General features: G+C 40.2%; 3 protein-coding genes across 14 annotated transcripts; 2 read left to right on the top strand and 1 right to left on the bottom strand.

Annotated features, from left to right (window-relative positions):
• Positions 1 to 8,290: 8,290 nt before the first annotated feature.
• GFPT2 (glutamine-fructose-6-phosphate transaminase 2) lies at positions 8,291 to 25,789 on the top strand. The gene is made up of 19 exons (XM_064458412.1): positions 8,291 to 8,403; positions 13,195 to 13,302; positions 13,908 to 14,006; positions 14,679 to 14,804; positions 15,378 to 15,436; positions 15,914 to 16,048; positions 17,485 to 17,546; positions 19,107 to 19,186; positions 19,474 to 19,591; positions 20,292 to 20,455; positions 20,976 to 21,071; positions 21,174 to 21,271; positions 21,616 to 21,736; positions 22,054 to 22,211; positions 22,348 to 22,462; positions 23,072 to 23,199; positions 23,905 to 24,072; positions 24,191 to 24,352; positions 24,954 to 25,789. Exons 1-19 carry the CDS (start codon positions 8,397 to 8,399, stop codon positions 24,996 to 24,998), a joined length of 2,049 nt encoding a protein of 682 aa, XP_064314482.1. The 5' UTR covers positions 8,291 to 8,396; the 3' UTR covers positions 24,999 to 25,789.
• A 2,039-nt stretch (positions 25,790 to 27,828) lies between these two features.
• Positions 27,829 to 70,190, top strand: MAPK9 (mitogen-activated protein kinase 9). 12 transcript variants are annotated; one of them, XR_010374158.1, is made up of 13 exons: positions 27,829 to 27,976; positions 32,430 to 32,604; positions 37,386 to 37,515; positions 38,716 to 38,774; positions 39,809 to 39,947; positions 42,243 to 42,408; positions 43,703 to 43,774; positions 47,970 to 48,152; positions 49,031 to 49,155; positions 49,676 to 49,746; positions 51,392 to 51,463; positions 52,234 to 52,445; positions 59,530 to 70,190. XR_010374158.1 is itself a non-coding variant. In XM_064458407.1 (12 exons), exons 2-12 carry the CDS (start codon positions 32,483 to 32,485, stop codon positions 52,379 to 52,381), a joined length of 1,203 nt encoding a protein of 400 aa, XP_064314477.1. In that variant the 5' UTR covers positions 27,829 to 27,976; positions 32,430 to 32,482; the 3' UTR covers positions 52,382 to 59,371. The 12 variants fall into 12 exon arrangements, 9 of the variants coding, with proteins under 9 accessions (XP_064314477.1, XP_064314475.1, XP_064314480.1 ...); XR_010374159.1 differs by lacking the exon at positions 59,530 to 70,190 and adding an exon at positions 56,348 to 59,371 and having other exon boundaries at positions 52,311 to 52,445; XR_010374157.1 differs by lacking the exon at positions 59,530 to 70,190 and adding an exon at positions 56,348 to 59,371.
• LOC135314657 (rho GTPase-activating protein 24-like) lies at positions 61,808 to 63,478 on the bottom strand. The gene is made up of 2 exons (XM_064458411.1): positions 63,225 to 63,478; positions 61,808 to 62,015 (listed from the first exon to the last, which is right to left on the bottom strand). Exons 1-2 carry the CDS (start codon positions 63,476 to 63,478, stop codon positions 61,808 to 61,810), a joined length of 462 nt encoding a protein of 153 aa, XP_064314481.1.
• Positions 70,191 to 70,684: the final 494 nt, after the last annotated feature.

Raw genomic sequence — 70,684 nt, 5'->3', positions numbered from 1 at the left:
CCATTTCTTGGAAAAAGCAAAGACTCTCAGCTGAGATTACCTTAGCATGACCCAGTTCAAAAAGCAAATGACACTTCATAGAAATCACTGCAAAGCTAAAATAGCAAACTTCTGGGCCTTAGTGCCAAGGGTGCTGGCGCTTTCTTGGTGAACTGAGAGTCTCCCTTAAGAGCATTGCCTTCAGTTCCCAGCACAGAAATTCTTGTTCCAAATCCAGTGGCAGATGCAAGACAGACTGTGAAGCTGTTCCTTCTGCCTTCCTTTAGTGCTGCTTGCTGTAAATGAACTCAGAAGATATGTGATATAAAGTAGAATCTTTCCTTATTTTAAAATTTCTCATTAACTTACGATGCTTTTAGCACATACAAGATAAAACTGCATTAATTCAGGTTGCTTAGAAATAATTTCAATTTTTCATGCCAGGTGGATTTATAAATGTACATACTCCTGTTAAATGCTGGCCATATCATGCCTTTAATTCAATACCGATCTGTGCTTGTGTTAATTTGATGTAATCAAACTGTGCTATAACAAAATATCTGAGGCCAATCTCTGAACCTGAACTGACTATTGCATTCAGATGCTCTCTTAGGCTATGGCAATGCCACGTGTGTAGCTGTACAAGCACCATTTTAAACACTGCTATGGTTAGAAGATTTTAGCACTACTTCCCTCAAAAACAACGGGCAGGACTTTGGTAGCTCGTAAAGCCAGGAGAGACTTGTGATGATCCCGTCTGCCTGCTGCATGACCGGGTGCTAACTGCCTTGACGTAGAGTTGATGTCCTGCAGCACCATCACTTAGGGGGGGTGGAGGAGAGTCTGGTGCACGCAGCTGTACAAATAAGGGATTTAGCTGTTTTGGTTTCAAGTTTGCCAGCTAGTTTCGGTCAACTGAATTGAAAACTGCATGTGTTTGCTGTCAAGATGTACAGGGTTTGGATCTGAGTTGAAATGAAATGTTATGATTGGAGGAGAATATTTTTTAAGAGTAAACCCACTTCACTTTAAGATGAACTAAAATACAGAAAACACAAATATCTACTCCTCTTTGGTTTTCTGGCAACTCTTCCCTCACACACCCCCACCCCCAGACTATTCCCTAAATTTTGTCCAGGTTGTAGTGACTTAATTTTTCTCTTTAAATTGCAGAAGCAGTACGAAGCGTTTAAGAAATACGTGCTCAGTTTCAGCACACAAATCAAAGAAGCACAGTTAAAAGTGGAAATACTTCTTTTACAATCAAAGAAGGTGCCTCTGAAAAAAATCTTCTGGGGGGAAAAAAGTTGTCTTGCCTCCCCCTTGCCTAGATACCATGATGGCATAAGTTGAGGACAAAGTTTTGCTTCAAAACTGAATTTCCTGCTTTCAGTGAACTTACAGCTCACTTCATCTGGTGTGTTCACACCAAAACAATCATAGCCCAACGACAATACCACAGGCAACTTTACAGTACAACAGCAAAAGAGCCCATGGGGGTGTCATCTTTTCATGCATCTCATGGGATACCCTAAACATGCCATTCTCAATCCAGTCAGTAGCTGGAGCTCTTAGGAGTAGCTAGAGTCCATCTGAGTGAACCCCACTTACATGTTACTGTAACACAAAAATCCTATGCTGAATAGGAGGGAAAACTATATATGTATATATATAAAAGGAAAACAAGGATTTTTTACTGGCAGTAAAACAGTGCGATTCACAGCTTGGTCATAGCAGTTGTTCAACTGTGTGGTTTGCAGAAGTTGTCGGGATAGATGTACTGCTGATGCGAGCCTGACTGAGGGGGTAGTGGCAGAGGTGGGCTGGCGTGGGACATGCACGCTGGGTGTTGCGGTGGGGGAGCTGCCATATCGCTGCACAACTTTTCCTCCATTTCATGCTAACTTAAGGTTAACATCCTGCACGCTTGCCGTAGGTCGTACAGCACTCTGTTTCTGTTAATTTATCGACATGCAACTTCTACTCAGCAGTCTCTACCACCATGTCCTATAGCAATACTATGTATGTAGTGAACAAATTGATGTCCCTTTATTTCTTCTTAGGTGCTTCCTAATCCCTAGTACAGAGAACTGCACAAGAACTGAGCTGGTTTTGCATGTGGATGGTGATAGAAAAGTTCATCTTGAAATCCCCTGTGTGTAATGTCTTTATTTCTACCTATGTAAATGAGCCCAAACCTGATTTTGACAACGGGTAGATTATGGTAGATCTAATAACCCTAAAACTCTAGAAACAGATATAGAAGGATCATTAATTGGCAGTGTAAGAAAATGAGTGCTTCTATTTAAGCATAGTTTATGCCATTTTTCTTTGAATAAGCTGCCAAAAGAACAAGACCATAAGCTCTTACAAAAACAACTTAAAGATACTGTAGCTGTCAAGCATTCAAAAAGGAAAAATATAGAAACTGTAGGCAAAAGCAGATATCAGTTCAATGGCTGTGACTCCAAGACAGAAAATAACCCACGTGTGAGGTGAGTTGCTAGACAACAGCATTGCATACCTATCATAACTGCTAATGTATTTATTAAAGCCGGGAAATCTCTGGTCACCTGTGGGCATTTAGTGGTGGTTGATTTAAAAAACAATGTTAATGCAACGTTAAATACATCAGACCTAAAAATTACTGCTGTATCTTGAATCTGGCTCCCCCCATTTAATCACAAATGGGAGAAAAGGGGGAAGAGGGACAGTGCAAGTATGTAATCTTTTGATGCCTATCTTTATTGTAGAATGAAGTGATAGGGACAGCAGGTTTGAACGCGTGATGTAAAGCCAGATGCATCTTGTTATACAGGCTGCTTTTAGAAATTGGATTTGTTTTCATTCTAGAACTGCTGATAACTGGAGTTGTATGGGAGCAACTCATACACCCAGCACCTTGCTCCCCTCCAGCTCCTTCCAGTTGCTGCTGTAGCAGCTTCTTGCTGGGCGGCAGTGGCAGAAGCAATGTTTGGGGGGGTGACAGGGTGGAGCAAAATGGACTGTTGTTTAGCATCCCCTTGCTTTGCGGAGAGTGCAGGTATGTGTTCTGGGAAACAGCAGGTTTTGATTTGCAAAATCAGAAGCTTTTTGCCAGAGAACTGTCTAAAGGGCAAACCAGAGGGCAGCCAGCGGCAAAACTATTTTTCTAGCTTCAAAGGTGTTCCTTTCAAGGGCCAGTTTAAATCCCTGAAGTATTAAAGCTGTGAAAACAAATCAAGAGAAGAATGGAATGAAATTGTTCTTACTTAAATAGCAAGCCAGGTTCATATGCTTAGAAATAAAATTAACCAGAGCAGCGTAGAAGTTGCACTTCACCCTGCCCTGTGGTGTTGAGTGAGCCAGTGCAGCTTGGGAAGTGCCGAATTACTGCACTTGGAGGGGGGTTGCTGCCAGGGGGGTTGCTGCCAGGAGGGCTCTATGGGAACTGTGGAAGGAGCATAAGGCTTCTCATTAGGGGAGAAGTAAGAGGTGATGCTGTGGGCTGTCCCATGGTGTGATTTAGCTCTATGGGCCATATGGAGTAGCTGCAGTACCTTTTGATTTTACAATCAGCTCCTTGTTCAAACACTTTCAGTGAAGCCACAATTTGGTGTATACTGGAAAGAATGAAGAATTTCTTTTAGTGCTTTCTTTATCTTTGGAATTTAAACTTTTTGACTTCTTACATGGACATGCTTTCCCCGCTATTTTAAGTAGCTAGCTTTGCTCCCTCCAACCCCAAGAAAATAATCTGTGAGAATCCTGTGTTTATGAAAAATAGTGAGTGGATGGCCCTGACCCCCAGAAATGGGGCAGGGGAGGGCAGGTATACAGATATCTGTATTGTTCTGCCAGCATTTCTCACTCTTGACCTGAAGGACCACACAACAGGCTGAGAAAATTAATCCAGCACCAAAATCTAGCTTGCTTGAAATACCTACAGACTTCTCAAAAAATTTATTTTTCTCCCTGACACTCCCTATTGACTTATTTACAGCTGCTGTTAGGAGGAATTTACATCAAAAAGTCAGGAAACTACATAATGCTGTTTAAAACATAATGCTTTACATGAATTATTACTAAATGTGCCTTTGTGTTTTTAAAGTATTTCAAATCTAGTTAACTACCTGGGTTGGTTTTACATTACACATGCTCAACAAGCCTGCTGAAAAGCCGTCATTGCATTAAATCACGGTTACTTAATTCTCAATCACAGGTATGATGTTGATTCACATTTACGCGTAACTCCCCCCAACACACGTAATTTTTAGCAGTTCAAAGAGAGCTGTCTGACAATGACAAATGATTATTAACTCTCCCCTGTTCTCAAATGAAAAGCTGTTAATTACTATTATATACTCTTAAACTGAAAATACAAACTCCTTAGTCCTAGACAGATCCTAGGTGAACAGCTAGTTGACACCCCCCGCTGAGAGAACCATCCATATAACAAACATGTTTTCCTTTCCTTTGAACTTCTCAGCAGAAGAAAGGTGTTGCTGTCTTCACTTCAAAGGCAGTTGCCGATTATCCTCAAAACTGGCTGTGGAGCCGAGATGGATGCAGAGGTGGCCGGCCTTTCCTTACCTAGCTGTGTCCTGTCCTGAAGCACACGGGCACTGTGCCATGCGCAGCCCGACATCCTTCAAATGCCAGCAAGGTCAGCCCCTCACATTTGTTTTTTCTATTGGTGAAGTTCAGTTTCACTGATTTCACTGTTATCAGCCTAGGAAGAGATCGGAGGGAAATCCAGATCAAGCTTAGCAGCCCAAATATTCCTGAGAGCCTTGGTGGGGAATAACTCTGTCCCATTTTGTTAAAATTAAAGTGACGGTGATAGGAGTGCTCAGCTTTTCTCAATGGTTTAAATATTTTTATTGGGAGTAATACAGAAAAATTGCCAAAGTACAGGAGTCAAGGAGGAGGATGATCTGTAATGTACAATGGCTGCTTTTGGTCCCTCAACTTTCATGTTTTGAAGGAAGAAAAACTCTTCAAGGGAATCCCTCCTAGTGTTCCTTTTCTCCAGTTTGTTATTTCTTTCTTTTTTATATATACAAAAAACTAAAATAATGAATTGTCATTGTTCACATAAGAACTTGTGCTGTATGAATGTATGAATTTAGCAACAGGCTATTAGTTCTCAGAAAATGTAGCAGCCACTTCACCAGCAGTCCAAAAAGGGTAATTTAAAAGGAGTTTTATAACCCAGCTATAATCATAGAAGTGCTGGAGCTGGAAGAGACTTCCATTTGGTCACCCATCACCCTTGGCACCATACACAGATCACTCACTCCAGCGATGTCCCCCAGGACAGGGTCCACTCCAGCAGCGTCACCAGCGAGAGGGCCATAAACTAGCCTTTGCAGCCTGTTCTACTGCGTAACTGCTCCTCCAAATTTTTTCCTGATCTTTATTACATTTCTTCCTTTTTGCAGTTCACATCCACTACTACTTTTTCTGTCCCTGTTTACTAGAGTGTTTTGGTCGTTTTACTCCCTGGGACAACTGAATTTACTGAAACTCCTCAGTTGGAAATTCATTCCCCTTTGGTGTCTAGTATGGAGCAGGACAAGGTGTTTGGATCTGTATCTGAATCTCCTGAATATGCAAATGCAGTTTAAAATATCTGTCCTTAAAATGCCACTGCCTGCTTTTCAGGGCAGATCATAAATGCTGTAAGAACCAGTACCTGTGTTAAGCTCAGAGAGAGCACAACGCATAAATCCCTCTTCTTTCCAACCACATCCTGAATGATTTTCATTGCTTCTAGCCTTTGCCTAACGGTGCCCCAGGCAACTTCCTTGTTACCGGATGCTAAAACAGTGATACAGTATTCTCCATACTGTCTCCTACTATTTCCTACTTCTATTTTTGATCACTTGTGTAAAAACAATAAAAAAGAAGCAGCTGGGGAAAATTCCCTGATCACTAGAGTGTCGCTCACATTTGTGTTCAGACTTTCACGGGAAGCTGCATGAGTTGATCTCTCTGTTGCTTCTCAGATGCTTGTCTCTTACAGCATGAAATCAGCAACCTTCAGTTTACGAACCCTTTGTCAAAGGTGCTGTTTGGGGTTTTTGTTTGGTTGTTTGGTTTTTTTTTTGTTTGGTTTTGGGTTTTTTTTTAATTCTCTCCTGAGAAGAGTACTTTTCCAGAGTACAGCAGAATTGCTATATTGTTCTTATGGTGGTGATATTTTCACATATTTTGGCTTTATCGTTTTAAGGTGAGGTGGCATCAGTTTGATCATCTAATCTGAGTGCTGTAAAACCTGTCCCTTCAAGCCAAACCAACCCACCAGTAGATACGATTAGTGTATTCTGTAAGATACTTCCAAAAAGTAATGAAAAAGCCAAATGGCCTTAGAGGAGTCTGGGAACTGTTGACTGATAGGTTATCAAAGTGACACCTTCACCACTAATTAATGCAGTACATACTTGCAGCTGAGTCTCATTTTTGTTTAGTTTTCTCCCTGGGAATGTCACATGGAAACATGAAATGTCTTGTATGAGTGAAATTTTGGGTTCTGACTCGTGATCTTTGGCGATTAGCGTTGCCACGATGTTAAAAAAAAGTCCTCCTTTCTCACTGTCTGCATCACTCATTAGTTAAAATGCATGTTGCACAGGGAGCAAAAAAAAAGTTTATTGTATATAATTTAGTATACACAGCAATGCTACTTAGCATGCATAGCTGAGATTAGGAACATCCCCCTTTGCTTGGGCTGGACTGGGGGAAACAAGTTCAGAGATTGCTTCAGAGGAGGAGCAAAGTAACCTAAACAGACAAGACAAACTGGAAGGGAGTGTCAGAATGTCTGCTGTCACACAGCAGGTCAGTGACAGACCTGGGACTGCAATGGTGACGAATCATGGGCCTGTTTGGTCTTATTCTGAGGGGTGGGGGGAAGGAAAACAAAAACTGGTTTTTGCAGAGCATGGCATGTGTAGCTGTTTCACACAGGCAGTAAGAAATACACTTAATTTATTCCTCCTTATAAACTAATTTAAAGCAGAATATCTAACTGGTTTTTTTAAATTTATGACTTGAAAATATTTTAAATCTAGGTTTTTGCCCTAGAATTGAGACGTGGTTTCCCTTTCTTTAAGCGGCACAAAAATTCAGCAAAAAAAAACCAACCCCAAAACCAAAAGTTTTCTTGTAGTTGAAATGTTAATCTTCCAGTCTTTATACTTCATTCAACCTCTTCAGTAAAAGTGACAAAGTTTGAAGGAACCACTACTTTATGTAAAAAAAACCCCAAAACTACAAACAGAAATGTGAGAGAAAATGAGCCCTTAAGTTTTAGCTTAAATAAGATGCCTTGCACCTGAGTTTCAATAAATCTATGAGATAACTAGGATCATCTCTATGAAATATTTTGGTACTTCTTAATAAAGAAGAAGCAACTATAGTCTGAATCATCATGAAACTTTATGTATTTTAAAAAATGTTTGTTCAAATAGCAGTTTGAGCCACTTCTGCTAACGCTTGCAGTCCTGACCATGCTGCAAGGCACTCGCTTTAAAAGTCACCTCAGGGAGGACGGTCCCTGAGATAAGAGATCACAAGTTTCTTTAGAAGGAGATAAAGCTGGAGCCTGCTGCACGGGTCACGCCTGCAGGACCGAACCTGCGCTGAGGTGTGCCCTGTGGACGATGGCGGCCGGGCCAAGGCCTGTGGCCTTCCTCGCCTTCGCGGCCCCAGAAGGGAGCCCAGCCCAGGAAGAGGCTGGAGGAGGCTCCTGGAGCCCATCTACTGTTTCTTTCTTGCCAAGTAAATGGAAAAGACCACACAGGCTGACCAGGAGTTTAGCCTGCTACTGCAGGTAAAGGCTCTCCCTCAGGCAGAGGCTGGTGGCCCTCGCCTTTGGCCCTCGCTTAGCTTCGCAGGCACGCAGGTGCTCCCGCTCCGGCCGATGCGGGTGAAGGTGGCTGCTGGGTGCCTGTTTCTTGTGGCCGAAAAGGCTGGAAACCGGGGACCACCTTCCCCTGCCAAGCTCGGAGAGGGGCTGCCCTGCCCCTCCGCCTCAGGCCCGGCCATGTTTCCCTCACAGGACAAGCTGCTTCGCCTCCCGTCCGGGCCTCCTCCGTGCGCGGAGCCCGACAGACCCCGCCACTCGCCACACTCCCCGGCGTCCCCTGGAAGCGTCCAGCCAAGCAGGGCTGGACCGGCGGCAGGGCACGAACTGCCGCGGCACCCCCGCCCCCGGGCCGCCTCCACGGCGGGGCTCGGCCCCCGCCGTGCAGCCGCTCGGGGCCTCGGGCGGAGCGGCCCCAGCGCCCGCTGCCCGGCCAATGAGCTGGGAGGCAGGGGCCGACCCGGCCGCGCTATAAGAGCCGGGTGGGCCGGGGAGGCGGCAGTCCTCCAGCTGGCCGTCGGGGGGGAGCCGCGTTTCCTGTCAGCGGGGAGAACTGTGTGGTGCGACCATGTGCGGTGAGTGACGGGGCGGCGGCTGCCGCCCGTCAGCGGCCGGGGGCAGCCCGGGCCCACCGCAGCCGGGACGGAGCTGGGGGTCGCTGGTAGTGGCGAGGTGGCCGCGGAGGAAGCGGGCTGTGCTCGGGTCCGGCCGCCTCTTGTGCCGGGGTGCGGGACGCGGGCTGCTTTGTCCCCGCATGAAGGGGAGGGGAGCGGAGCCGCCCCGCTGTGATGCCCGGGGCTGCGGGAACCCGCCGTCGCTGCGTCCCGCAGCAGGTTCGTTCGGGACCGGCCCCGCCGCATCCATTTTGTGGGGCGGGAGGGGGGAATGACCGGCTCTTGCGGTGATGGCAGGTAAAGGCAAAGCTCCTCCGTCTTCCCCCTCCTTCCATGAGAGGCGATGGCCTTTCTGCTCCCCACAGCCTCGCCTCTCGGCTTCCTCGGAGCCCGGCGGCTTGTCCCGAGGTGTTGCCATCGCAAAGCGCCCCGTTTCCACCGCCCGGCCGCGCTGGGGGTGTCTGGGCTGCGCTGTTAACCTTCGGCCCTGGTCCGGGTGCCTCAGCGCCTCGCCGCCTTGGCTGATGCACAGGCTTCGTGATGCGCTGGGCTCTGCCTTTGCTAGTTCAGGACTAGGGATTAGTTGTGACTCACAACTGCGGCGATAGGAAGAGTTTGTGGTTTTCAAACAAAGGCTGTGAAGGAGCTTAATTCTTAGCTGATGTGAGTTTATTCACCTTCCTTTATCTAATAAAGATGAGTGGTGAAGATAATACGTCATGTATACAATTGCTTAGATATGCTTCGCATCAGATTAAAATCAAAGTGCGGGTTCAGAAGCTGCTAATGCAATGTATTTTAGTTACGGAGGAAATTTTAGTGAAACTACGTGGTCCTTCACTGAAACCTTCTCTCAGGTATGGAAGGATACTTTTGTTGAAAGCATAAGAATTTGCGCTTGTACTTCTTGGCCATCATGAGCAAAACCTCTTTTGTGAGATGCAGACTGGAAGTGAGTGGTTACAGCTCCCCAGACCGTATATTCTGAGCTAGATATCTTTTTCTCTGCCTCTACATCCTCTTTAACTGTAACCTCAGAAAGAGCAAGGAGTCTGGCGAGCGTCTTTCACTTGAAGGGAACCACGAGGTGATACTGGGTGAGCTCCTGCGCGACTCTCGGGTTGCTATCAATGAAACAAAACCCCTTCAGGTGAGAGACTTGGCTCGGTGCCTAAGCAAACCAAAGGTATTGGTGGCAAGCACTAAGCAGTGAGACATATAGTAGTAATATCAAAACCATGGCATATCTGGGCTGTTTATTGATTGGGAAATGAGGGTGTTAACAGTGTTAAATGAGTCTGGTAAAACATCTAGCTTGGGGTGGAGTAACTGACTCAGGATGAAATGGCAAAGAGAGCAGCAGTTCATGAAGTGAGACTAGTGCTAGTTTTCTTTCCATCATTGTTTGGAGACCTTTTACGTGACATTTGTTATCATGAAAGATATCCCGTATCTTCCTTGCTGTGCTGATCTGCTGTAGGAAGTGCAGGAGTTCCTGAGGCTGCAACCATCAGTTTCTATTGTCCTGTTGTGTTTTCTCTGACTTCAGGTAGCACATGAGGATTTAAACCTATTGTTTTCTGTTTTGAAAACACATAGGCTGCTAAATACTGCCCTAAACATGCTCTTTAGGAAACAAAGTTGAGATGTTATCGTGCTCACGTGTAAGAAGACAGTATAGACAGTATAGCAAAAGTATGCAGGGTTTTAAAACCAGGTAAGATGCTTTTAAACTGATGATCTACCTATTTTAACTCAAAATTAGTTTAATCAGGATATGAAATGGAGACTGGGACTTTCTCAGAGCTAAGTTTCTGGCATCCCAGTAGAGGCATCCTTTTTTAAAAAAAAAATCATTGATTTTGTTCAAACTTCAAGTATAGGCTGCCCCCTTCTTAATTTCGGTGAAGTCTTGCAATTGCAAGAGTTCTTGTGTTGGTTTTTTTTCTTTTCCCACAAAAAAATACTCGATGAACTTTTCTTCTTGACACTTTGCTTGTGGTCTTGATATGCGCTCAAGGGAGAGCCTTGCTTTCAGTGTCTGCATCTGATTAAAGCTGGTTTTAGTGACGTTTTAACAGCCTTCTGTTTCTGTTTTGAGTATCTGATTCTAAAGGTAAGCCATACATGACTGACCTAGTTCATGCTTCTATGCAAACTCTGTAATTATGGAAAGTTATAAACTAGATTTAGCATCCAGGTTAAGAGCAATGGCCTAGTAAAACACTTCTTAAAGGCTTTCATTGACTTCTATGTTTGTATGTATGACTTAGCAAAGCGTTTCGTTGCTTATGTTGTGCTGACAAACATTACCTCACTTGATACCTATCACTCCAGTATCGCATGGGCTTAGAGATGCCTTGTGTCTTCATTGAGGAGGAGATATGCAAGTTCTGGAAATTGCATCGAATAGCTTGGGGAGGCCATTATAAGAGAGTTTTGTGATGCTCGCCAGTTATTTTATCATGAGTATGATTCAACTAAGATTCAGTCATATTGGTTTGCTTCCAGAAGGAATTAAGCTACAAGAAGTTTTTATCAAAAGTTGTTTCTACACCAGTTGAGCAATATGCTTTAAATCTAGCCAAAATGACGACTGTGTAGGGAAGAAAATAGGCAAGTGGGTAAATCATGAAACAGAAAAGTACTAGAGAAGAAGTGCTGAGAGTCGGATTTATTTCCTTTTAACTGAAAGAGTTTATAATATATTTCTTGAAGTCAGGCTGTAGCTGTTGCTTTCATTGTAAATGGCCTCTGGTGATTTCTAAGTCTTCTGATTCACATGTGTGGAAGCATGGCTACAGTACCCTGGAAACAAGGATCTTTTTAACAATTGCAGCACACTGGTAGCATTGTAAGGGTGGTCCCAAAGGAAGGTTTTTCCTGGAGCTCTGTGTAGCCAAAGATGCCACATAGAGCATAGAAGGCTGATGCATCTTAAATACATTGTGAAATCTGGCCTAGAAAGTAGAGCTGGATCTGAAATGAGGTGTGTAGCAATGTTTTGGAATGATGTTAAGAAATTTATATTGAAGAAATTGAAGAATGCTGCTCTTGAGGTTCGTGGTTAGTGCCAGAGAACGGTAAATATGTCTGGAAAAATGATCAACAAGCTCTCAGTCTAAGGTGACTCTATATAACTAGAGGCATTATTTTGCAAAGCATCCATGAAAAACAGTATTTAGCTGTCCAAATCCCCAAATACCTCTTCAAAAGGAACTATTGTCTTAATATCTCCATTAATGTTGGACACTAGAAATAATGAGGCTGGGCTCATAAATCTCACTTCCTTAGCAGAAAAGCATTTTCCACCCTTTAATCCTTCAAAGATAAATTCAGGGACCGATATAATAGTCTCTTCATCCCACTGTCAAATCAACAGTATTAATGGCTTAAAACCAGTGGAGTAACCAAATTCACAACAATATTTATAAGGGAGATTTATTGGTGTATCATTATAACAGCTTCTGCACTACAGCCATTTACAGTTCAAAAGCCTTAATTGAAGGGGAAGAGGGTGTTACATTTCCAACAAAGGCTTTCTCTGTTTAAAACACTTGCTTGTCTGAACTGCTTATCTGTTGAGCTCTTAAGGTCTGGTTTTTGCTAACTGTAGTCTCCAGTCCTGGCTTGTTGCTTGGAGAAACTGTTAAAACAGTGAAATTAGACGTTTCTGTTTTATTAGGGTACAGGTTTGCAAGAGTTAATAAAATGGCCTAATCTATCCTTACAAATGCAGAAGTCCTAGGCTGAGAAAAGGAATGGTTGTTTTTCTTTGCAGGTGACCTTTTTATTATATCTTTTCTAAAGTTCAAACAACATCCCCCAAATTCCTTTTAATGAAAAAATGCCTGTGTACTTTTGCCTTAAAAAAGAATTGTCCAGAGGGGGAGAACCAACCCAAAAACTAAAAAAGCCACTTCCTGGTTGATGAGTGATCTATTAAAGAGAAGAGGGATCAGACTTGCAGACTCTCCCAGGCTCTGTTTGCCGAGTAGGCAAGGAGTGAGTTCATGTCTTTCCTGTGATGCCTCTCTTAAGAGCTGACCTGAGTAACACGGGGCAAGCAAAGGGGTCTCATGTCTCTGAGTTGGGTTTGGCAGGCAGCATTGTGCTGAGGCAGCACAAAGGGTGAACGCTTGCTTTTTGGGTGACCCTGTTTTTGAATCTTCTGTTTCTTTACTTTGTTGTCTTATCCTTTTGACTTCTGCCCTTTCTTTATGTTTTCTTCTCCGTTCTCTTCCTGCTGAAGTGACTGTTGTGTAGGGGATTAAGCTGGAGCCTTTCAGAAATAGATGTTGTGCCTAGTACCTACCCGTGGGTATTTAAGGCCATGACTTTGATTACAAAAGTCTCCTTGTGTTAGTACTGGTGAATATATTCCTTCTTTGAATGTCTAGTTTTAGATCTGGATATGAAATAGATCACAATGTTCCCATTTTCAGCTGTGGTTTTCATGAAAAGTAGAAATTTTTTTAAGCTCTCTGAACTGTTTAACTCTTGGTGGATAGCACGAGAGCGAAACTGGCCATGAAAGTGTATGCGTTTGCGTGGTGAAAATGAGGGTCTTGATTCCTTTATTGTATTGAAACTCTTTCCATTTAAAAACCCATTAGGAAGAATTGTACTAAATGGGGACTGCTCTGTGATGCTAGTTTTAAAGGGTTTTAAATTGAGTCTAAAGGGATACAAACTCTAAAAAAACACCCCCTGCTTCTTTTTTTCCCCCCTTCCCCTTTTCTCTTTAAACAGGAATTTTTGCTTATCTGAACTACAGAGTGCCTCGGACTCGGAAGGAAATATTTGAAACCCTGATAAAAGGATTACAGAGACTGGAATACAGAGGCTATGACTCTGCAGGTATGTAAATTAACTCAACAAATTAGTTTTAGCAACCAGTAGCAACCTATGAGATTTTTTGGGGACTTTAAACTTCTGCGTGTTGTATTTCTCCTGAAAGATCAGAACTAATTACCTTAATTACAGGATTTTCTCTTCAACTTTTCTCAGAACTTTAAATTGGGTGTTTAGCTCTGTAATCAGATGGTGTCTGAGGTTTAGCACACATAAGTAAAGAAAACAGGGTGTGAGGAAGACCTCCATACAAGGTCATGTAATTTGTGACTCAGCCTTTTTTGCACTTGTGAGTCCCAGTGAAAGGATGAAGATTTTACTTTTTAAATTCGAGTTGGCTGACTTGATTGGGCAAAACATATCAGTCTGTCCTTAAGCAAAATTTGAGATGGCTCATGTATGTTTTCATCTATGCAATGGATATAGACTTCATCCAGTTTGATTTGAACATATACAGGTCTAGCGACTAGACTTCAAGTATATCCTATTGCAGGATAATTTAAAAATAATTATTTCACTAGTGCGTGCTTGTCTGTATTTTCTCAGCCTTATTTTTCGTCCAGTGTATTTCATGCTTTAAATAACACTTGTGACTGTGTCCTGTACTGTAGGAGTGGCAATTGATGGAAATAATAATGAAGATAAAGAAAGGTTCATCAAACTAGTTAAGAAAAGAGGAAAAGTAAAGGCCCTGGAAGAAGAGTTGTACAGTAGGTGTCTTTAAAATTACCTCTTTACTTTGGCCTCCCAGTCAGATATCTGCATCTCAGCAGAAAGTAGGACCATGAAATTACAGTTATGATTTTGTACCAGCAATAGCTGCATTCTGTAATCCAATGGCAGTTGAATTGTTTGTGCCCCTAGTTGAAGTGGAAGTTGATCTTCAGGTATAGTGCTGTGAAATTATCGGTCTGCTCTCCCCTCTTTGGTTCCTTCTTTATTCAAAGCATGAGCTCCCTTGGTGCTTTACTCAGATTATTTCTGTGCTTGGTAGCTGAAATGGCGGAACACGGACTCTGACAGAATTTACGAGCATTTAAGCATCTGGCTGTCATCACAATCTGCTTTATGCAGTGCTTCCATCTGTGAAGAACTGAAGTTGTGTTTTAATACGTTTACATTATAATTTGTAGTAATGTGGTCTGTTAGCCTAGCTGTTAGTATTGGCTGAAAATGCTCAAGTCTTGGCAAACAAAGTTTTAATCACAGTAGCTTGAACTATCTGAAGTGTAATGTCAAGAAAGCAAATAGTTTCAAAGAAAGACGGAAGATAACTTTTAGTTTTTTGCGTGTAGGAATTCTCTTAGTGTTTTACTAGTGGTGTGTGTGTGAGAGAGAGACTTAACTTTAAATATTCAGTAAACTGAATTTCTTGTATATAGAACAAGATGACCTGGATTCAAAAGCAGATTTTGAAACACATTTTGGAATTGCTCATACTCGCTGGGCGACCCATGGAGTACCAAGTGCAATAAACAGTCACCCTCAGAGGTCAGATAAAAGGAATGGTATGTAATCTCTGTAGCACTCTGGAACTGTATGAATCTGAAATGGTTGAACTCGCGTAGTACATACATCCTCTCCTCTTACTAGCGTTAGAGTATCTATTATGTATACTAGGGGTAAGCTGTTGCTCTTCTGTCTACGTTAGACACTTTTACAATAAAATAGCCTCTTTGGGGGCTAAAGTAACGCTGTAAAAGGGTGATGAGATCTGTTGTCTGAAAATTGATGCAACTTAGTCAAAGGACAGCATTTTTGTTTTAAAAGGGAGGACTCTGAAAAATTTAAGTGCATTAACATTGGGCTGGAAAAGGGAGTTTTCATATAGTTTTTCACTTGAGATAGCTTGGTGCTCTTCTGCTGGGTGTAGTTTAAAACTGTCTTGATTTGGAGCAATCTTCATATGGCTTCAATGTGTAAGCTTCTGCTTTCTGTTGTTCATGTTGTGATAAACTGTAGGTCTGAAAGCTATAGCAGGTAGTTTCTAATGTACTTCTAAGCCTTTTCCCCCTCTAATTTTGTGTTCTAGGTTAAATATCTTGATTTTATGTGTATATATATTTTTTTTTCCCTCTTAGAATTTGTTGTTATCCATAATGGAATCATCACAAATTACAAGGACCTGAGAAAATTTCTGGTGAGTCTGTGGAAACTTGATTCTAAAACAAAAGGTAGAGGGCCCACAAATTGTCAGATCTTTCATGACTTTGTTGGAATCTGAATTCAGGTTTCTCAACATCATCTGTAAAATATTAGTGTGAAGGAGTCTGCCTAATAAGGATATGCGGGAGCTGGTGAAGTGCAGTATGTTCTTGTAATCCTAAATGCAAAGTACTTAGGAGTAGAGTAGCAATTTGCACGCGGATTTTTTGAGAGGGGTGCGGAGTGGGCTCCCTCCTGTCTCTTGTTGCATGACAGATGCTAAGCAAGTCTTACTATGTGTCTTGCTACAGTATTTCTGAAGCTATGACAGGATAAGTCTTTATATTCTGTCTATAGTGATATATATCCACTAGTCCAGCATAGTGCTCCAAGCAGTCTGTCCTACTGTGCAGTTTCTGGTGTTTCTTCCCTGAGGATGAAAACACTTTTACTCTTCTATATGATATTTCAGGAGAGCAAAGGCTATGAGTTTGAATCTGAAACAGATACAGAAACAATCCCCAAGTTGATCAAATACATGTATGACAACAGAGAGAGTGAGGACACCAGTTTTTCAGCCTTGGTGGAAAGAGTTATTCAACAGTTGGTAAGTGAACGTTCCTTTTTTTCCTGTACTACAGTATAAGCTGTTTGTGGGGTTCCTTAGTATTCCACATTTATGAATTCAGATCCTCTCTAGGAGTCCTTAGAATGTGCTGCAAATAACACTTTCTGGCCTCTAAACAGTGCTTAATAGACCAAGAAATTAGATTAAAATTTTGGAAACTTCAAAGGCTTTTCAGTGATAAATTTTTAAATTGCATTGGCTGTGGTAGTTTTTTTGTTTGATTTTTAAAGCAAGAGGCTATCACAGTTTTTTGATAAAGCGGCTTAATTTAAAAAAAAAATTGTAGGAGCCTCTGGGGGTTGAAATCTCTCATAAAGGGCAGTGTGTTCTTAAAGGCTATTCTGATCATGTTAAAACACTGCTGTGATTCAAGTTTGTCTAATGGTATGCCTTGGCTCCCGTATTTGGAAATAGATCTATCAAGCTGCACTGGTGGAAGGCATAGCTGGTTCCCAAACTGTGAAGTGGGAATCTACTGTTACTTAATATGTGAACGCTTAAAAACTTCCACAGATGCATTGCAAACTCAGAGAAAGCTTGCTTTGTTTCCTCCCCCAGTCTCTCGGCAGATGTTTTTCCTCCCTTCCTGCAGCTTCTTGCACTTTTTTTCACCTCCCCTTTCTCCTCTCTGAAGCGGCTCTGTAGGATTCCCCTAGAGTAGGGCTGGAATGCACACGAAGTAAAGGCCTGCATGGGTCAAGGGGGAATAGTGGTGCAGCTGCCTGGTTGAGAAGGGTGACTTCACCTGGCAGCGGAAGAGCAGGGTAGTCTCAGACTGGAGTCCCTGCGAGAGGAGTGAATGTTACCATCTCTTTTCAGTTTGCAAGGTTTGGGGGAATACTTCTCAAGTTTGGAATACTTTTGGAATACTCTTCAAGTTTGCAAGCTGCATTAATACTACAGAGTGGTTGATTGTGTGTTCCTGTTTTTGTTCTTGTGTTATGGATTTTGTGTTTGTGTTTCTTTTGGTGTTTTTGTGTGTGTTTTTTGTGGTTGTTTTTTTTTTAAATACGTTAGTGAGAATTTGCTGCTTAAACTAGAAGTAGTAACTCCAAAATTTAGCTGAAAATGTATGATAAGATGCAGCTACATGCATCTTAAGTCTTACTAAAAGTAAATGTCTAACAGTCTTCATGTTGATTAGGAGTAAGATCTCTGAGATTTTCTTAGCGCTTGCATTGGAAGGTATTGTTTTTATTTATAAAGAGAGGCTAAGTGCTCACTTTCTGATCTTTCAGCTCCTGACCAGTTCCTTTAAAGGTGCAGTCTGCCCTCCAGGAAGAGATTCCTGATAGTAGTAAAGAGCTTTCCTTCACAGCCTCCTCAGGAAGAGGGGCCCCAGTTTAATGAGATGCAACTAATTGAGTTAAGTTGTTTAGGATTTTTTTATCTTCTTCTGTTTGCATGGTTTCCAGGAAGGTGCTTTTGCATTGGTTTTCAAGAGCATCCATTACCCAGGTGAAGCTGTTGCTACCAGGTTAGTAAAAGTCCATTTTATACATAATTCATGCTTTTTTAGGTAAAAAAAAAATTGCTAACACCTCTTAAAAAAACCCACCAAAACCAAACCCCAAAAAACCCCTAGAATACTGATGTTTAAAGTGGTCTGTTAACCAAAACCCAGAACGTAGATAGCTGTACTAGTGGAATCCTTGTGAAGCGCAGTAAAGCTCTGCTGAGCATCTCTTCGAGTAACTATTAAATATATCTTAATTTCAGCTGTACTGACCACAGGTCACAGTTACCAGAAGCTTGTGTTGATTCTCTATAATCTTCAGCTTGATATTTGTTTAATAAATTAGATGTGACTACTCACTTTTTGAGGATGCAAAGACTAGTGAAAAGTAATTGGGCGATGCTTTCCTACTTCATGCAACTACAGTTTTGGTTAGAGATCGCCCAAATGACACACTCAGAAGAAGGTACCCATAACAACTCATTCCCATAATTTGCCATTTTATCAGTTACGGTGTGTCAGGAAAGAGGTGCAGCATATCCTGTTTATAAAGCTGTGTTAAGAGTGTGCTAACATTTCCCCTATATCAAAAAGGGGAAGGAAAGGGTATGGTTCAATTTTACTTTACATGGAATAAAGACTGAGAGAATTATGTTCAGGTTGCCTAAAAAGCCATCATGCTAATAGGGTATACAGTGTTCTGTAGCTGTCATAGCATTTATGATTTTTTTTTTCTGTAAAAGTTGTACTTTTATTTATGACCTGGAAAACAACTTTTCAGGAAATGTAAAGTTACTAAAGTAGCAAGTGAAGTTGCAGTGGGAATAAAGACTTCTTTATGCTACAACCAAAAAGCCCATTGCTTCTGTGGTCTAAAATAGGACTATATTAAAATTGTGGAAAAGCCAGCTGTGCCATCACTCTAACTGGAGAACATCTTCTGAAATGAACTATTCTATATGTGGTTCAGGCTTGCGTTTTTAGGAGTGAGGGGATTGAGAGAAGCTAAACTTGTAATCTGAGGTGTTGGAGGGGTGAATTACTCTCTTATTCCTGTGAGATATATTTTTTAATAAGCTCTTCAATATGGCACATGATCCATATAATTAAAAATGATCTGAATATTCTACAGTTTCAGAGGTGCAGTTGACATTTCTGAGTTTAAAAGGCTAAAGGGTAAAACGGTGTTTTGATAGTAAAGAGATCTGGAGCTTATTGCTGGCTCACTTCAGAGGCAGAGTAAGCTTTGTTTAAAAACGGTATTCAGATTGGTGCCTGTGCTAAGCTGTTTTGTGAAGAACAACAACAAGTTAATAGAAACTTTCCTCTACCTGGATGTAGTTCATGGGGAAAGAATCACCAAGGCATATGGGCTTGTTCATGTAATAATATTTGATGAACCTTACAGAAACAAACCAAGTTTATGTAACTCCTGACATGTAATGGGTTTAGGATCAGGGTTGAGGAGGATCTTCCCTTGTAGGAAGCTAGATGGGATATTGTCTTTCAACTTCACATATGTCATTTGAATTCTTTGTATGCACCTTTGTCTTTGTAAACTTGCATCTTTTTCCTTTGTAGGAGAGGGAGTCCTTTGCTCATTGGGGTTAGGAGCAAGTATAAGCTCTCCACTGAACAGATTCCTATATTATATAGAACGTGTAAGTTGATAAATCAAATTACATTATTTTTAAAAGCTAAAATTTTGTTATTTTATGATTAGAAATTAGGTTAATTGGTCTTTGTACAAAAATCCTACCAGCTGATGCTCCAAATAGCTTCTTAGCTGAGGATATTCTAATTTTATACTACTGAGAACATAGTTCATGTAAAAGTCCCATCCCTCCAAAATACTTGGGTAACTTTGATACCTTGAACCAGTGTAGTCCGTAATCTCTACCTTGAACAGATCTGTTTTTGCATTTAAAGTGTCTCATTTCTTTAATAGGCAACATTGAGAATGTGAAGAACATATGCAATTCACGAATGAAAAGACTGGACAGCTCTACCTGTCTTCATGCTGTTGGGGATAAGGCAGTAGAATTTTTCTTTGCTTCAGATGCAAGGTAGTAAAAGTGCTTAAACACTTCTCAAAACACTGGTTTTCTTTAGAAATGAGATAGTTCTGGAAATCTTCGCTGTCTTGCTGCCGTACCGTTGTTTTCTGATAGAATAGTTTGTAATCCAGGTAATAAAGCCCACAGGCTAAGGTACCTGAAAAATGGGGAAGCTTAACATCAGCATTTGAACTGTAAATATCTGCCAATTACTAACCTCTGCGTAAAAAAGAAAAATCCAGTGTAGAAAGGTAAGCTGGGCACCCATAGACACTATCAACCCAGAATTTGGGCAGACTGTAGGTTAGTCTGGATCTTGGCATTTTAATCCAGCTATTAGAGGAGAAAATAGTGGTGTCGTTCCAAACTTAGCAGGAATCTGGACATCAGGTACAGATTTGACTCTTGGAACAGAGATCCTGACCTTAGGGGTCCATCAGAGACCCTGGGAAGCAAGATCAGATCAGCAGGAACTTGCTGATGTGAGATGCTGTGGTTCCTGAGCCATCTGCTCCAGGTTCTTGTGAGAGTGCGGGAGGAGCAGCAGGTGGAGCCATTTCCTTTAAGATTGCTTTATCTGTAGTTATGTCCAAAAGGAAGATAGAAGGGGGGCTGGAAGTGCGGTGTGGCATATTGAATTGCTCTGAGGAGTGCTGCTACCAACTCTTAGTGACATGTCAGGTTTGTCTTGCTTCTGTTTTTTCTGTAGTGCTATCATTGAGCACACCAACAGAGTAATCTTCTTAGAAGATGATGACATTGCAGCAGTAACTGATGGGAAGCTTTCAATTCACCGTCTCAAGCGTTCAGCTAGTGATGATCCTTCCCGGGCCATCCAAACCTTGCAGATGGAATTGCAGCAGATCATGAAGGGTGGGTTGAAACAGTTGTATCATCAAAGATGGATAATTACTGACTGCATGTTAGTAGATAAGGGATAAAACTGCTAATTTGTTGTGAAAATGACCTGATATTTAGGCTATTTGTACTGGGAGCTGACAATTCCAAGATTTAAGAGCAAGGGTGGTAGGGGACCCTACTGATTTTTAGCCTTGGAAGCCCTTAGATACTCCATCTCAATATTGAGTGAAAATATAAATGATGTTAACATGTTGTTGTAGTTGTTGGCAAACTTCGACTGTAAACTAAGAACTGAATTGGAATAGAGAAGTTCACTTAAAAAGGAATTTGGTTACTTTGTCACTGTTGGGAAATGAAACCAACCTAGTAGAGAGAACTACCCATCCCTTCTTTCTTCTTGCCTATTCCTAAACTTTTGTTTAAGCTAACAAAGCCAAATTAGCTTTCTGCCATAGGTCCTCTTGTAGCTGTAATAGATTTCACATAACAAACAATGCACCTAAGCATTACTATGTAATGTTTTTCTAAATAGGTAACTTCAGTGCATTCATGCAAAAGGAAATTTTTGAACAACCGGAATCAGTTGTCAACACGATGAGAGGCAGGGTGAATTTCGAGAGCCATACAGGTAACTCAGAACAAGCATTCAAGCTGCACCAAGCCTGCAAATTTTGAACATATTAAGTAGAAAATAAAATACACTGTTGATAGATGCTTTTTTTGTTTACAGTTCTTCTGGGTGGGCTGAAGGATCACTTGAAAGAAATCAGAAGATGCCGAAGACTGATCATTATTGGCTGTGGGACGAGCTACCATGCTGCAGTAGCTGTATGCTCAGCCTTAGCTGAAATCCATATAGAGCTCCTAGTTGCTCGGCTTTTAGATGACAGCTCTTCATCTGCATTTTCTTCTGTATCTCAAACTTTGCCTTTCATTGAGGGATCTCGCCTTTCTATTTAGTTTTCCTTTGTGTCCCATTCTTGATTAATGCTCCAATGCTGTTACTTACCATGCTGGAAATTAACTTTTTTCACCTTGGTTTTTAAAGCTCTGGTGATCTGTAACTATCCATTTTTGTAATAAGAATCCATTTAGATTACCTCTGACTCTTAAGATGTTAAGACTTTTAGGGGTGGCAATACTAACAAGTACTGTGTGCTGCTTGAATACAGACTCGACAAGTATTGGAAGAACTAACTGAATTGCCAGTGATGGTGGAACTTGCTAGTGATTTCCTGGATAGAAACACGCCTGTATTCAGAGATGACGTGTGCTTTTTTATAAGTCAGTCAGGTGAGCTGCATTTACTGTTTGTCTTCAGTTGAGTGAAAACTGTAGAACATTTTTTTAAAAGCCAATAATTCATTACTTTCTGCATGTTGCAAAGGAGGATGATGACTAATTGGCCAGATCTGACTTGAATGAAAGTTTGTTTCAGGCTTGATTCAAATATCTAGACAATGAGTGCTGAAAGGTTGGTTTCAGTTGCCTTTTGCATTGTATAAGTGTGGATGCAGTTATTTGGAACACCCTTGTGTAGAATTTTATGCTTTTTCAGGAATCATAACTATCCTGTGTCAACCTGAAGTCAAGATGTAAATGTTTTCCAGGTGAAACTGCAGATACGCTTATGGCCTTGAGGTATTGTAAAGAACGTCGTGCTCTAACAGTTGGCATCACAAACACAGTCGGAAGCTCAATATCCAGGGAGACTGACTGTGGTGTACATATCAATGCAGGACCTGAGATAGGTGTGGCAAGCACAAAGGTAATTGCTGTTCAGTGTTTGACTTGCATACTTCACCCCTGTGGAACTCAATTAAAATTGTAGTTGTAGCCCTTCAAACTGAGTTCATACTGACTCGCTGCAGACATAGCTGCTAAATGTTTTGTTTTGTCTGCAGGCTTATACCAGCCAATTCGTGTCTCTTGTAATGTTCGGCCTAATGATGTCTGAAGACAGAATTTCCTTGCAGAAAAGGAGACAGGAGATCATTAGTGGACTAAAATCATTGCCAGGTATATTGATATTTTCGGTTTGAGGAGGGACAGGGGATGTTGTTTAATGGGCAGTATAAAATACTACTCGGGGATGTTTCTTTCTCGTTTAAGTTTCACTCTTCCCCTCCTGAATGGTAGACAATGTAAGAAAAATGGACTGCTAGTTTCTGCACTAATTCCCAATTTTACAAGTGCCCTTCCAAGAAACTTGGCAGGAAGATCAGAATTTTCAAGGGTTGAGTTTTCTAATTACAATAAGGTAGCTTTGTATGAGAAATATTACTTCATCTCCTAAATTGATGATTTTAAATTTTTAAAGCCTTTCACTTTAAATCAGGATAGATAAAAGGAAACTACTTCAAGGTGACTTTAAAACATGTTCATAACTGCCTTTAGAAATACAAACGGGATATATGAGTGCTGCTTAAACCAATAGTTGCTTTAAATTTGTTACTCTAAATAAGGCTGAAAAAAATATCCTTAAACTGCAGTCAAAGATGCAAAGTTAATGGTTGAACTATATTGAGCATATTTGTTCTAATAGATCATTAGAACACCCTATTATAAGGAAATTACTTTTTCCAATTAAAAAAGTTTTTAGTATGTGCTTTTTGTGTGCCCCAATAGAGATGATTAAAGAAGTCTTGTCCTTGGATGAGAAGATACATGATTTGGCTCTTGAACTGTACAAACAAAGATCATTGCTGGTTATGGGTCGTGGGTATAATTATGCCACTTGTCTGGAAGGAGCTCTGGTAGGAACCTCTCAATATTCTTGGATGTTATTTAAAATGATTGCAGAAGCTTTTATGGCTTCTGCAACATAGTTTATTTGTAATATTTCATTACAACTTCTGCCGCAGTAAAACTGCTGTCTGTATCTAAAAGCATTCAGTTCTGTTGGATTGAACGCATACATAAGGTGAACCTGGATATGGTATCAGTTTTTTGTTTCTTTCACATAATAAATGTAGTGTTTAATGAGTATTTAAAAAAGAAACAACCACCAAACAATTTCAAATGCTGAGCCATTTGAAAATAACATCAGAAAAACACAGTGCGCTGATATTCAGATGAGATGCTCATGCAGGAAACTCATAAATTATGGAATGGATGCATATCTGTCTCTCACAGAAGTTTGGAGTGTTAGAGGTAGATTGCGTTAGCCAAGGTAGTGCTGGGTGTTGGGTTCTTAAAGTTCCTGTTGATTACTCCATTTCTTTATCTGCAAATGGATGTGTGCGGGCAAGCTCTGTTTCTACCAGCAGCCTGCTAGAAATCCCAGCAGACAAGCCTGCCTGTCTTCACTATTAACTGATCTTTGAAAGTACCAACTTGATACCATATGTCTGCATTTAAGTGGCAGATGCAGAGCCTTGGTGCTTTGCTTCTTGTGGCTTTTATTTCTCATCTGATTTACTAGTAACTTGATGGCATTTGGTTGTTGGTTGTTTTTTTAGAAAATAAAAGAAATCACCTATATGCACTCTGAAGGTATCCTGGCTGGTGAGCTGAAACACGGGCCATTAGCCCTAATAGATAAACAAATGCCTGTTATCATGGTGATAATGAAGGATCCTTGTTTCACCAAGTGCCAGAATGCTCTGCAACAGGTCACTGCTCGACAGGTAAGCTGTTTAACTAATACAGCGTCATAGGGAACGTACTCCAGACATGCTGTGAACCAATATTTCAGAGCAGTTCTAAGCTAGCTCTTCACTTAACGCTGCCAAATTTTATTTGCAGGGTCGTCCAATCATTCTGTGTTCTAAAGAAGACACAGAAAGCTCAAAATTTGCCTACAAAACTATTGAGCTGCCTCATACGGTTGACTGCCTTCAAGGAGTCTTGAGTGTTATTCCTCTCCAGTTGCTTTCGTTCCACCTGGCTGTTCTCAGAGGATACGATGTAAGTGCTTTCTATATTTAGCACTCCAGTTAGTGCAGTTTTGAACTTCCTCCTACCAGTGTAAAGTGAGAGACCCAGTTATACGGTGCATCTAACAAAGAACTATGATAATAGTGCAGCTTATAGTGACTGTGGTAGTAGAGGTGGCATTTCAGTGCCAATTCTTCATTTTTTTTTAATTGGTATCTGTCTAAAAAATTATAAATACTGGCTGCTTAGTTTGGTTAGTTAAGAGTGCAGACAGGACTTTTTCAGAGAACTAAATCTTAAAATGTGATACTGCACTTTAACCTAAAATAGTTTAGTGCTTTGTGCAGCTTAGTTTCCTGATGCTGGCTAGGCGTCAGTTTGATAATGATGACTGCTTTGAAAAGGTACCTTGTGCAAAACAAATATGTGTTTGTTACCAGGGTTTTGGAAGCAAGGGTAGATTTAACAGTGACTCGTCATCTGCAGATGTATAGTCTCTTGTGTGTGTTAATGTGTCTAGAATAAAGCAGAACTAATTAGGAAGTCTAAAAAAAGCACACTAAATGAACTGTCAAATGCAGAATGTTAGTATTACTCTGTTAAATACTGAAAGTCTGTCTCTTCATTCTAGGTGGACTTTCCAAGAAATTTGGCCAAATCTGTTACTGTAGAGTAACAGCCAAGAACAGCTGATGTTTTTGTCACCAGACCTCTGAGTTATACTTGTAGAAATGTGTTGTTCTGAATTGATAGGTATACGTTTTTCTAAAGAGAATGACAGTGCTAACTGGGAAGTGTCAGAAGGATTTATATTGCAGCTTTAAAAGCTTTTGATGTGCCTTGTACCCAAGTGCTTTTGCTCACACAAAATATTCCTCTAAGTCCTGAAATTGCCAAAGATAAAAAATGTTTACACATGGTATACTGAATGAACTTCTCTACTGTGCAATATATATATACAGCTCTCTTCAGAGTAACTGTGAAGTACTTAACTAGTTTTTAAGATAAAGTATTTATAAGTACAATTGTATAGCTTTTTTAAGTTATTTTTTTAGTACGTTGCTTTTCTGTAGCATTGGTAATGCTCAGAATGTAAATACTGAGCATGTTGACCCTTGTGTACAGTTGTTAGGCTTTTTCCTATTTCAGCCTCAAACTGGAAATTTGTTGTCCCTCTTCCTTCCTAGCTTCCCCTCCCCACTATGCATCTGTGTTTTGTATTTAACCAGTCATTTGCAGAGGTCTTCTGTGGCTGTAAATTCCCAGCTATGATTTAAATTTCTGCTTCTTTTAACTAATTATTTGAAAAGCCAGAGCAACATTTTGTTTTGTATGCCACCCCAGCTCTTATTTACATAACATGTAGAGTGCAACAAAACAAGGGAACTGGATGTCTTGCAAGTGATATTTCTGTTTGAAAGAGGGTACAATGAAATTACAATGCAATTAAAAGATTATCTAATTCTTCTTGTTTCGTTTTGGGTTTATTTGGTGTTTTTTTGGTGTGTGGTGTTTTGTTTCTTTTTTTGTTTGGGTGTGGTGGTGGTGTTTTGTTTTTTTTTTAAGCTTGATTGACTCCATCTCAGGTCTGAACACAGGTACAACGCTGCAGTACTCTGATACAAGCAAGAGAGACAGTGTTCTCCCTCGGTCTTGCCCAAGTCTGATATCAGAGTTCTTTCCTTGGTTTCTTGGTTTCACGTAGGTCTCCCGCATTCCCACGTAGGCACACCTTACTTTCCCTTATTCAGCAGCTATGTTTCAAAATAATGTGTCAGGTCTGGGTAGCTTGCTTTATATCACCACCATCTTTCTGAAGCACATGAGTACAGGAGATTTGAATTTGGTGACTGTTCATCAGTGTTTTGCCAGGCACATACTGATACATCAGTGTAACCTCTGTAGCTTCTACTGTAGCTCACACCAGATATTGATTAAACCTTTGTATTCTACCTTCTGCTGAGGAGGGTAATAAGGAAGAAATTTCCTGCAGGTGAAAATAGAAGCTGTGTCTGTATCTTTACATATGCTGTTTATGGTCATAAAGTTGCCTCCTTAGCCAAGAAAAAATTGCTGTAAACTTGCATTTACTATAACATCTAAACTACAGATGCTGGAATATCTATAAAAAAACCCAACACCCTATACCAGCAAATAAGAGAATACTAAGTACACCTTCAAGCTAGGACTAAAGTCCTGTTTTATTAATGTGTGTATTCACAGAAGCATACTTTGCTAGTTGTGAACAACTAGCAGTAGGAAGAATCTATATACCTCAAAGAAATAAGGTAGACACACACATGAAGTTCTCTGCTCATTTGTTATTTTGGAACGGTCAGAAATCAAATATTTAAATTCTGCATTTTATTAACTAAATACTTGTAAAGTATTTTTATGCTATTCCTCTGCAGGCTTGCTTCTAAATGGAGGTATTTGAATGCTTATGTAGGTTAATAGCTTGAAAGGGCTAGTTGTAATAGGAGCTTCTTACTGGAAACTGGTCTAGTACTTTTTATAATGACATAAAATAACCCAAATCATAAGGAAAAGCATAGTGATAATCTGATGCCAAGAATATGTTACTCAGTATCCAACGTGCTTTGGTCAGTAATGCAAAGGCCCCTTTTACTGTCTGTTTATAATTAGTATCCTCTTCATATTAAAAAGCAGAGCTAATAAAGGAAACTGATGTAATCTAGATGATATTGTACATTAAATTCATTTATTAAAAATTACAGGTGTGCTTTTCTAAAATCACCTGTGAGAACAGACATCACAGAAAAGCAAGCTCCTGTTAGTCCTAGGAGAGGTGGAGAAATATATTGAGTTTATTTTTAGTCAGCACCTGTTTTAAAAAACAAGCAGTCCTAACACCGAAACAGATGGCATGGTAATGTATAGAAGGTTTATGATTTTCTGAGTGGGGCCAGAAACAGCTGGGGTACCTCGGGAGGGAATAAATCCCTTTCTGAATCATCCTCCCTGGAAAAGCTGTGCTCTAGGCCAGTGCAGGTGCAGTGGATCAGGGCTTGCAGCTGCATGACCCCGCACTGTGGGACTGGGCCCTCTGTTTTCCCAAAACATGGATATGAGGTGACCGTGGCACGTTGTGGTGCTGTGATAGGGTGCCACTGCATGATGTCATTTCGCTGTGGTGCTTTGAGGGCTTCCTACACGCGGGAGATGCTGAAGGAGCACTTCTTCCCCCCCTCCCTGGAGCAAGGTGGCTGTGAGGAGTCGACAGCACCGCCCAGCCTTGAGGATTGGTGCCATAGCAACTCGTGACGAGCACTGCTGTGAGGTGACATCATAAATATGGTGACATGTTGACGTGCGATGATGACATCATGACAGAGGGCGGGGGCTGTACCCGGATTGGCCTGAGCTCCTCCACCTCCACTGCAGTCCTTCACCGTCCTCCCTTATATATCGGTTATTGGGTCCCGCCTCCGGCGCTGGATTGGTTGGGCTTCGCCGGCAGAGGGCTACGATTGGGCAGAGAGGCTGTCTGTCAGCGGGCGGAGGCCTGGCGCGGCCTGTGTGGAGCACCGGGAGGCCATTGTGGCTGGGGCAGATCTGCGCGCCGGAGGAGGAGGGGGCGGCCGTGGCCCGCGAGCGCCGCGCCCCGCCGAAGTCCGTCTGAGGGAGGAGACGGTGAGAGAGGGAGGGAGGGAGCCCTTCGGGCGGCGGGGCCGGAGCGGGAGCGGGACGAGCTCCCGGCCGCGGGGCCGGCCCTCTGGCGACCGGAGTCCCCGGCTTCTCCCGCGGGCCCCGCCCGCCCAGGCGCGGGCAAAGCGGGCTTCCGTGCCCGCCGCTTCCCCGGACCCGGGCGGGAGGGAGGCGGGGTAGCGACGTGGTAAGGCTGGGGGTCCTTTCCTCCTCCTCCTCCTTCTCCTTCTTCTCCGCGCCCCTCCCGCGGGGCAGACCCGGCCGAGCCCCCCGCCCTTCCCCGTGCCGCAGTGCCGCTACCAGCCCCGGCCCCCTCCGCCGGGCGCTGCCTCTCCTCCGCCTTCTCCCCTCCTGCTTCGTGTCCGGCCTGGGGCGGTATCGCCGCCTGCCCCGAGCCGCCCCGCCGGGGCCGGGGTACGCGGCCGGGCCGGCGCTCTGGGTCCCCTGGGACCCCCCGCCCTGAGCGGGTCGCGGGGAGCGCGGCCGAGCCGAGGGAAGGGCCCTGCTGCGCGCCCCTCTCGGTGCGATGGGAGCGGACCTGAGGCTTCCCTTGAGCCGAAGCAGTTCCTCGGCAGAAGTTCTAGAACAGATGTTAGAAGTCCTCTCGCTCAGTTATGTGGCTGTTACGTAATTTTACAACAGCGTAATTGGTCACAGTAGAGGCACGTTTAAACTTTTCCCTCTTCCCACCGACCTGCCCTAGCAGGGCTGCCGAGATACCTCCAGTGTTTGCAGTGTGTGCTTAACAGTTGAACGATATGGTGACAGGTAGTTGGCAAAATCTTTGGCCAGTAAAAGTTTGGGTAGCTTCAAGAAGGTGGTTGACTTTTCAAAGAGCTAAACAGATTCAGAGCTGCTCTAAACTCTGCTGGAACCGATTGACATTACTCAGCTACTGCTTTGCTACGTGTTTGTAACAACAGACTGTTCAAGGGTTGTGAGTAGGGGGGTAGAGGGTGACTCACTGTGACTTTGTCATTGGACTTACACCTGTTGATATATATTGCTATAAAGATTAAAATAAAACCCCAACACTACTGGATAATAGTCTGTAAAAGGGCACACCTGAATGTGAAGCACATTTGCAAGGGTGAATAACAGAATGGGGGGGGACTCTGCACAGACTTTCCATATCTTTTCATAAATACATATTATGTTCTTTGTCTATTATTTCTGTCGGCAGTAGAATTTTAGCTTGAGGCTTAAAAATCAAGCTCCATTTCTTGATGTTCTTATGCTTTGCTGTCAGTAACAATATTTCTGTAACCAAAACAACCCCACTGCTACGACCTGTTTGTTTCAGAAGCTTTTGACTTGAAGACATCCAGAGGACAGATCTGGTTAATAATAAGTTACCATTTCAATAAATGCCTTTTAGGGAAGTAACTGTTTAATACAGGATGTATGCTATAGCACTGTTGCTTTCAGCTTCTAAAAATCTCTCAGTGGAATTCTATATAAAAACTCATAAGCCTACTGATGGTAGGTTTGGTGTGGTGGTTATTCTTCTGGCTCTCTTTCGTGAACTAGGTTGAAAACCACTCCTTTAAGTTCCCTGTATGCGATGTGCTCAGTCAGCTTTGTGATTTTTAAATTTCGCCAACTGTACAAGCAAGTTATATTAAAAAAAAAATCCAAAAAGCCAGCACTCAATTTATATGCATCTTGTGCATGCTCTAAAATAGAAAAACATCTTGAAACATTGTGATTCAGTAATATGCTATTATCAACAAGTATGTTCACTGACCGCCCTGTGACTTTTACTTTTGCTGCTCTTCCTGATTGGTGCAGCTGCAGCTAGGAAGCCAAAAATGAAAACTTATATTTCAGAAATGGAAATAATACTTCCAAAAAATTCCTGTACAGGAGAAGTGTGGAGTGTGTTAGCTGGACCGAAGAATCATATTATTTCAGGTAGGAGAGTAACAGCTTGGGGTTAAGAAACTTACTTGCCAGATGTGCTTTTCCTTTGAGCAATGGGAAATCTGTTTTTATTTGAGGGATCTTTTCTGTCTGAAGTCCTGTGAACAGCTACAATCCCTAGGCACTTAGTTTTACATTAATGTGTATGTCTGAAATAATGCGTGTCCCAATGTATCCAAGCAGCTTGCAGCCCATGTCAAAATCAGGGCTCAGTTTGTGGAGAGGCCGGGGACGTAGCATGGTGAATTACAAAGGATGACAGAATACATAAAACTTTTGTGTTGTGATGCCTCATTCCCTCTTTGTGTTTTGTCTAAAGAGCTCGTCCTGGTCTCTAAATGATTTTTAAAAGATGACTTTGTACAGACAAGGTTCCTTAAAGGGAGGGTTTCTCTGGTTCAGGGTAACTTCCTTTTCCCCTACTTCTTTATCTTTGTTACAGAAACGTGTTTCATTAACCCATGAAGAGGTACAGCAGAATAGTTCTTGTGTAACTAACAGGTCTTTAACAGCTTATGCAAAATCTATACTTTTTTGGTTTTGTTTTGTAAGTCCCTTTCAGAGACAGGATCCTGACCTTCCAGCTGTACCTTTCTTCCAGTGTCTGAAATCCACTGAAAATACCATGGCTGCTCAGAGACTGTTAGTCAAAAAAATTGGTACTTCAGAGTCTATAGCTTTGGAGTAATAACAAGGGTTGGAAAGAAGAGTGGCGTTTTTCCTGGGATGTCGTAGGAAGGGTTGAGCACGCCTCTTAAGGCAGCGTTTTGGACTCACATTCATGTGAGCTGATTGTGGAACTGCATCTGTCTGCCCCTAAAAATATTGTACAGAAGTTGTAATTCTCTTCCTCCCCCCACTACTGCTGTGGCAGAGGCAGAAAGTTTTCCCTTTGCTGATCATTTCTCCTCTGCTTTTTTTCTTAAGCTTCTAAGAGGACATATCAAGTAAACTTTCTTCTAAATTGCTGCCAGAGATGGCCAAGTTGAATATCTACATCTTAAAATGCTGCTTAGATTTTGAGAAACTAGAAGGTAAAAGGGACTCTAGGCATTTCTTGAGAATCCCCTAAGACAAACCATTATCAGTTCAGTTTAAACCCAGTCTTTATTAGAATTTGTAAGTCTTCCGCCTGTTTTACTTGCAGATTTCTTGGAGTTCACCTGCTGGCTTAAGCCATGGAAAAGATGCTGCTCCCTCCTACATACACCTAGGAAGGCAGAGGTCCAAATTCTAATTCTTGAAGCAACTGAAAGCCATTCTTGTGGCTGTATGCCCTTGTAGGATGGGCTTCTGGGTTGCTCTTGAGGCTTTTCTGTTTTGCATTGGCTCACAAATAGACTGTAGACCAGTGAAGGGAGAGAGACTAGCTGCTCTTTCTCTGGCTAAAACAGATGTTGTACAGGCGGGTGGTTAGGACAGCTGCTCCAGGGGAAGGTGATCTGCTTTCATTTCCTGTTTCAAGGAACACATGATTGTGCAATTTGCTCTGGGCTATAATGATATTATCTGTCACAGTGAATGTGAAATTAAAAATGGGAGAATTTGTTAGAGACCTCCTCAGTAATTACTGAGGTAATTTTCTTGTAAGGTTTGGAAGAGGGATGGAGGCCCAGGAAAACTCAAGGTCTGTACTGTCGTTACTGTAGCACTTTAGAGCTAAAGAGGTTTGGTCCATTACCTTGCTCTTTGATGTAATTACCTACCTCTAATTCATTCTTGACAGATGGATGTAACTTATTCTCTATTATAGCATGAAAGTCTCTTTCAAGCTATAGCACAAAACTAATTCTTGTAGGACTCTAAGTACACTGATAGCATAGGATGTTACGGTGTTTTTAAAATGGGAGGGTGAGTGGGTTGTGATAGGTATGAATTGGGGAAGGGTTGCCCGGCAGAGGTGATGAAGCAGAGCCCTCTTGAAACTTGCTGCTGAATTAGACTGAAAGGCACTGCTGAAGAAACTGCAGCAGCTGTGGAGATTTTGGGGGCAGTTGTTTCGTTTCAAACCTGTTCTGTGGTTGGAGTTGAGTCTTGTATTAAACCCTGTTCCTCTCTCTGTTTGTGGACTCCCTGGGTTTCTGCTGTTGCTTTTATCTGTATGATCAGTGTTTGAAAGACATTATTTATGACTTTTTTTTTTCCTGTAATACAGAAATTAATACAGTCCTAGCATACAGTAGTTATGGTAGGTTAGGGAATATCCTTCAAGGAGTAGAGAGTTGTTGGATTAGGGTGGCTTTGTTTGTTTTTACAATTGTTTACTTAGCTGCTTTTTGTTTTGGGGATTAGAATAAAAACATGCATTTGCTTAATGATGTGAAGGCTGTAATTATTTGCTGTCTATCTGCAAGTATTTTTCATTAGTGGTAATACACAAAGTTGAAAGAATGCTTATTTAATGGTATGCTATTGAAAAATTCATATGTATTAAAATATGTATAATACATTTTCCATCTTGTCTGCCTGGAATTAGTGAGAGGTTGAACATTTGTTTTCTTCCATTTTCTTCAAGATCTTGAAAACTTCACCAGGTCCTTGAGAGAGAAAACTACATGACACTACACCATGAGTGACAGTAAATGTGACAGTCAGTTTTACAGTGTTCAAGTTGCAGATTCAACGTTCACCGTGCTAAAACGTTACCAGCAGTTGAAGCCCATAGGATCAGGGGCACAGGGCATTGTTTGGTGAGTAACAAATGTTTTATTTAGATATAAGAAGCTATAAATGTAAACCAAAATTTGAATGTATTACGGATAGAGGTGCCAGAATAACAGATACTGATGATAATTTCTGTCCCTTGCTACAGGGTTATGGACTGCATAAATTCTAAAACACTTGCTTTTTGTAGTTCATGTGCAAAACTCTTCTTGTTTTGTTTTTAGGGGAAAATTAATATTTGGATAACTGCATAAATTAAAATGGTCAACAAATTTCCTTCTCATTAACCACTTTATTTCTGTTTCTAGTTCTCACATTCCCCATGTAGTTATGATATTGCAGTGTAAGGTATGGCAATGCGATGGTGAGAGATTCTGGGTTTTACTCGTTTCTTCATCATGGCCCCCTTTCTTCCCCCCCTTTTATTCCCGATCAATCCTGTCCGTTTCTAGGAGCCATCAATGCAGTGCCTTGCCATTAACTGGCAGGATGGGGCAAATCAGTGTCATTGTCACTCCATGGATTAACCAGAAAGGGATGCTGTGTGAGGGGTTGGGCTGGCCGGCTCTTCCTTGGTGTGTCACCTCAGCTATGTGTCCAGCCTCCACTGGCCCAGGACGTGAGAGTCGTTAGTCTGATCCTGAACCTTAGTCTCTTGTATGGCACCACACCTCTGGGCCAGCTAAAGGTAAACGCTTTCAAATGTTTTTCAGACTGCAGCAATTCATTCTACACAACTTAGTGCCAGCCCATATTTTGTTGAGCAAAACTCACTTATTATTATTGATGCGATTTTACAATTCCATGCACAGGGGAGCAAACAGATACACTCAGGAACTCTCTAATATTAGACTTAATCACAGCACGTGGTGGGCTGTTCATGCTTTAAATCCAGTCTGCGGTTTCTCTTCATCTATAAATTCTGCAGAATAAGTGTGATGACTCATGTGTTGTGAACCACTCCTTATACAGCACTTGCCCATGTCTCTTTGGCCTTTTCATAACTGTAATAAGTTCTATGTGTAGGAAAAGAGCACGTTTTTGTGAGAACATGCCTTTATTTTAAAATTATTTAGATACTCCTGTTGCCCTGCTAATAGGTGAAAAATAAGCAAAATTAGAATACCATATTTCATTCTTTAGTGGGTTGAGTGATGAGGGATAGGCGTACTAGATCTTGGTTATTAGTGTTTGGGTAAGATTTAGTACAGTGCTAACTCTTAAAGTTATGCTTGTTCTAGATGGCATGCAGGAATTTAGGGGGTTGTAAGTGTTCCTACTTTCATTAGAGGTAGTGCATTTCTAAACTGTATGAATTAAATAAGGTGTCACCTTCCAAATGAAGTTAGGGTACCGTTAAGGTCATCATTTTGGGAAGAAGAAGGAATGATCTGATTTATTGACTTGTTTTGAGAATAACTGGTTTATGGAACAACAGAGTGAAGCATTGCATAAACTTTCATCTTCATATGAGACATCTGAAAGCTATGTCCAAGTTGAAGAAGGTGCAAAGTCTTCATTTGTCGTAAAATTCCTTTCCAAAAGAGATACAAAATACTAGTATGTAAAATGTAGAAAACTCAGTATAAGATCAGTGCTATCCTGTCATGTTTGGCTGGAAAAATTGTCAGCTTAGTAGCGTGACACCCAGATGTGATGCTTTTTCATTTTTTTTTATCATCCAGTATTTAACATAAAAATTAGGAAAAGTATTTCTGGAGCTTTGTGTGTGGATTTTATTTTTTGGTGAAAAAATTTTAATACCGCATGTGTCACTTCAGCTAGGAGAGGTCTGAATTTTGCAATTTTTTCCCCCAAAAATATTAATGGGTAACTCCAATGGTATTGATTCTGCTTAGTTTTTTTCTTTGGTATTAAAATTAGGAAAAGTAGTAGATTTAAAAATACATACTTAGGAAAAGCGATAAATGAAAGCTCTAGGAAGATGGAAAAGGGACTTGGTTGTTATGTAGAAGGTGTTTCTAGCTCACTCTGCAAACAGGCTAGGAGACGAATGAGAGATACCTTTTGGATTTTATATACAAAGTGCACTTTTATACTTGACATTCCGCATTTCTTCGTTCCTAAGTATTAATACATTTGAAGTCTTATAATCTATTTAGGACTGAATAATCACCTAAAATGATTCTTTTGAAATAATTTTTGTTTTTGACTTCCTGATGTCTTTTTTCCTTTCTGGTCCTTGATTCCCTAAATTTTCTTGTGAATCTTGATTTTTCTATCCCATCAGATTTTTTTTTTTTTTTTTTTGTCCTGCAATGCAGCATAACCATGATGATGTAAATAGCACAGCTTTAACTGTGTTAATAACTTTACACAGTTGCAGTTGAAGAAACAGTTGGGATAAGTTTATTACTATTTGCAAACTCCTGCTCAGACTGTAGGGAAAGAGTGAAGTGGGACTAGCAGAGCAAGAGTCCATAGTAGTAGCACCCTGCAGTTCAGAGCAAAGATCATCTGCCTGCAGAATTGGAGTGTGATTTCCTACTATGATTTAGGTCATAATGTCTTGTTAATAATTTCATCACCTACTGGCATCGTTACTCTTAATACTAAACGTTTGCTCAAGATGCAAAACTATCACAAGTGCAGCAAAGACCCTACTACAATTCACTGTGATCAGACTGGAGTTGCTGTTACATGGTGGGATAGACATTGAGATTCTTCCGGAATATCAAATGCTGACGTAATAGGCGTTCTGTTAGTAGCCAAAGTGATAACTGGGTAGGCTCTGGCAAATCCAATTTTTTAACATCTGTGCCTGAAACAGTTGCCATAATGAAAAAGTCTCTTTTGAATTCAACTGAGCAGGGATACGGAAAGAAATTTAACACCAACTACATCCACGACATTTTTTGTTCATTTATGTAAAATTACGTGGTATTCAGAAGTGTGGTTGTAGTGGTAAGGGAGGTTATATTCTGTCTTTTTTTTTTTCTTGGTAAATTAAATAAATGCATGCTCACACAGTTTTTTACCAATTTGGGGTAAAAAATTTTTGGTTTTCTTCTACCAGTCTGGCTTTAATTCTTCCCCTTGGACTATGTGGGTAGCAGACAGCTTCTTTTTTGTTGTTTTGTTTTGTTTTGAGATGTAATGTCAGTCACTCCCATGCAGATGAGCAAAATAAGAGGTTCAGGTGGAGTTCCTCATATGTGCTGAGACTGAGCCTTGGCATATACCGGATTTGTCAGATCACAAAGGGACACCCCTAAAATTGCTCCTTTGTCCACTTCTGACCTGTGATTGACTTGAACAACTAATTCACGCAGACCCTGTTGGTTATTGACTTTATACTAATTCCCAGGTGTAATTGAAGTCATTAACATGTGCAAAACTTTTAAATTTACATATCTAGGTGAAGTGAATACTGAAACATCAGTGCTTTCCTATTTGGGAGGAAAATAATTTCTCTGGTTGTCTGGCCAGTTGCATTCCTCCCACTCTTGTGTTTTGTTTTGCACAGACATAAAGGCTTTAAATCTGAGAATGATCGTATCATTGAATAATGACTTGTGTATTTCACAGAACTAAGTTGAAATAAATGCTAGCAAGCCCTTATTGTAAATGGCACATTGATTCAAATTTGGGACATGCCTCCAAGAAAACACAACATCTCATGTGTGAGCCCTGCTTTCTGGTGTATTGCTTTTTCCAGTAGGGAAAGCTGTGACCTGATGCTGGTAAACTTCGTATAATCTGAGTATTGTGATCATGGAGGAGCTGTGCTTCTTGTAGGAGTACTATAATACGATGGTCCTTTTAAGCCTGGTATCATACATATCTTGATGAGAGAGGGAAGGAGCCCACAAAGAGCTTAACTGTGCTTGGAAAATACATGTGAATTATCATTCTTTCCTACCCTATGAAAGTAAGATTAAATGGAAGTAGAGTAATGTGGGAATCCTTATTTAAAACTGGAACTATTTAAAGATCAGATCTCTCTAGTAGTTTGTGGTATGAATTCACATATATTTTGCCAAATATTCTGTGTGTTAATAATGAATAATATTGCCACTTCAGTCTTGTTCTGGATATAAAGATAACTTAGCTTTAGATTCTTACACCTATTAAAGCAAGTTTACAGCTGTATCTCAAACTGCAGAGGGAAGGAACAAGCACAGCTGAAAAAACAAGATAGAATTAATGCTCATGTTCACCTCTAAATGCTTGTCTCGCTCCCTGCAGTCTGAGTTTTCCGTACTACTCAGTTCTGTGGATTTTTTTTTCCAAAACCAGATAATGAATGTAATTTTCTGGTAGGCACTGAATTTGTTTATAATTGTAAACTATCCACATACAGGAGAGTATTGATGCCTGCAGAATGGATCATGGAGCCATGGTTGTGACTGTCCTTTAGGAAAGAGAAATTTCTGTTGCAAATATTAAACGACTGTAAGTTGGCAACAGTGTAAAAAAAACAACAACTCCAAATATACAAATTAGGCAACTGAAATGCTTCTTGATTTCAAATAAGCTTGAAATATTTTTAGATCTTGCAGTTTTGAATATGAGTCTTGAGTCAGCAGATTCAGTCTTAAGGGCAGGAAGACTTCTGATGAGTGTCAATGGCTTCTGTTTAACCTATTTGTATTTATTAAAGGATGTGTAGATTTTAAAGGGTGTTTGTTTTCTAAATGAAACTTAGTTGAAGTTAGTATAAACAGCTTTGTGGATATGTTTTGTCTCAAATAGTGATTTCTTTCCTCACTCCTGTCTCCCTTTCGCCCCCTCCTTTCCCTCAAACAGACTCCAACTTAAGTTGTTTGTCTTTGAAAACTTCTAGTGCTGCGTTTGATACAGTCCTTGGAATAAATGTTGCTGTAAAGAAGCTGAGTCGTCCTTTTCAGAATCAAACCCACGCAAAAAGAGCTTACAGAGAGCTTGTTCTTTTAAAATGTGTCAATCACAAAAATGTAAGTTTGGCTTTATATTTCTCTTTTTTTTTTTTTTATATTTCGCTTTTTTTGTCTAAAAAGCTTGGGATTTGCTCTCTTACTTGCTGTTAGTAACCAAAGTAATGGAAAAAATAGTGAGAGAAAGACTGGAAAGACGTGCTATGGGGTAATGCAGTTTGCCACAATGTATGATTAAGTTCTTGGGTGAGCTGTTTGGAGGATGAAATCCCGAGAGGAGGAGGTTTTTGCTGTGGTTGGTATAGGTTTGCCACTGGTGTTGGCTTTATAGAACTGGACTTGCTGTATTGAGTTTGCCCTTTTAAGTCATACTGCAGCAAAGCCTCTTTGGCAGTGCCTTTGTGGGTTTGGCTCTTTTAACTGCACTAGAGTTAAATCTTCTGAGCTTAGGCAAGATTTTTATTTAATACAGCATTTAACTGGGGGAGTTTGCAGGGGTGCAGCACTGCCTAACAACTTATTGGTAAACAGAAGTGAAATACTGTAGACAACATAAATATTTTAAGATCTTTGATCCTTCTAAAATAACAACCCTTAATGTCAGTACTTCAACACTGAAGTACAAGAATATAAGGTTTATGTGACTGTTGTCTCCTGATACTAACGTGAACTAGAAACATTGCTGATCATTGAAATTGTGCACTCAGGTCTCAAAACTTCCTGGAGTCAATTAGCCTTTTAGGATTGATTTTTAAGTAAGCTTTTAGAGAAGTTCAGAAGTAGCAGAATAAAAGCAAGGTGGTTATTAAGGAAGGCAGTACAGTAATTTTAGCAGTTCTTCTAGAAATAGTACATCGTAATCTAAGTTTAATGGGATGGAATGGGGCATTTCTGCATACATGTTGTTGGACAGCCTTGCTTAAAATTCCTTGCACAACATGTGATTTAAAATAAGAGATTATTATTTATGGAGAAAAAAAGGGGTATATTTCAGGCACTGGGGAGTGAGATAGAAAGTCTCATATAACTTTAAGAAGAAAAACGTGATTCCTTTGGCATACATGCTGCAGTTTTGAACTATTTCTGAATTGGCAGTTTTTCAGCACATGTAAATTAAGTGAAGCCAAGTAACAGCCAAACTGTACAGAGTAACTGTGTATTTGATTTTTGGTTTTTTTTTTTAATAGTAACTTCTGCAGTAATGGATTTCTATGTGAATTAAAGTGGAAGTTTCTTCTAATGTTTATTTTTATTTTATAGATAATTAGTTTATTAAACGTATTTACGCCACAGAAGTCACTAGAAGAATTTCAGGATGTGTAAGTACTAGAGTTTTTTTTTTTAGTTTTCCTGACAAATACTGGCCTAATCCCTGGAGCTGTATTTCCAGTATCCTACAGACTTCACACTTCGAACTCAAGAGGGTAGCTAAAGGCTGAATTTAGCCTTTCATTAGTCTTTATTTCTAGATTTCTTTAAGAAAGACCAAGAAAGTTGTTTTACTACACGCATAAGATAGAGGGGGGAAATAATAATAATAAAAAAGGCTATTTACCTCTTATTCATTTGTCTGCCATACTTTGCTGATTGTGTATGCATCTGGTTTGTGTTCGTTGTCCTGTAGCTAAAGGAGTCACCTCAGGATAATAACTTGGTCCAGATAACCTGGTATGATCTTTTGCCATACCAGCCACATCAGCAGAACAGTATTTTTGGACTCAGTTAAGAACTGAATATATTTCTTTTTTATGCAAGCTATGTCAATTGGTCTGGAAAGGATTCATGGCGATTTAGTTGGTGGGGTATTCATAGGTTCCGGTGAATATGCTGCTGCGGTTTGCGAATGTGCTTCTCGGGTAAGCAGGGCGGGGTGTGTGTCTGAAGGGGATAAGCAGGTGATATTTTACCTTGAAAACGAATCATTCCTTCTTAGTTCTTACTGTGCTTTTATTAATTTTCTTAATTTTTTAAAAATCAAAATTGAGTGAAAAGAGGCCTCATGTTTCAATACATTGCAATATCTGCAATTTCTGCATCAACTTCAGTCTTAATCTTAAGTTTTTCATTCTGCATAAACTCAGAATTATTCTTCTGTATTAGTGTTTATAAAACTAGTGGAATTCTAATCTCTTAAATGGACTATCGAACACTTAATTTTTAATAGCAAGACTATTTGAATAGACAATTTAATTTTGACACTGGTCATGTGTGTTGGTTTTTTTTAATCATAAGCTTTTTGACACTTACGTTAGCAAAGTGGTTGGCTTTTATTCAACATCTTTCATGCTAAGCTTAATCCTGATATGAAAAGTAAGACTCGAGTTTTCTTAATGCTTTCTTTCTTGTGCTTTAGATATTTGGTTATGGAGCTGATGGATGCAAATTTGTGCCAGGTTATTCATATGGAATTGGATCATGAAAGAATGTCTTACCTTCTTTACCAAATGCTATGTGGTATCAAACATCTCCACTCAGCTGGTATCATCCACAGAGTAGGTAGTATTAGATCATTAACAGTACTTTTTATGAACACAAATGTTCTTATTAAATGGCGGAAGGCAGGAGGTTGTTTGATAAATTTAGTCATAAGAATATTAATAAACCTGAAGATTGTTTCTAGTTCGAAGATAAAGACTGCATTGTACATAGATCTTAAATCAGGTTAGCTCTGTGGATTTAACTAATGCTGAACTGATTAAAAGATAAATATTGGATATCTGTGGACCTTTCAAATTATTAAAGAGTAAGTCGTTACCTCTTAAATATGTCTATCTTTGGAGATATTCAAAAGCCATCTGAAGATGGTCCTGGGCAACTGGCTGTAGGTGGCTGTGCTTGAGCAGGGGGATTGACCCGGATGACCTCCAGAGGTCCCTTCCAACCTCAACCGTTCTGTGATTTTGAAAAGTAAAGTTGGTTGATGATCAGAATTTCGAAGTCCTGTGCAGACTTCATATATCATTCTGCTGCTGTGCTGCTGCTGCTGCTTATTTATTATTTATTTCACGACCAGTCTATTTGACAGTTCTGCTTGTTTCCTGTTCCTTTCCTTTTCTTCTCCTTCCCTAATTCCTGGGCACGCTGGCCTTTAAATTTCTTTGTTTTCACCTCGTGGCTGAAAACTTTGTCCAGTTCTAGTATAATGTGCTTTTTTCTTTATATTAAGTCCATAAACATAATTGAGAAGCTGTATAAATTAAAACAAATCTACTTCCTTACTTTGCTGAAAAAATCTACCATGAAAATACTGTGGTATTAGCAAGGAAGTTATGTATAGTTAAGCTAAGTCTGTATACAGATAGTGCTGGGCTTTCCTAGAATTACGGAGTGAGGTGTATGAGAGACTGAAGCAGGGAGGGCTGGAACTCTTGCTGAACTCCACCTGACATGTTGAAACTAAAGGGGTGGCACAATATTTGCTGAGAAATTTAAGCTAGGAGCTAACAGGAGCAATCAGACAGAACTAATACTGGTTGAACGATAAAATGGACAGTGGGAGGAACTGCACTGTCAAGAGCTAAACATAGGTGTGAAGTTTGTTTGAATGGAGAGGCTAAAGTTGTGAGCATTGGGTTGGGTGCGTTTGGGACCAAAACAAAACGACCTTTCTGGGCTGGAAATGCTTGATTAGATGAGAGATTTGGTTTTGAAAAGGAATGAGGCTAGGAAGGGAACAGAACTGGGATAGTTCAGAAGGAATGCAGGAGTAGGAATTACATCCAGGAATTACCCAGAGTCTGCGACTAGATAGAGCTTGAATTAACATTTGTGACTCCCACCTCTGTGATGAGTTGATGAATATTGAAATCTGTTACCCTTCATGTGGCCCAGCATTATAGTAAGATGAGAGAACAACAAATTTCACTATCAAGTACTGCAAATATTCTGTTGTCTCAAGAGGAAAGTCTGAGTAGAGGATTAGAAACTCTAACCTAGCCGATAGTAATGCCAGTGTTCTGCAGAAGATTTATTGCCTTCCTAAAACATGCAGAAAAGGCCTTCCAGAAAAGGGAGTTCTGTACCCGAGAACATGGTTCATGTGGTTGAAAACAAGTCAAACACTTGAGCAAAATTAAATGTACTAGTACATGGATAATTCAGCTAATTCTGATACTTTGTGAATAAAACCCAGTTATTCTAGTTTCTCCTAACTGTGTATTCCTTTGGGTGCAATAATAAGTACTCCCACAAGGCATATCTCCTAAAGTATTTTATTTTTCTTCTCACTCATTGGGTAACTTTGTGCTTTCACTACATCCTAGTTCTGTAAACTTGCTAATCACTGTAGTGCAGGTGGCTTATCTGTCATTAGCAAATACATTTGTTAATGCTTTATGTGTTGGGTTACGCCTTTTTCCTAGAGATACCTGACTAACTCATGATGTTGTCTTCAGGACCTGTGCCCTAATAATGACAGTATTTGGAACACAGTCTCCTTTACCGTTCAGATTTATACCCCAAATAGGTCCACTTAATGTGTTAAAGTAAGCAGATATGTGTATGCTTAGTGCATATCTACAGGCCGTTACGTAACTGACTGTTCTGTCAGTGCACAACTGGCTAAATTAAGACTCTGCAGACAACTTTGATTCTCTTTTTTTTTTTAATATTCTAGCTGTGCAGCATTTAACTTGTTTCTAGTCTGTGTGTAAGCAAGCAGATACATCAGAGCAGTTAATACTCAGTTGTTAATGTGAACAGGTGGCATATATTGACTGTGGAAGGCGGGGTGTGTGTGTATTATTCTGTATGTTGATCCTTCCTTAACTGAAGTTATTTCTTGTTAGGATTTGAAGCCCAGCAACATAGTAGTAAAATCAGACTGTACGCTCAAAATTCTTGATTTTGGACTAGCAAGAACAGCGTGTACTAACTTTATGATGACTCCATATGTAGTAACACGGTATTACAGAGCACCAGAGGTTATCCTTGGAATGGGATATAAAGAGAACGGTAAGTTGCTAGAGTAACGCTTTAAACTTTTGTCTAAAGCATATCTGTCTCAGAACATCTCAGCCTTAAAAAGTGGGGGGGACGGCTGGTTTCCCCCGCCACATCTGTTGTTAAAGAAAGTTACTTATGGTACTGGAAATAATAAAAATGACACTGTAATAATTTTGGAGAATATCATAGTTTTCTGCTCTGTGTGCCTATCTCCATTTAAGGTATGCTGCTCCCTTCTCCCTGCTATTGTTTTTTCATGTGTTGTCCTGTTGTCTTGTTGCTATTTTTTTTATCCTACAAAAAAAATTGATACATTTATGCTGGATGACGTTAACAACTTAACAACCATCAATCTATGAATAATAAACCCTTTTATCAATGTGATTTTATTCTGAAGCATCTTCTTTTGACAGTCTGTCCCCTCTTGCATCTCCAGTTACTTTATTAAAACCTGTTTCAGATCCCTATCATAAACCATATCTTATACTCTCCTAAATCTGCATAGCACTCAAAGAGGCTGGGTGTTATATTATTAAAAACAATACAGCTGTAATATATTGAACATTCAGCCAACAAAATTGCTGGCTAGGAAATCTTCCTTGACCTGCATTATTGGGGGTTTTACCTGCAGATTTTTACTAGCTGTAGAGTAATATGCTGTCTCCTCTGGACTTCTAGGCTTCTAGTAAATCTTTTTGCTTTATCACAGGGGCTTGGGGATACCATGCTTTTCATATACGTGTCACCTTGGCCGTGTAATTCAAGGGACTTGCAGGACCTTGCTGGGCCACTGATGATGCAAAAAACCTTTCATTAATGCACAAGGCAGGTTGTTGTACAGCAAGTGCTGATGTGGATCAGAACTTTAGTAGAGGATGTTCTTGATGGGACAAAAAATAATCTGCAGGACTGTAGGAATACAGTGTGAGCGTACAAATAAATAATTGTGGTATTTAAAAAAACCTCTTTAATCTTTTGTCCTTGTTGCACCTAACATATGATAGTGGATATCTGGTCTGTTGGGTGCATTATGGCAGAAATGGTCCTCCATAAAGTCCTGTTCCCAGGAAGAGATTGTATCCTTCTTCACGGTTGTTTCAGAAGTGTAAACACTGATTATATTCTACAAAATGCTAATAACAAAATTTAGCAACAGTTGGTGTTGATATGATTGAAAATTCATGTTAGCAGTTTGATTTTCCACATTGTTGTGTTTTATTGTAGATGCTAGATGTTTTTGTTTGTTTTTCCTCACTTTTGTTCATGGTACTTCATAATTTGATCATTTCATTTTTACTTTCAGTTGATATCTGGTCAGTTGGGTGCATCATGGGAGAATTGGTGAAAGGTTGTGTGATATTCCAAGGCACTGATCGTATCCTTCCCTAGTCATCCTTGAATCCCATTCCACTTCCAACAGAAACACAATTATTTTGATCTGTATAAAAGCAGAGCAATATTTTCAATAATATGTTTTAATAGATCTACTGTACTATTTGAAATTAGTGTCATTAACCAAATTGTTGAGCTTTCCATTTTATTTTCTTAGTAGCCTATATTTGATGTAACTTGTACTGGTTGAATCCATAGAATTTATATTAAGAGCTTTGGCTTTTGTAGTTTAAAAAAAGGATACTTCTAGGTTTAAAAAATAAATAGCAGTAAGTATATTTTCTTATTCTTGTTCTTTGTAGGTAAGTGTTACCAAAAAAGCCTCCAAAGCTACTTTTTACTATGCATGGATTTTGCTTACTATTTGTTTGAACAGTAGAATCTTTTTTTTTATTGTACAATTTTTTTGAGTTTCAGCCAGATTTTTTTCTTGCTTATTAGCATTTGCTGGACAGCAGTGTCCTAATTGCAAGCACACTGCATGAGAAATGGGGAGGGGTTTTGTTATTACTATTATTTGTTATAAAGAGAAGATCTTTTTCTTTTTGGAGTTTTTTTCATTCTATGAAACTTTCATTTTGGGCTTACTTTTTCTGTAAGATTGTTATTCCTCCATTCTTCCTTCCAATACTTTTGACCCAGATTTGTCTTTGTAAAATTCTGCTTTCTTGTACAATAATAATTGTAGGAAGTTTTACTCTATTAAAAACAACCAAACCCCTCATATATATGTTTTCATGCCTTAGAGACTGGAAATCTCGATAACACATCACTGGATCACAAACAATTCTTTACACTGTATTAAGTGAACAGAAGTGATCATTTAATAAAGTAAATGTTCTTGGAATATTTTGTCGTATTTAAAAATATTTCCCTAGAAACAAAATTTAAAACATTTTAGTCATCAAGTTCCAATTATAGAAGTTGGAGCAAAACCAATTCCATCCTTTATAAATAATATCTGACAAAGTAGTAGTGCTGTAGGGCTAGAAAGTCAAAATTGATCAGTAAAGAAATAGAATCCAGATAATGTAATTAAACCACAATTGCCAGTTATGGCTGCAGGTCATAAGAAGCTATAGCTACTTGTGTTTCAAGATTTGGGAGAAAGTATAATATTTTTTTGCTCATCAGCAAGGAAAAGTTGTGTCCACCACTAAAAATATGAAGCGTATGTTCACAGAATCTTTTCGTAGATACCTACATATCTTATAGAGGAGGACTTTCAATTTTAATGCTAAATTTCATGACACTAATCTTCAGCAGTTGATCATTATTTAGTAGTACAAAAGATTAATTGTTAAACAAGTTTTTTGTTTTCCACCTTTCTTCCTTTATATACTTATTGTTTTACCTTTTGAAGCCTTCAGACCAACCTAACACAATTCTTCATGTATGTTATGTGTCCTTCACCTGCATGTTGGCATGGGCTGTTTTGATTTATTCATTAATAAATGAAGGAAATTTTGTCCATACTTGCTGATTATGCAAGTTACCACTTGTGGTTCTCTGGAGGTCACTAAAGCTCCACCAGTCTATGTTTCAAGGAGTCTCCTCCCCCAATATCTTATCAACATGCACAGCTTTGCTTACGGGTTTTTTTTCCTCTTGTAGGACTTACTGTTCTCTTTAATATGAAATACTGATAACCGTTTGTGTTGTGAAACTTTTCCTGCCTGATAACTGCTTCAGTCAGACTGTTGTTTTCTTTTGCTTTCAGCTGCAGGATTGTTTTGAGGGTGTGGTTTATGGGGGATGCTAGTGTGCATGGCCATGAAGCTTTCCTCTTTTTTTTGTGGTCGTGTTGTGTTTTTTTGGTGTGTTTTTCTTTTTACTTAAATTTAAAAATGTCTGAGTAGTTGGGGATTTTGAGCAGGGAATCAGGTTTGGCATGTTGCCTACTGATGTGCCCTTGACTATCTTCAGGAAAACCTACTCTTAGACTCGGTAGTTTGTATTTTCCCATGCGGTTGACAGGGATTGCCAGGATACTTGCAGCAGTGCCCTGGGTAGAATGAGATGCTGCGCATTGCTTGGGCGATGACTGGTACTATGGAGGATGAACAGTGCTCTTAGAGTTACTGGCCCGAGTTCCTGGCAGTTGCTGTTGCACTGGAAGTGACAAATGTAGAAAAAACAGGGAAAGTAGATACCCAGGATGAAGTAATGAAAAGCCTAGCAGCACCAGTGTGGTTTTAATGCTCTTTCTGCCCATGTGGTGAAGGAAAATAATTGCCTGACTGATGCAAAAAGCATGAGGGAGTAATGATGCTTTATTGGGAAAAATCACGCTTTATTATGATTGCAATAAGGACTCTGTTTTCAACTTCTCTTCCTCCAGAGTCCCAAAAGGTAGGGAGGTGTACTTGGAATGGGCTAAACTTATGGTTACTTTTGACCTTGAGGTCACTAGAACAGGAAGAGTAGTTTTGTCTGCAGGTTGCAAGGTTATTCACATAGCATGCTCTGCATGTTGTACGTTGAAATTAAGGTTTTCTCCCATTTGAGTTTCTGATAACAGGCTTAGCTTATTTCAATTCCAACCCTGTATTGGGTTTGTTTTGGTTTTTTTTTATTCGATTTTCAGTATCTGTAAAGGACTTTGAAGCAAAAAAACCTGAGACATCGGGTTTTATCCAGTTTTTATTACTAAAGTGGGATAGGTCATTAGGTTTTCCTGTCTTCCCCTCAGTGCTCTGAGACCAGAATGGTCTGGACTCTAATTGGGTTCGCTGGCTAATCAGACTGCTGTTACTGAAAGGAAAAGCATTTTCTTGAATCTAGATTGGTGGACATCTCTCAAATCAGTTTTCCAGCTAGGAACAAAATTTCCTGATGTATGTTAAAATTTTCTTTGTGCTTTGTTTTAGCATGAGAGTTAACAATATTGACTTCTTAATTTTGATTTTAATATCTTTTTTCCATTGGAATGTATTCAGTAAGCAAATATAATTTTCAGCCTCTGTATCAGAAGTCTAAAGTCTTAGCATGAAGCAGTGACTATGCATATATTTCTAGTTGTATTCTTGGCACGCTAACTGAAGTAAAAGCATCTCAGTGTTCTTTAAATACATCTTAATTCAAAGTGCAGCAAATTTGTCATTTTGTTACAAAATCTGTCTAGGAGAACGGAGAGGTTGAAGTGCTAGATTATAGCTACGAATGCTTGCAAGGTCCATTATTAGACTCTGCTGGAATTGCCCATTCTTTTTATCAGAGAAACTGTAAAGTGTAAATCTGAGTGAACTTAAATATCAGGAATACTAATGCACTGTCTTCTCAGTGTGATAAATGAGCTTTGTTATCCTGACTAGGCTCATCCAGAGCAGACTCTGGTATCTATAACAAGTGTCACCATATATAGGGGAAATGCCTTCACTCCAAAAAGGGAGAAGGGACAGTCCAGAAGAAACATGAGGCACACTTTCAACTTGTGGCTTGTAAATGCAATTCCTATAAAATATTTAAATTCTGAATTTAAGAACAAAATAATCTTTGAGTATTACCATGGTTGATACACTTAAAGAAAAGAACCTGCTAAAAACCTACAGGGATGTGGATTCACTGTTCAGAACTCCTTTGAACCTTTTCTTAAGTTGAAAATTAAAAAATAAACAAAAAACGACAAAGCAAAAGAGAAAATGACAAAAAACCCCAATCATGCAGCCAAACCCCCCTTAACACCCAAAGCCTAATTTCCTTAGGAGACAGGCACAAAATTCCTTGCTTTGAATGGAATGTGTGTGTTCTTTAGATTTTTTCATGTATTTCTCCCTACCTTCAAGAATCTTCAGTGTTGATGGTATTACGTTGCACTTCAGAAGATTCAGCAGCAGCCTTTCTCTTCCATCCTTACAGTTGTTTTGCTGTGGATACAGTTGCCACATAAAGCTTCTTTTGGACTCCAAAAAAGTATTGCTTTCAATACCAGCCAATAGATAATAATTAGCAATGTGCAGCACTTCTAGCCTATCTTTAGGATTACAAAATCTGAATCATGATTTTATGTCAACGTAGCTTTTTGCATGGCAGCTCAGAATACTGTTGATGCTAGAATGAAGTTCTCATTTGTGTCCTTTGTTCAAGTTTTCATAAACTCTTCAGATTTCTGTAAGTGATATTTTTGTATAGTGCAGATTTCAAATTCTTCAGCTGATTTTCCTAAAGATATGGTGCAGATATTGATCAATGGAATAAAGTTATTGAGCAACTAGGAACGCCATCAGCAGAATTCATGAAGAAACTGCAGCCTACAGTGAGGAATTATGTAGAAAACAGACCAAAATATCCTGGTATTAAGTTTGAAGAGCTCTTCCCAGACTGGATATTTCCGTCAGAATCTGATCGTGACAAGTTAAAAAGTAAGGCAAGGGTTTTTTTATTTTTTAAAGATGTTAATTTAAAATATCTACAGTACACTTAATTTAAAAGAATTATAAAATGTTTATTGCAATTAATGTCAACATTAGAAGCTGCATACCTTCTGTTTCTTTGATTATCCTGAAATCGTAGTAGTAGTTATTAAATACAATACTATTTCCCTGTTCCCGGTGTTCTGTTTAATTCTCTCATACAAGAGAAGAATACTTGTTATTGGTAATTATCTTTTTCTAGTTGATGTGTGCATAGAATTCATGTGGGCTATACTTCGACTTCAGATAATTACAGATAAAATTTTTTTAAAACCCACCTTATTGCATTAGATGGTCAAATAATTTTTTTTCACATAAATGAATGTGTTATAGCCTATTTTAATATTACAATGGTCATTCAGAGAAAAAAAGAAATGTCGGTGAAGTGCCACTGCAAAGATGGGTAGCCAGTTACCATGCAGCAACACCTTTAAAAGAAAACTAACTCGGTATTACAGAAATCAGATCATTACTGTACCAAGATGTTTTTAAAAGCTTACTTCAAATGTTTAGTGTGTTTTATGTTCAGTAGTTAGTGCCAAATAAACTGTGACCCATGTAACAGCAGAACTGTTCAAAACTGAGGTTGATTGGTGTCAGCTGCAGGGTTTATTTTGGATAATAGCAAAACAACATTGACAGTAAAGGGGTGTGACCTCATTCTTAGAAAAAAAAAAGTAGCTATATAGTAAAGCTTGGGTTTGTAGGCCTGTTTTCACAGTGAAATCTGTTAGTGTATGGCCTTTGTTCCCAGTATTAATTTTCTGTGTCAGATGTTAAACTCTACAGCTCTTTTACATATATGTTCTTTCATTTTTACTTTCTAGCCAGCCAAGCTAGAGATTTATTATCAAAAATGCTTGTAGTAGATCCAGACAAGAGAATTTCTGTAGACGAAGCCTTACGTCATCCTTATATTACTGTCTGGTATGATCCAGCTGAAGCAGAAGCTGTAAGTTTGCTTTTAAAATATATTTTAAGATATCACTTTAGTAACTTTACAGAATACCTTTAGTTTTAGTAGAAGAGCATGCTTTGAACTCATTAAATTACACATGAAGCCTTCAGATCAACATTAAGGACAGAGTCACCTGAAGAACAGCTTCTGGAGTGGAGTTGATATAATGTTGAAAGTGGTTGTTGATAGTTCCCTCTACTTTACAAGAGAGAGTTGCTTATGTGGTGGTAGTCTAGGGCTTTTTAAAAAGGGCACTTTCTCTAAGGCCCCATAAAGCTTTGCAATGAGTTTAATTTTTGTTGATACTTTTAAACCAGCCTTTCAGTGGGAGGTAGGACATAAAAGCAAATTTTTGACTTTTAAAATTAAGGTGACTGAGGTATAGGGAATAAGCTGCCAAAGATGAAGGTAAAAAAAAAATGCTAAAAATGTTGTCATCTTTAGGTTTTGCAATTATAATTGGTTGTGTTAACCTGACGTAGTAGATACACTATAGACTTTCTTTTCTTTGTAGCCTCCACCTCAAATCTATGATGCACAACTGGAAGAAAGAGAACATGCAATTGAAGAATGGAAAGGTAAAAAGTGAGCATGAGAAATTACATTTATTCTAATAACTTGCGTTATCAATGCATGGCTCGCAGTGCATGCATCCTGGATTGTGTAACTGAGTGGAACCCACTGTTCCAATTACGCAGTACTGCTTGTGGCAATATGAAAAGAAATCAAAATGGAAAAAGTTCTATTTGTAGTGAATATATACATACGTGCATATATGTATGTATATACATATAACATTCTGAAGTCTGTTCAACAAAATGCCACAGTTTTCATTTTTTTCCTTCCATTCCTCTGAGTATTTTGCTATTCTGAAGTGTTTGTAATCAAAATGGGTTTTTTCCTTGATGGAGAATTCTCCGAAAGGGAAACATGTGCCTCTTCTCAGTGTGCATTATTTAGGCCACATCTTTTGACAATATTTACTACTGCATTTGTTCTAGAGGTCTTAAATAGCAGAGAAGTTCTTTGGGTGTTTTTTTTTTCCTCTCTCATCATCGCTTATTTATTGACCTAATAGGTTAAACTGTTGACTTAAACAAAAAAATAAACAGCATTGTGGTATTGAAATCACACCTTATAGTTGTAGTCAAAATCATGAAGTGGTGAGGCAGTTAGATTTTACACATCTACTGTCAGAGGGCCAAGGATGATAGACATCTTTGCTTAGTACTTTGGAAGTCGCTTGTTTTTGTAAAATAGCTTTAAAAATTTCAGGTATTGATTCTGGTTTAGATATGTTTTCTTTAGGGCATATCTGCACAGGTGCATTGAATTAATGCAAGGTTGAAAATTAAAATGGCTCAGTTAAATCTAATTGAATCAATTTGTAAACATGACTCAGAATTTGGGAGGTCTTTAATCTATTTAAATATTGTTACACTTAGTTAACATAAAGACTGTGGGTACATACACAAGCTATTGTGAGTTAACTCAAAGTATAGCTTGAAGTGTACCAGATGCTCTGCAGCAGCAGTAATCCTTTTGCTCTAGAAGGGGCCGGGGTAAGCCATCTTGTGTGAGCCACACTACAGATCTGTCAAACAGATTAATGGACGCTCCTTTAAAGTCGCAGCTCCGATTTTTTTGTTGTTGTTCAGGTGCCTGTATCCTCAGTCATCCTTGATTAGTAAATGAGGGCTTTCATGCATTATTTTAATTATTTGTTTAACCTACTTCAGAATTTCCTCTATGTATCCATGGAGGTAGTTCTTTAAGATTAAAAATGTTCATGTATGGTTTTGTGATTAAAGTAAAATTTCCATGGGGTTATCCATTTTGGGTTGTTGTTTTTTTAAATCCAAATCTGATTTTGAACAGTTAATATTAGTGCATCATAGGTATACATCAAGTTTTGGGGTGGGATGGTTATTTTTAAATGGACAGCTATTCTATTTATAAAATATGTTGATTTTGATACGTGCGTGGTGTCCTTCTGTGATGCATAAAGAAAATCCATTGAATTCTCTAATCACTGCCATAGGCCTAAAAAAAAAAAAAAAAAAAAAAGGTGGGGGGAGGGAAGTAAATACCTCTACAGTTACATTTCCAGACTGACCCTTAACCTGTTTCATTGTGCCTTTACACATACGTAAATTGTCTACAAATCCTCTGTGGTCTTACCGTGTTTTTCCTGTCACTTCTCTTATTCCTCCCACCCGTCTCTCATAAGAATTAATATACAAAGAAGTAATGGATTGGGAAGAAAGGAGCAAGAATGGTGTGGTAAAAGATCAGCCCTCAGGTTAGTCATTGTTTCAGTAGTTCTCCTGTAACTATGATACATACTGCTGGTCTGTTGCACTAGTGAATGAAGAAGTCTTGCCTAATAATCCAGGTAGGCAAAAGTTTTATTGTTCAAGCCTCTTGGTTCTGATCAGCCTTTGGAGATCCACATGCAGTGGATTTTCGTTGTTATGAAGTAAGTTGTAGGAAAACTTAAGAAGTCTTGTGTGTCTCCCCTTCTCCCCAAAGGGCTCAGTCATCAAATGAAATAATCGATACCGTGTTACATCAGCTGTTGCATAGATACCTTTATGCTAAATGCTTGTTCTGTGGCTCTGCATGAATGAGTCCCTTTCATGGAGGGCTAAACATTGTTAGGGCTCCTGGTTTTAAAATAGTTAATAATGCAAAGTATTTATGCCCATGAATGAATCCTTGGTGTTTGCTGCTGTTCTCTTGGTTCAGTAACTGGAATATTGTACCGCCTTTTATTAACTATATCTATTAGATTTCTTGATACTCAGGTTACTACTCACATTATACATTGCTTTAATCCCACCACCCCCCCTCCCCAGAGAGGGAGAAGAAATAAAAATCTCGTCTCTTAATGTTCACTTCAGGTTTTGAGTTCTAGGGAGCTTTGTGCTTGCTTTTCTTCTGTTGATTAATTTCTTTATTTTCTAAGGATTTCTGTGGGGAAGGTGATGCTCAGAGCCTAGAAGTGTGGTATGGTTATTTGTAACTGCAATATTGTCTTGCCTCAGATTTTATTATGTTTGGTTTACTTAGCACAGATGCAGCAGTGAATAGCAACACCAGTCCTTCCCAGTCATCATCTATCAATGACATTTCATCCATGTCAACAGAGCAAACATTGGCCTCAGATACAGACAGCAGCCTCGATGCCTTGACAGGACCCCTTGAAGGATGTCGATGATCAGCCAGGATTGCAGACTTGACTTTGGAAAAGAACTCTTGCTTCCATTGGGCCTGAATTGCTTGTAAGTTAATGGAACCAAGTAGAAAAACTCCATGTTCTGCATGTTCTGCTAAAGTAATGCCTGTTTTTTTTACTCAGTTGTTATGAAATTGCCTGCTTAATGTTGTAGAATGAAAGCAAATCAATGTCTAAAGAACAAAAAAAAAATTCAGACACTATTATAGGCTTTTCTCTGTTTCAGCCTATTTCAGGTGAGCAGTTATAATAGACTTCTAGCCAATAACCCCTCTTAAGTGGTTTCATGAATCTTCAGTCCCAACTAGCAGGCTTCTGTGACACAACATTTGTTTACATTTTAGTACAGTATTGCTCATTAGTAGGTTTTTTGAATGTATAGTCTCTATAAAGTTCACTGTAACGTGTGGCTGGCAGTTTGCTTTATTTAACGACCAGTGTTGTATGTAAGTGTGAATTCACACATTGAATGCTCTCAGTACTATGTTTAATGGGCAGTTATTCTTCCATGTAGCACTTTTTTTTTTTATTGAGCCCTCTCTATCTTCACTTTCCAACAATTCTATCTTCTTGTAGAAGAGATAAACGTGAAGTTTAAAGAATATAGCCATTACTTTGTATTTCACCTATGGGTATGTGTGTCTAACTTTTTCAGTTTTTTAAACGTGAATGGAAGATACGGTGGCTTAATTAAATCTTAAGGAAGGATGAGTGACTCACCTGTGAAGCAGTGCCTGTTTGGAAGAGGAGAGAGTGCTAAAATGTTCTGTATTTTCTAGCTTGTGATACTGGTCCTTTAACAAAAACAAAGAGAAAAGAAAATTAATCTGTGATGTTTTTCATTCACTGCAAACTCTGATAAAAGGACAGATGAGTTGGACAGATATGCAGCCTCAAAAAGCGCTGCATAAATGTTTTCCATTTTTTTAATGGGTCCATTTTATCTAGCGAGTAATTAAAGAAATAAAAATACAGTAGTTTTGAGTCACTTAAATATTAAGTATTTAGTTAACAAATCTTAGCTCTATTCCCGCATTAGGAAAACCTTTCTATTTGTGCTGGGGGAGGAAAACATACTTAATATAGATTTTCTAAATACAGTGTCAGAGAAGAGGAGGAGATTATTTGCTGTTTCAGTACAGGCACCTCAATACAATTTTCAGAATCAGATAATACAAACATTGCCTGTTACATTGCACAATGTGTTCTATTAGAAAATGTGTTTGCAGTAGAGTAGGGCTTAAATTGCTTTATACTACACACTTGTGAATTTGTGCACATTCACTTTGGCGTGCACAGGTGTGAAATTTTGCTAAAGGATCTTGTGTGTGCATGTGTGTGAGGTAACTGTAAGAGTAACACAGATGTACAAGATGAGGTAAAACACCACTTTCTTAAAGGCACTATGTTTAGCTGTTGATCCAGATACTCTTGACTTGAATATATAAATAGAACTTATAAAATATACTGGCCCAGCCAGCCACTGCATTACTGACATATTTCTCTTGTAAAAGAAAATTGTCCATTGTTTCTGACCTTATGATTTGAAAAGCAGTAATTTCTCTTTATGCAATCATTGCTTTTATATTAAAATTGTACTCCTTTTCAATAGCTTAATTTGCTGTAGCAAGAGTATTAAGGTTTTACTGTCCCAGAAGGTTAAAAAAATGAAAAAATTAACAAAGTACTTAATACGATGTTAACTTCAGAATTGTCATCTGGAATCTTGGATTATTTTTTTTTTTAAATCTGTTTAATTGAATTGCAAGGCATCGGGGCTTGGGTTTTTCATGTTGTTTGATGTTAAACCTCTGGATACCTCAGTTTATCTTTGGATACTGGTGGTATATGTGAAATATTTTTAGTGCATTTTTGTCACTGGAAAAAAACCATTTTAAAATACCCGTTTATCGTCTAGAGAATGGCGCAGGTTGCCGTTCTGCATTTTTTAAATCCTCGTTATTTGTGTAAGTTAAAGTTACTAAAGACACCTATTCAAAATGAACATAAGTGATTCACTATGGAAGTAATCTACTGGATATCATTTTTCAAGTTTTTTATGTTTTTAAACTGAAGTTGCACTGTGCTGTGTTCATTTTGACAGTTACTGCTTTAGAACTTAATGCAACAAAGGTTTTTTTTCATGTGTGTTGGATATTCACAGACTTGAATTTTTCCTATTGGACTTGGGCTGCTCAGAACAAGGTGGGGTTGGATCAGATGACCTCCAGGTCTCTTCTGACCTAAATTATTCAGTGATTCAAATTGTCTTTCAATGTTGTTTAACACAACTGCCCTATCCCCATGATTTGAACTGGTATCGGACCACTCCTAGTACATACGGTTGGCTTGAATATGTGCTCTTTGGAACAAAAAAAACCCTGAGATGAACTGAGTTTATTTCTACATCTTGTTGTAGGAAAAGCTGTCTCATACCTTATTTTTTTTAATGTCATCTTGCTATGACATACATTGAAGCCTCAAAATCTTAGAGAAATGTTGCTGCCTGTGGAGCATGCATGAAGTGTCTGTGAATATTGTGGATTTTGATTCCAGTATAATTCAAAACAAAATTGCTGGTAACCTGAATGAACATCAGTCTCAGGAAGGCACATATGCAGATTATATTCAGAAAATGCATGCAGAATAGATGCATGCTAAAGTTCCCATGCTATTTCAGTGTGTACATATAGACTATAAATGCACTGCATGCAGATTATATACATATAGTTGTATTCCTGACTGCAGATGAAGTTCAGTGCCACATTTGTGAAATGGTCGTCAGTGCCGTGAGAACCTCATCATTGATGGAAAACAAAATGCACATGTAACTTGGCAGGGGTTTAAGAGGTTAGAGAGTTTGGTGTGCAATATAATCACTTTTATTCCTAATACTAAAATCATGTATGTAAAGTGATGCAATTGACCTTTTTTTTGCACTTTGGCATTTATAAATATTTATATGTATTTAAAGATTAAGAATATGTGAGTGTGTGTATACATATACATATATATATTAAGAAACCTGCTCAGTTTTGTGAACATGAATGTTACTTTTCTTTGAGAGACTTTGTATAGTGTTAACACTACTGCGGTATGCATAAACAGTTTATGAAATACGACTAAAAATAAGTGGTGGTCAACATACATACAATCTGTAATCCTAACTGCTCACCTGAAAAAAAGAGGGGAATCAATGGCTATCAATCAGATTATTTACCAGAAACATTATGTTAAATATATGAACACTGAGTAGCTGAATGGCATTGCAGAAATGGAGTATGTTTTAAAGAGTTCATTTCATCTCTGCTCATATCATTTTTCCTCAAAAAAAACCCAAAAAAACCCAAACCTTGAAAAGAGAAGCTTGGCCTTTTGAAATCTGGATAAGCAGCCTGTAAGTGTGCTTTGAGGAAATACTGTGATATGACAAGTCTACTTTCTTACTGAAAAAGATGAGAAATGAATGTCAAAATTAAGGCTTTGTCTGCATGGATCGTACAAAATAAACTAGTCTAATGACCGGAAACTAGTGTTTGCGAACAGCCTTTGAAGGTTTGTAATGTTTCCGGTAAGGGTTTGCATTTCTTTGTCAAAATAATCAAAATTAAACTCAACCTTAACTAGAAATTAACCAGTTGTTTGGTGACTTTCAAAAACTGTTAGGAATCTGAGGGCTCTTGAGGTTTCCTTTGTCTTTTTGAAGTCCTAACGGAGCATTTGCGTTTATTCAAAGTTAACTAAACAGAAAAAAGTTATTTTATATGTTTAATTTTTCTTTCCAAAAGGAAGTACCTTAAATGCCAAATTGGTTTCCTTTTTAGATCTGATTGTATGTGGCTTAAAATTATAATTTTATGAATGAAGTAGCATTTAGACATTCAAAATACAGCTGACATATGGAGTCTTCAAGAACGGTGTGAATGACCCTTTTTTTTCTTTTGGCAGAAGTGCAGTCCTGTAGTTTGGTGTGCGCTGGAAGTTCAGATGTTAAAGTGCAGACAAATCTTTACTGAACATAATGCCGTTTTGGGAGTACGGGTTCAGTCTTGCAGCAATACAGTTTGTGTGGAGTGTTTCATTTGAATTGTGACACTTGAAATGGAAGCACTTAAAGCATGGTGGGGGGTAAATGCTGAACAGCCTTTGTCTGTATATTCTACATATGTCATATGGATTCTATCAGGGCTTGATGCTAAACTTAGTGATACCATATACTGGGAACCAAATTCTTTCCTGGGATGTGTATTGTGTAATTCCTGCTCAAAACTGGTTTTGATCCAGGGACACCTGCACCCAGACGCAGAATTTGGACTTGAGTTCCTATAGATGAATCTAGTAACTTCTTTGCTTTTTCCAGAGTGTCTTTGATTATTTTTTGTTAACACGTTGAAATATGATGGAAAAAAATATATTCTGGCTCGTTATTTTGCATATATTTTAGATTGTCTATTACAGGAGTGCTAGTGATGTTCTAAAAGCTTATTACACAACTTATCAAATCCGTTTTATTTTTTGCCCGCTCTGCATGCTAGAAACGTCTGGAGCTAAACTAATGGTTTAGGTAAACCATCTTTTCTCATATTTGTGTTGGAGGAAAGTAGAGAGATAACCATCATTTCTGTTTGTGTTCTATGAAATTACTATTTTTGTAGCGAAAATTTTAGTTGTTGGATTTCAATCCCGCAGTGTTGCTTTGTGGATATAAATTTACCTGGGTCCGCTATTTCAAACAATACATGTATAACAAGTCCAGTCTAAAATTAAACTAATAAAATGCATTCTTCTGCAATTTGTTATTGAAAATATGGCAAATCATTTTGGTCCAAGAATTCAAAACAAAATAGAGAAAATACATTTAACTATTTAAGTTTTTATTCCTTGATGCTGCTGCTTATGTTTTGAAAAGGTGCTTGCAGTTTTGCACAAAAGAAATCAACTTTATTAATTGCTGGGTTTGAAGCACTTTAGGATTCTTCTAAATACCAGTATATGGTGTAAAAAGGAATGACATAAAAAAGTGTTTAATGTGTTTAAAATTTGGTTGCAATCTCTGCTATTCTGAAAGATTTGATCAGCATGTTCCTTTAAATATAAACCTGGTTTTAGAGATTTTAAATTAGAAATTTTTTTATGGGCTGAAATTTAACACATAGTAAGGGATCATATGAGAAACACCTTGTACTGAAATGCCTGTAGGCTGACTTGAATAGCAATGTGACTACCTAGCCATCCATTACATAAAGATACCACAACGTTTGTTCCTGCAGCGAGATCAGCTAGCTACGGGCACTAGGATTCTTTCTTAAACAAAAACCTTTTTTATTAACTTTTGGCTACACATCATGAGGTAGTTGTATGTGTTATGGTAAGGCCAGAACATCTGCTGACTGGTCCTCCATTGTGATAGATGCTCGATGACTACCACAGGCAGACACTGTCCCTGCTCTAAAGTACTAGTCCGAAACCCTGACACTTTCTAGGGTGCACTTAAGCAAGTACCTGTGTATTTGTTTCCCAGGCGCACTCCATAGCTCCTTAGGAGAACAAAAGCAATGGAGAAGGTAATCGGGCAAGAACATCATTTTATGTTCACTACCTGAAGCAGTAGTCATGTTTGTTACTGATAACAAAGCTAATTTAATACCCGTGAGCGTATGCTGTTGTCTTGTCTTCTAATGGGGAAAAACTTTTTTGAAAAACCAAGTGTGTCACTAGCTTTTCTATGAATTCAGATGCTTAAATTGGTGCTAATTTTTTAAAAGAAAATGTAACAGATGGTTAGCAGTGTATTTGTCTGTTTTTGATACCTATATTTTCTTAAATGGTGGCAAGCCAAACTTTATAAAATTACTAATGTGCATTTTCAGCTTCATCAGAATCCCTGAAGTAAAATGTTTGAACTTCCATGGTAGTTCCTGCTTCTCTGGAGCTATTGCTTTCCAGGCATGTCACACACTAATAAAATGAACACAATTAGGAAACATAGCAATACATAAGTATCCCTTTCTTTAAATTATGTGACATGTTGGGCTCCCCAGGTGGTTTTAGTAGTTTAGTGTAATCAAGATACCTAATTAAGAGCAAATCAGATACCTGTGTGCAGTTAATTCAGTACAGTGAAGCCTTACCTGGTCATTAAGATAATTTATAAAGATTATACAAATTTTCGTCTATTTTAAAGAGGGAATAATGAATAGAAATAATTAACTGTTTTAGTACAAATTCAAATGTTAATTCCAGAGAATATATTCTATAGTGTACTCCAGAAGACATGCTATTAAAGAGTATAATAGGCTCCTCGAGTGATTTGTTGTGGAATCCAGTTTTATGTAGTGGCTCAAAATAAACCCCCTCCAAAAATTAGTTCTTTGAGAATCTATTTTGAAATGCCTTCAAGTTTTAACTCCCTGCAAAATGCTCTGTAGGTCTGGTTTTGGCCTTCTTTCCCGCCTTCTGGTTACCAAATGTCACAAAAAGTAGCGTCAAGCCCTCTCACTTGTTACAGTGTTCTGATTTTATGGCCTTAATATTAGTTAAAGTATGGTATACAATTTCAGAAGAAAGATGTGCTTTGAAGTCTAATTATATAGATACACGTGGCCTCTTCTGCCTATGAAATTGGGCTTTGATTGTCATATCTCATTCTTGATGCTTGTGCAATAGGAACATGTTCCTTTCAGTGCAGTGGCTATTTTGTCTGATGCTGGACTTTGTTTTCGGGATGACTAGAAAGTTGTGGGCTTTTTTACAGACAGCAGTCATGCTTCCTTGTTTTTTTTGGATTGATATTCTCTAAGGAAACTAGAATTTCATAAGGAAAACTGTCAATAACTAGTTCTGAAGTGCTAGTTAAAGCCTCGTTCTGAAGCTTTTTGGTTTTGTTTTGTTGTTTTTTTTCTCCAAAAACCTTATCATAAAACAGTACTAAAGCCACTGTAAAATTACAAATAAATATGTATACTTAAAAGATTTGAGCGGTCTGTCTTATTTACTGTAGCAATGTTTTCTTTGTCCTGATTCTTCCTGTGTTGAAGTGCAATGTTTCACGTAACCTTGGACACATTAACAGCTCCTGGTTTTACTGCCAAGTATATTTTGAATTTTTTTTGTTGTTTTTTAAATTGCAGAAGCTTGCCTGGAAATGCTGACAGATCTGTGTTCCCATCCACGTGCTGAAACGGTATCATAATCAGGTTGTCAGACTTCCGTGCAAGTTTCAGATAAGCTACTGGCTATATGTGTGTGTGTGTATATGTACATATATAAGAGGACTTTCTCTTCACCTTGTGCCCAGACAATGCGGCGTTTCTGTTTACTCTCCCCGGCCAAGACAGAGGTACAGCTAACTTGAAAAAATAGTTCCATTGTACTTACTTCGAGGAAGAGGTACGTACTCTTGCAAAGACGGTGATGAGGTCTCCAGGCACTTGCAAAGCTGTCTGCTCTAACTCTGGGGAAGGTGAAGAAAAACTTAACTGCAACTTTGATCTAGTTGCTTTCATGGGGGTTTTCGAATATTAAATGGAGGGTTAACATAGCTGCCTGTCTAGATATATGGCATGGGCCCTCAGCCAGACTTTGACGCTGTAAAAGCTTTGCCTGTGACAGTCTGAAATAAATTTACAGGAACATTGTTATTCCTTGCATGGAGAACTTGAAGTTTTTTCTCTACAGGGCAATGCAGCGGAGTATCTGGATAGACCAGGGATGCCCTGTAGATCCCGGAGCGCCCCTTTATTTGATGATAGGATACTTTTCAGGTTGCTTCTTCAGCTGCAGAGGACCTGATTCTTTAAATGGAGAACAAATAGAAAAAGAATTAAGCAGGACCAAGACGTGCATGCAGGGAAGTTCTTTACATAGCACTGCCCAAGTACATTCCTTGTCTGATGTCATACCTTTTCTTTATATTTTCTGCAAGTTCTTGAAGCTGGCAGGACAGTTCTAGAAAGGTAAAGAGGGAGGGAACTGACTAAACAAGACCCAAATAATTTTTGAGGAAAGTGGGACTTCAGAAGTGGGGTTTTTGTTTCATAGTAATGAGGTCTCAGAAGGTGAAAAAAAATATGGAACAAAGAAACAAGAAGAATGTAAGTGCATGGAATTCAAATTAAAATGCAGTGTTCATGATTACTTGGTGTGAAGGCAAGGCGGCAAAGAAACAAGTAACGGTTCGACAGTGCACTGGTGGAGACTAGGCAATGCGTGGAAGGGGTGGGCCAGCGTGCTCTTAGGAGTAAAGGGCCTGCAGCAGGGCCCTGGGGACGGAATAGGGCAGGGCTGCTTCCCTCCATGAGCCTGGTGGGATAAGACTGGGTTTTTTTGATTCACTCGTGTTTAATCTTAAACTGCTCGCTGCTCTCTGGGGAAGGAGAAAAACATCTGTGCAGTTTCTGCTCACACAGCATAAGCTGTTTTAGTGAGTTATTGAGTTATCAAGTAGATGGTCACTCTTATATTTAATCTTGCTGAAGAGCAAATAACGAACCATATGTTTTTCCTGTATAAAATATACTTTTAAATTCAGTACAGGTTTCGGTATACAGATGGCATTGTTCATGTTAAAGTTCTGCAGTGGGTTAAAAGAACAGCAGTTATTTTCTTGGTATTTATGTGTCATTAAGTCTGGTATGTAAATAGTTAATACCTTTCTTGTGTGGAGAGAGGTAGCTCTGAAGAGATGTGCACGAGGGGGCCTCCCAGTGATGATCTTCAGACTAATGTGTTCTCACGGGAGTCCTGTATGGAGGCTAATTATGATCCAGAGGAGCAAATGGCTTTGTAAGAGACCCCTCCTCCTCCTTCAGTGAGAGGACAGGAATTGCACAACAGCTCTGGATCCCAGACACAGGGCCGGGGAGAGTGCTGGTGGGGACTATAGGGAGGTGCAAGTGGGTTGTCTCACTGTTTCTCTGTACCTGTCTCTGAAACGGCTGACTTCGGGATGCAGGTATGAGCTCAGCACTCTCCACAGCCTATGTAATACCTATGTGACTTCTGGGGTGGCTGGTAAAACACTTGAGCTAGCATGACATCCCTTGATTTAAAACACTCAGCCACTTAGGCACTTAGAGCATCAGTGCAAGACTTAAGGCTAGCCAAAAAGCACCAGGGTGCTTCCCAGCACGCTGCACAGGCTGGCTTGGGAGTTGGCAGTGCAAAGTGTCTGAAAGACACTTCCAGTGGTAAGAGAAAGCATCCCTGGCATTAGCAGGGTGGTGCTGAGCTCCTGGAGTTCAGGGATCCCAACGAGTTTGTATGAACAGCTCACTTTAAAAACAAGGCTGTCAATTATACTGTTGGGTTTCTTTCCTCACCTCTAAAATGGGAGTATGTGCTGAAATCACGATGTGACCTTTTTCTCTCCTACAGTTTAGTTCAACTTGAAACAGAACAAGCTCCTGTTTATTTCCATCTGTTAATTTCCCCAAAGGTTTCAAAAAACTCTTCCATTTCTTTTTGGAGCATTTCATTTCTTTTCTCTGCATCTTCCTTTGCTCGCTCTGCATTTCGCATCTTCATCTCCACAAGACTGTACCACTTACGCTGCTGTCCCAGTTTTGAATGCATATCCTTAATCTCTGACTGCAGCTCTCTGTTCCGCTGCTCCAGGCTGTTGGAGAGACAGACATTCGAAGTCACAGAATTTTCTTCCCCTTTTTTAGTAAAGCTATAGGCTTTTTTTAAAGCTAGCTTTTTTAACATACGTTGCCATAAATACAAGTATTGGCATCCCCAACACTCTTCCAATTTATGGGTATTATATATTTTTAAAAAGCTGCAATTTTTGTTATGCTAATTTAGAATAAATATGAATAGCCATATGGCCAAAGGAGTCAGTTCTGAGGTTGGGGTTTTTTGTAGTGGTATACTAGAGTAGTCTAACAAATGGCAATGCAACGTATTTTAGGAAACACTGAGGATTCTGCTTACGTTGCAGTTCCCTCGAACTGCAAGGGAAAACATAAGCAGAATACAGTAAGGAGCTTTTAAAAAGGGGCCAAAATCCTAGGAATAATGGCATAACTCCTTTTACTAAGAAGAAACTGACGAATACTTCTTCAAGAAATTACAGATTGAATGGATTTTTTCTTACATAATGTTCAAGGCACAGTGTTATTCAACACTCCCCACTTGCCATCTGTTGCAGAGATGCACGTTGAGGTATTTTATGATTTAATCAAATAATCAATTTGGACAATGTACCTGTAAGTTATAACTAATGAACAATATTGTATTTAAAATCTTCATTCCATTAACAACGCAATAGAAAAGCAGCACTATTGGGAAAGTAGAGTCTGGAAATGTTTCTGCCTTTTTTTTTTTTTTTCCCTTGATAACAAGCTATGGCTAAATCTCTACTCAATTTCTATTCTTAGACATCAGGAAAATATTCATGAACACTCCTCTGAGTTGTTAAAATTCCTGACTTGCAATTTGTAAAGAATGGTGACTTACTGCTAACGCTGCTGCGAAGCCCGCACGTCTTTCTCTAGAGAAAAGCTTCATACTGGATTAAGGCAAAAGAGGAAAATCCACGATAGACCAGAGGCTTTTCAAGAGTCCTGTGCAGCCCTGCAAAAAATCTTAGGGATGCTCTGGAGTTTCTCAAGCACCACCCAGGAAAATGACTTAAAATAACTGAATAATTGCTAACCTAATCCTGCAATGCTGGATCCTGGGTGACATTCACAGTGGTATGTGGAGGCATTGCCTGCAGCGGCATCCATAGACCCTACTCGCAGATAAGGACCTTGCAGTCCTTGCATACAGTAGGAAAAGATGCCTTCCCTGAAGCCTCATAGTTTTAAAAGCCCTTTACCTTGCTATTTTAGATTCGTACTCAGCCTTCTGTCTGGCCATCAGCATCTTCAGGTTTGCCAGGTGGCTCTGCGGGGAGGTTGGGTTTGCTGGCAGGTCACTGGAGGAAGCAAAGCTGTCGCTGTTGTCCCCTGGGACGTGTCCTGTGTTTTCCTGATCCCGCAAAACATGACTTACAGCTGTGTTGGTTTCTTGGGAGACTTCTGGGTGGGCAAGTCTTGTCAAGTATCTTGAGGGAGGATTTTCCTCAAACATCGTTTAGCAGTGGGAGCCTGCTGAGCATGCCCGGCCAGCACCACCCGTGCCCTCTGGGTGTTGTCAGAGACTCAATGCCTTTTCTGTTTTAGAGGAGACCTTGTTTTCGGGTCTGTCTTGCTCTGCCTTGTCACAGGCTGTGAGAGTTTTCTTCCTCCCCTCAGCTGTTTGAAGCTTTTCCAAATACTTGGAAAGAGTCCATTTTGGCGGAGCCTGGATCTTGTTTCAGCTTAGCTTTTTGCACTCGGTGGGTTGAAGTCTTGAGCTGCCACGCCTGCCTGCTGCCCACTCGCCTTTATCGTTATGGCTGGTTTATTCGCATTTCCAGGAACTACTGCTGCGTTCGTGCCCTCAGTCTGTTCGGTGTAGTTTGTCTGACATCTGTAGGTGGCCCACTTGATAGCTCTCCACCCGACTAGTTTCATTCGTGGGCTGGGGAGGTGAATTCTGCAGCACTAGCCAGTCCTGGGGGTGTGCAGGGGGAGCAGGGTGCCCGCTTTGCAGGCTGCAAGGGCAGGGCTCCCTGTGTTCCACTTCATGTGCATTAGAAGAGGCATGTTACAACTGTCTGGGGTGCTTCTAGTCGGTCAGGCGTGAGAAAAATTGCATGAATGTAAAATGGCTCGCTGTGCTGCCTCGTCTCTGGTGCATCCGCTGTGTCTGCTTCAGAGAGAGCCGTTCAAGCAAGGGAGGCTGGTTCCTCCGGTCACGATGTTTCAAGGACAAGAAGCTGGAGGTCAAAGAAAAATAGGCCACTTGTCAGTTATATTTCGATTCCTCTTGGAAAAACTCTCTGATGTGAGTAAATATGGAGTGTTTATTTTAGCTGCCTGTTCTCACAAGAGAATCAAGCACAGCACAGAAATAACTTGATTACAAAAAAGGAAGAGCAAAATATGCGTGCAGTTTAAATGCATATCTCAGAAATCATGGAGATGGTTTAAAATAATCTGAAAAGTTGTTTTGTCTCCCTGACCTGCACCTGTTTGGTGCCTTGGTACAAGAAGTGAAAATCAGCTGCTTTAAGTGCTGTTGGATTTCTGTTTTACTGATGTCCTATGCGAAAACGGCCCCTGGTTTTCACTCTGCACCCTGGACAAGGCTGTGGTGTGTCCCTTGTCAAAGTTGGGGCTGAGAGGTTGTTCAGACAATTCCCCATTTAACCTGCGCTCTCTTCAGAAGGAAGAGTCTTTAGAAATGAGCAGGCGGGTGGGTGAGCATTTTAGGAATCTAAAGAAGTTCCTGGGGTGAGAGTTATATTAAAAAAAGTAAATAAGGCTTTAGCCTTCTGAGTGTGAGATGCTGAACTGGAGGAAGGTAGGGAGAAATCCACTAACTTGGCTTTGCAGAAGTAAAATATTACACTGATTTGAACACCACCATCAACACCCCTCTCTCCCCCCCCCCCCCCCCCCCCCAAGTACTGCAGTTGCTGCTAACCTAAACTTTTTCTCCAGAAAAAGATATGCCTGGAGTATTAATGCCAGTGCTTTACATGAGTTCTGTGTCTATTAATAATCTAACAGATGGCTGTAGTTTCTGATGAATTGGATTCCATTTCATTGATTAATCTGTTTTCTCCCCACCCCGAAGGAGAGAGGCAGCAGCTGTGCCGACCGGCAGCTGCTGTTGCACAACTAGGAGTGTCCTCGGCCCCAATTCCCGCAGACGCCTCCGCTCGCCTGTCGAGGACATGATCGCTGCCTGTTGGGAGGCGGGTAGGGAGCGAGTCTGTCACCTCTGCTAAGTCAGGATAGAGAAGCAGGACAGCCGAGAGCTCCCTGTTTGAGAGCGGACAGATGGGGAGGGCTCCAACCTTCATGGTTCCCTTTGCGGTTACAGTGCTAAACAACTTGATGTGGGTGAAATTAAGGAGGTCAGCGGGATATAGAAAACTTAGAGAGCTGTGCTTAAGGCATGTCACATCTGGTCATGGTCACTAAGCCAATGTATTACTGGTTCAAGCGGCTCATGTGGGAGACCCTGTGGAGGCAGCAGGTTTCAACACATGGGGCAGGGACCAGGGAACAAGCAGCCTTTAGTCCTGTGATTCCAACGCCAGAGCCGTGTGTTGGCACCGAGGCGGTGACCAGTTCCTTCTCTTGACACTTGACCACTCAAGGAAAGTATAAAACCACCACTCAGATGTGGAGCCAGCTGTGTGATAAGGTGACTATGGGAAAACCACATGAAGGTGTAGCGTGTAGTGCTCCTCCGCTTCCCCTTCCTTACGCAGCCTAGCGCTGACGGGCACTTGTGTTAGCTCATGCTCCTCTGGGAGAGCTCTCTCTTATTTTTGGATTTTGCTAATTACACACCTTGACATTATCTGGGAGCTGATGTGCAACAAAGACAGTGATAGATGAAGGGAGTCCCCTTCCCAGCTGCCTCTCACATGTGCTCACTTCTAGTGCTGGTGTTCCTTCTGAGCAACATGAAGCACGTCAGCACCGATGCTCTCGCGAACGGGGGCTGAGAAGGATGCGGCTTCTCCACTTCCTCCTGGCAGGCAGTGCTGGCAGGGGGCTTTATAGCAGGAACCTCTGACAGCTCCTCCGTGACAAGTCATTAATGCATGAGCTGGGCTGGCAGCGTCAGAGGGGAAAGAGGAAGATGAGTGAATAAAATACTGCATTGAAGGTTGCTGTACAGGGGACAGGGATGAAGATGAGGGAGTGATGCAGAGGGTTCTGCCACAGAAAACCGTTTCTTCAAGCAGCAGCCTGTCATCTGTGTGTCCTGCAGTTGGGTCACAGAAGGGTTTGCACATCTGAGAGCTTTCTGTGGCATGGGCCAGTACTGATGACAACTGATTTCTCAGAAATCACATCCCTGTGATTCTTGGACAGTCCCATAACAGCTCTTTTATAGGGTGGCTGCCAAGCTCCAGGTTAGGAACTCAGAGTGCATCAGAGCAGCATCAACAGGGTATGATAGCTGGAATCTCATCTACTGTGTGCTTCCTCTCCTAATTATAACCTTGATCAGGCACAGCACCGTATAATGTTGACTCCTGCCCCCCACATCCCTCTGCATTTACATTTATTCATGTGCCATGTTATCCTTTCACCTCGTCTGTGGCCTCTCAGGGAGACTGCTCATATTAGTTTCCTGACAATTTAAAGGTCAGCAATGAAGAGAGCTGTGTATTTTGTTGCCCTCAGGCAGAGGAAGGAGCTCCAGACTCTCAGCTTGCAGGGAGCTGGGATGTTTCGAAAAATTGTTTCTTATTTTGGACTAACTTGGGATGGAGCTTGTGATTCTCTGCGATGACCTCTCTCTGGAGCGCAGAGATGCTGCCACGTGTGGTTAAAATTTAACATGCTTGAAATAGTTCCTCCAGACGAGCTGTGGGATTTATCCTCCCTCAGTTCTGGTCCTGTGCCAGCTGCCTGTTCCCCTGCATCGCCTCTAAGCTCTAGAAGAAAGACGGGAGTGCTCTTGCTTCACCTTTTGTAGGGTATCATTTGCACTGCAGACAGATGAGATGCAACTGTTCCAAAAAGGATGCCCAGGGACTTGGCATGGGTGAGGTTACTGCCTACGTAAAAGCTCATAATTTCCTTTACACAAAAGCTGATGATAATTGGACTCTGTTTTTATAAGCCAGGTTTATCAGCAGTTTCTCCTCTTCACACTGGTGGTAGAGACAAGCTCAGCTGCCAGCAAGGGAGAAACCAGTCACCTGCACGCAGCTTGTGGGGCAGCCTCAACTGCAGCGCGTGCAGGCAGCCAAGTCCTCGGCAAAATGCGCTCCAGGCGTACGGCGGAATGGCTGGGTAAGGTAACACCTGAAATCCGGCCCTGTGCCCCTGAGTCACCCCGCTCTTGATGAGCCTGTCATGCAGTTGGGCTGGAGAACATGACCTGGCCTTGGGAAATGCCGCTGGGAGGCTGCTGCCCTCTTCAGCAGGATGCAGTCGGAGCTCTGTGTGTGGTACCGGGATGGAAGGGTCTGAACTTTAATAATTTCTTATGTTCTTTGAGAAAATCTTTTAATTCTCTTTAGTAACAGTGACACACTCGCCCTGAAGTATCTCTGCTAAACTTGCTATATTTGATAGTTACTTTGGAGCCAGGTTAGACCATGCATTTGTACGAGTTGTTTGCTTGCACACATTTATTCAGACCAAATTTCTGCACCTCCTCTGCGTTATAGTGAAAGAAACAGTTCTCATGGACTGGCTTTTTACAGAATGATTTGTCTTGAGCTATGTTTGGAAACTAGAACCCAATAAAAGTGCAGGAACTGATTTTTGTGTTAAATGAAATTACCTGTAATCAACAGGCTTTGCATCTAAATGTGACTTTAAGGCTATCTCGGTTTGCATTAATGAATTGAAAGCTTTGTTCTTTCTGGTTTTTTTCAGTCTGGACTTCCATGACGTTAGAACACTGAATCCCATAGTCTCATCTCTTGTTTTCCTCTTGCAGTTAAATTAAAAATAAAATCAGTTTCCTGTGCTTTTTTTTTTTTTTCCCCTTAAATCCCTTTTGGTCTTTTTAACTCTGAATGAACTACTTATTGTGCTAAACATGGTGACTAAATGGAAACAAAGAAAATACTCTCTTTGCACCTGCAGAAGGAGGCCCAGGACAAATGACTCTTGGCTGGGGCAGTCTCTGGTGCCAGGTGCTTACCAACTTCAGGAGCCTGAGCTCTTCTAAACTTTTGGCAGCGATCCTGTATTGTTTGATAGCAATCCTTTGCAAAGAGAAATAGAAACACATTAATAAGAAGCAAACATTCATAACTTGATTTAGAAAGCTAATTAAATTTTTTAATCTTTGCCTTTTTACGGTGCTTGTTCTTACAGAAAGGTGTTGCCACATCCCAGTACAGCAGGAAGAGGCGTGTACAGCTGGATGCCATAAGAACCCGAGCTTTTCAAGCTCTGGGGCACGTCAGGAGTATTGTACATTGCCCTGTCTGCATAACCTAATGTTTTTGTGCATAAATACAAAGGTCTGCAGCTAGATTGCATCACAGAAAACGAGGGCGCTTGCTTTTGGGCAGCTGAAAGCTGCTTGAAAAATAGTCTCTTTACTGTGACCCCAGTAAAGGGCTGGGAGCATTTTTTAGGTGGTTTTTTTGTGGGTTTGGTCAGCTGCAGCTGACTGCAGTATCGCCCTCTTCCCCTCCGGAATGGGGTCACGTCCCTGCAGGCAGCCTCTGCCCAGCTGTAACGCTGTGGGGCTGGAGCTGGCTGGAGGCTTTGAAGTCCTTCCCCATGGGAGATGCTGTCAAATGTAAGGGGCTGTTGTTGCCAGAGTGCAGGAATGAGTGGGAAGGGAAAAATGACCTTTTTTTCTTTTCTCCCAGAGAAGACTAGCATTCAGCTGCTTACCCACTAGATGTCACGGTTGGGTTTGGATTTGTGCTTCTGTGGCCAGCGCTGCCTGAGCCCAAATGCCTGGTGAGGAAAAATTGCACTATTTTTTTCAAGCTCACTGGCAGTTTGTGACCAGCATCTCATAAAAGCAAGCCATAAATTAATTTTCATCACTTAAGGGTAAAAAGGCTGGTGAGAGGCTTCTGGCAGGAGAGGGCACTGTGTTCTTTGCTGTATCTCAGGGAATGTGCGTTTAGGATGAGTTTCTTTTAGGTGGGAGGCTGTGCAGCTGCAGAGCAGCCACCCCATCTCCACTGTGGTGTGATACAGGCCCTGTGCCATGGGGAGAAGCACCCCAGGAAAGAGCTTGTGAGCCCAGAGCTACCCCGCTGCTCCTCTGGCCATATCACACTGGTTTCAAATTAAAACCCGCTTTTCACATTATGCTGGGTTAAAGCGGGCAGAGGGGATGTTGATAGAAAGGGCTGGGGCGAAGGCAAAGCAAGCATGGGGAGGGGTGAACCCAGCCGCAGTATGGGCAGCCTCTGCCCTGCTCTTTAACAAAAGCATCCTCACTATATATATGCAAATAACTTTAATCTAGGCTGATTTTCTCCCTCCCCAGCTGTATTTTGTGTCGTAAACATAGGTTACCTCTTTGCTTTAAGTGTAGAGTTTCCATCTGGGGGGGAAATGGTGTTTTGTTCGAAACATGTTCAAGTTAACTCTCTCATCCTTCATTTTCTTCTGTACAATAAATCCTGTCATGTTATAATGGGGAAAAACTGCTTGGAAGGAACATTCCTACACTGCCTTTTTCATGGACTTTGTTTTTAATTAGAGGCAGTTTTGATGCAATTCTCTGCTTCAGTTTTGTTTTAGCTCTGCAGATCTGCAAGGAAGGATTTCAAGCATTCGGTTTGAAATTGAGCGCTAAAGGCGAGCCGGCTTTCTTGTGCTTTCAAAATGACCCTCAGCCACTCACAGGGAATGGCCCGTTTAGTTCAGCATTTGTATTTCTGGTTAACATTAATGGGAGCTGCTGATTTTCAGACTGTCCTTCAGTTTTAAGAATTTTTTTTTCCATTCAGGATCTTCCCAAGGTGTGTTTCCATGTGGGACTTTTGTCTTTGCGTAAGGACAAGGCTTTGACTTTAAGATAGCAAAAAAGAGCCGAGAGCTCCTGCAGCCCTCTGCAAACGATCATTTTAACAAATGCCTGCTGCTCTGCTTAAAGCGAGCTGTTGTGTTTAGCTGCATTTTGGATGTTGCCTATAAACACAGCAGCTGTCTGCATGCAAACGGGACTTTCCAGCAGTGCATAATATGAAAAGAATCTTATTACTAGTTTAAAAAAAAAATACACAAAACAAAACACACACACAAAAAAAAAAACCCAAGGCAAGAAAGGCTCAAAGAGCTCGGGTGTTGCCAGCTTCCTATCAGCTCCAACAATAGTCTAGACATCTCGGAGAGTCATCAGACTAAAGCGATGTATGTTCAGCATTTACAGCTCTACGTTTCTTAAAGAGAGCTGGGAAAACTGAGCCTTCCTCCAGGGATCGGTACAACCCCGACGGGCTCCTCCTTTCCCCTGTCCTACTTCTTACTTCTTTTCCTCCTCTCATATCTGGGTTAGGGTGTCATGGGTCACTTCTTCAATGAATCTCCGCTTAAAGCATGCAACAGTGACCTTCATTTAATGTCATTAACCTTGCTGACACCTTTGCTCAGAAACCTTGTAGCTTTTTGCAAATTTTGCTGGGGCAGGGATAGGGTGTTTCGTTTTGGCTGAGCATCCAGCCCTGTCGCAGGGTGGCACCGCCTGTGGCTGTGAGATGGGCTGAGGCTGTCGGAGCTTGGACCGGCTCTG

This window comes from Phalacrocorax carbo, chromosome 8 (genome assembly GCF_963921805.1).
Source record: "Phalacrocorax carbo chromosome 8, bPhaCar2.1, whole genome shotgun sequence".
NCBI classification, from domain to species: Eukaryota; Metazoa; Chordata; class Aves; order Suliformes; family Phalacrocoracidae; genus Phalacrocorax; species Phalacrocorax carbo.
This window is presented reverse-complemented; position numbering and strand designations above follow the sequence as displayed.

Excerpts from the sequence above, each read along its gene's own strand:
- LOC135314657 (XM_064458411.1), bottom strand. The coding sequence starts at position 63,478 with ATGTTTGAGGAAAATCCTCCCTCAAGATACTTGACAAGACTTGCCCAC. Across the intron at positions 62,016-63,224 it reads TACGAATCTAAAATAGCAAG|CCTGGAGCAGCGGAACAGAG; the intron begins GTAAAGGGCTTT and ends TCTCTCCAACAG.
- GFPT2 (XM_064458412.1), top strand. Across the intron at positions 17,547-19,106 it reads GGTGAAGCTGTTGCTACCAG|GAGAGGGAGTCCTTTGCTCA; the intron begins GTTAGTAAAAGT and ends TTTCCTTTGTAG. Across the intron at positions 19,187-19,473 it reads TCCTATATTATATAGAACGT|GCAACATTGAGAATGTGAAG; the intron begins GTAAGTTGATAA and ends TTTCTTTAATAG.
- MAPK9 (XM_064458401.1), top strand. The coding sequence starts at position 32,483 with ATGAGTGACAGTAAATGTGACAGTCAGTTTTACAGTGTTCAAGTTGCA. Across the intron at positions 43,775-47,969 it reads GATATTCCAAGGCACTGATC|ATATTGATCAATGGAATAAA; the intron begins GTATCCTTCCCT and ends GATATGGTGCAG. Across the intron at positions 49,747-51,391 it reads GAAGAATGGAAAGGTAAAAA|AATTAATATACAAAGAAGTA; the intron begins GTGAGCATGAGA and ends GTCTCTCATAAG.